A 72,089-nucleotide genomic window follows, 5' to 3' on the forward strand; every position below is an offset into this window, starting at 1 on the left:
AGCTCAGGAGGTTAACGAAGAAGTTAGTTTCTACCGAGTCACCAATGGTTACCGAGTTCCAGGCAACGTTGTATGACTAGTATGGATCGAGCCTCTACCTCTACCGAGTGCATGACGATGCCGAGTAACGTAGTGGATGCCACATCAGAAGGTCATCAAGTCTGTCTGAAGAACCTGAGTTTATTTTACTATTTGGCTGACTCAATTATATTTTGTTTACTTGTGTTTGGCCGACCTTGCATGAATAATTACTGGAATGGTATATATATGTAATGTATTATATCATTCAACAAATATACAAGATATAGAATATTGCACAAAAAAAGGGACATAAGATATGATATGAGAAGTGGAATATATGGAATTATGATAATGCGAATTCATCAGTAGTAAAGAATACTTAGCAAGGTCTACAAGGAGCAGAAATGATTTCATCAATCACAGAAGGTGATCTACAATAAAGAATCCAGTCAAGTTGTAAGTTGATCTGTTGGTTCATCCTAACAGGTGAATCATTCTTGTAAATCCTTTAACAGGGTAGACTTAACCGTCTTTATTCAAATCTCCTAACAGAGTGCATACTTGTAAAGTATGTTTGTAAATCCTCTAACAAGGTGGATCTAGCAATCCTTTGTGCTCCTAACAGAGCAGATCACCAGAAGTGATCATTGTAAGCCTTAACTAGCGAACTTCATACTATAGTAACAAAGCTTTGTGGGTATCATCCCCACCCCATTTTTACTTTCTATTTTGGAAGGTTTCTGGGTCACCAAATCTCTGTGCATACATGGTTTAAATGTTTAATAGTTCTTTTATGCAGTAGGCTACATGAGTGAATGTTGTATATGGTTATTCTGAATTGACTTAAAAGTTTTACTGTTACTAATTCACCCCTCCCCTCTCAGTAACCTATTATATTTTTAATATTTCCAACAATTGGTATCAGACCTTTTTGGTTCTCAGGACAAAGTTTGATAGCTTGAGCAAAGATCTAAGTTATGGAGATATTCAGACTGGAGAAAGTTATTGAAAATGAAAAGTTAGATCTAGAAATGGCCATGGTTCAAATCAAAGAAGCAAAGGAGCATCTTTCTCAATCCCTAAAAAGAAGAAAGGAACTTGCAAGATAAATGAATGACCATCACTATGTTGAAGAAAAGATTGAAGATTTGTTACCATCAAGTAGTTCAGAAGAAGCTGACAAGGTAATCAAAGAACTTCTAGAAAAGAATGGATCTCTGCAAGAAGAGGTAAGAAAGCTTAAAAGAGAGCAAGAAATACAGTCAATTATGCTATGTGAAGTTTTGGAACAAAGAAACAAAGCACAAGAAGAATTGGAAGATAAAAGCCATAAAATTCATAATCAATTCCATCAGCATGAAGACCTTATAGACCAACTCTCTAATACAAATGAAGAAATCAGGATTCTCAAAGTACAAAATGAAAGAATAAGGAATGATTTAAACACTAAAAAGCAAATCAATGAAAGTCTACAGAATGATTTAAGAACTAAGAGACAAATCAATGAAAGCTTGGAAAATGATCTAATCTCTGAAAGGCAAGTCAATGAAAGAATGATGAAATCCCAAGCAGATATGAATCAATTAAATCAACAAAATGAGGAAAATCTTTATAGACATAAAGGTAAAGCTGGTCTTGGTTATAAGGAAGAAGGTGAATCCTCCAAACAAGGTGAAAAAAGGAATCAAAAACCCACTTGTAATCACTGTGGAAAGTTAGGTCATACATCAAACAAATGCTGGAGCAATGGAAAAGAAAAATTCAATGGTAAATGCTTCAATTGCAATCAACATGGTCACAAAGCAAATGAGTGCAAAGAAAAACCAAAATTTGAAGGCAACTGTCACAAATGCAAAAAACATGGTCACAAGGCATTCCAATGTATATCCAAATCATTCGATCTAGCTGAACAACTTGTCAAAACCATATTTGGATGGGACTACAACACCTGGTGCAGATGTCACTATTGTGGAGAATATGGACATACTGGCATAAATTGTGCAAGACATCACCTAAGGAAGAAGGACACTACTGTAAGGTGCTATACATGTACAGAACTTGGTCATATAGCTAGAAATTGCATGAATATAGAAAGAATTGAAGATGAGAAGAAAATCAAAGCAGACAACATTCAGAAGAAAATGAAGCAATAGTGGATTCCAAAATCTACCGAACAAGATAAGTCAAGCAATGGCAATATCACTCAAGAAATGAGTGACTCCACCATTTTCAATTAATATTCATAAAAGAAAGTATGGAACTGCATCCTCCAAGAATTATCCTAAACAGTTCCACAAGAAGAAAGATGATCAGAACAATATTTAAATACACTTTGATCCTAGACTTAACCAAGTTTGGTCGGGTGCAATAAAGTTTCACTTACCGAGTTATATCGACCAAGCAAGGTCGGTTCGTGACCTTACCGAGTTAGGTCGGTACATCAATGTTTTCTTTTGATCACCAAGTTGATAGTATCTACCGAGCAAGTGGATGACAACCTGTCATTTCATCTACTATCATACCAAGCATTTATGACAAATTTTTCATCAAAAAGGGCAAAATTTGATCTCATTCTTCACTACAAACTTAGAGCTAAGTTATCTTCTGTGATTCCAGAGCAAGCTTAAAGAAATTTCGAGCAAATTTTAAAGGGCAAAGAATCTGTTCAAAATTTCTCTTCACTTACTGAGCAATAATGGCATCTGAAAGTAGCAGCTCCAAGGCAAAGAGAGGCTCAAAAATGCTGGTTAAAGGTGTGGAATGGAAGGCGCCAAACTTCAAATTGGCACCAACAATTGCATAATCACTTGACCCTAATGGTGCTCAGTCTCAAATTCCTCCAAAGGTACTCCTTATAAATGATATTCGCTCTCATTTCAAATGTTCCATTCAAGAACTTGGAAACCTAGAAATTGATAATGCCCTAGGAGAAATGAGCGTAGATGGAAATTTGAAACTCGAGCATAAGCATCTTGAAACAAAAGGGTTAACCCACATTTCACATTTGCCAAGGAATTTTCAAGTTAAATGGGTTAGGTATGTACTCAGTCGGGTTCACAACGGGCAATTGTGGTTAGAGCAACCAGTGCTTATCACAAAGAAAATGATTAACAAGATTACTGGCCTTCCCATGTTGAGCAAAGCTAAGTCTACCAAAACCCTAGGTCGGGAAGAATTGCAAAGGCTAACCCAAGCAGAATGGGATGGTAGAGGACTTAAGCTCAGTACAGTAGCTGATGCTGAATTAAGATTTGGTATTCATGTCATTGCTCATAAAATTTACAGTTTGAGCCATCCAAACAGTGTACCTTGTGAAGCAGTAGATTTAGCATATAAGGTAGTAAAGAAGAATGTTGAGTTTGATATGTTTGAATTGATTTTGTCTCAATTTAATAAAAATATGGAAAGCATAAGGACTTCAAAGAACAACTCCTGCAAATTCAGTTCACTTTTGATCTGTTTATTTTTCTATGTTCAAAAGTCTTTTCCATCAAAAGGATCAGAAGTATGGGGAAAAGATATTCCCGTTCTTTATCAAATAAATGAGTTCATTGTAGAGTTAGGTGAAAATTTTGACAGTGTTTTGGATAATTACTTTGAAGATTTTAAGGAAAGAATGAACAATAGGTTCCGGATTCCACCTAAACTAGTTGAGGAATACAAAGAAGATGTATGTTTTATGGTAGATTGTGACAAAGTATACATACAGGCAATCAGGCCCCGAGTTGCATGGGTGAAACCTCTTCCTTATGAGGTCAATATTGATGAAACCAGAGATATCATAGAAGCACTGGTGAATGAACCAGTAGACCCAAAGCAACTAGTCTTTGGAACTTATGATGAAGCTAAGGCCAGAATTGAGCTTCAAATCAAAATCCCTCAGGTCATTAGCAAAGTAAAGAGGAGGATTACAAAGCTAAAAATAGAAGTTGGTCCTCTGATGATTACTGAAGGGAAAGGAGAAGATGATGAAGAAGAAGAGGAAACTGAGTCAGAAAAAGAAGAGGAGCCTCAACGGAAGAAAGGTAAGGTGATTATCACCAAACCTAAAAAGCAAGCTATTGCAGTCTTCTCCAAGAGAACAAGATAGGGGAAGAAGGAAGCTATACTTGTCAAGCCTCCATCACATTTGAGGCAAGATTGAAGGAATTAGAAGCAGGTGCTAGCTTCACAAACTTCAAAGCATTGAAGTTTGAAACAAGAATAGAATAGGAGAAAATGCAGATTGAGGAACTGGTATTGAGTAAAATGGGAAGATGGAAATACTCTCCGGAAGAGATTGCCTCTCAGATACCTAAAGAGCTATTGGAGAGGTTGCAACCAAGATGGAAAACTACAATCAAGACTATCAAGGATATCTTTGAGCAAACCCTGAAGAATCTCCTACTGAGTCTCACTGATGCAGAAGTGAAGAAATCACTGAAAGATCATGAAGGTAATATGATGATTAGATTCCACACTTGTTTGATACTAATCAAAGACATTGAGCATGTTGTAAATGATGCAACAAACATGTGGAAAAATATCTATCATCTACATAAATCCAATGAGGATATTGTTGAAATCAAGGACAATGACAGCAGTGATGATGATGATATTGAAGATATTCCAGGGGATCTACATTCAATGATGATAAATGTTGAGGAAGAAGACAAGGAAGATGAAATGGAGGAAGAAGAAGCTGAACAAGCTAAGGAGGAAGATGATCCTGTAAAAATTGCAGCCAAAGTCATTGCATCTCTTCCTCACTCTCCACCTAAAGCAGCTACATCAACTGTGGAGATAGCTTCTACTGGTGATATTGTGTGCACAACAGCTTCATCAATTGCTCAATCTTCACCTATCTCCTCTCAGCTCCGGGTACCATCTATGCAAGTGTCTACCACTTCATCAACTGAGTTGCAGCCATCTTCATTGACCGAGTCATCATCAACTATAGCAGTAAGTTCATCAAACATATCAACTTCTACTGCAGAGTGTACAATAAATGTACCCACTGGTACTTCAATTTTGACAATTTCATCTGCTCCAATTTTTGCATCTGTTAGTTCTCCCATTCCAACTTGTACATCAATCTTGGGAGGAACATCAATTTTTGATACTATTAGCACTTCTCTTAGTCTTCCTCTAGTTAGTCATATTCCAATTTTGTCAGCCAGTCCAGCCTCATCAACTATTGTTTCAGTTTCAAAGGGAAAAGGTGAAGTCACTGCAGGAAAAACAAAGAGATACATGTTTTCCAGCAAGGCAGTGGATGAGGAAATAGACTTGGATAAGGACATTTTCATTCCTAAGATAGATCTGGATACTGCATCAGTCGATGAAATGAGAATGATCAGTCAGCTATTAGAGCAGAAGGCAAGGCAAAAACAACTGAGGCATGAGAGAGACCAGGAATATAGTATTATTGAAAGTGCTAAGAATATTCTAACAGAGGCTATAGGTGTTGAAGTAGATTCTACTCAACACATTTTGATTCAGTTAGAAGAGGCTGTATATAAATTCAATGAGGATACCTCCAACCAAGAAAAATTGATTGGAAAGGTAGAGAAGAAATTTGACAATAAGGTGCTTGAGCACATTACTCAGCATATTGCATTAAAACAAGTAGAATTGTCTACAATTTTGAGTAATTTTGAACATTCTTTTAATAATGTAACTTCACTTTTTGGAAAACTTTGTGATGTTACTGAGTATACTAAGGAAATCAAAGAAAAGTTGAATAAAATTGATGAGGATATGAAGGTCAGTGCCCAAATGTTGTAGCTTGACCACAGTTCAAGTTCATCCCATCATCTCAGAATAAGATTTTTGTCAGAGAAAGAGGCAGAATTGTTGAGAGAGGAAGCAAGGATCAGGTGTACTCTGATTGACATCCAAAATATGATCCTTCCTGTCATGGACACAATGCAGAAGCATATTGCCCATTCCAAAACATTGATTCATGACAAAAACTTCTCAATTGCAGATCATATGATTGAACTCTCTGCAGAAGTTCAAGTAGCACTCTCCACCAGCAAACTTTTGCAAGAAAATTGGGATAAGACATTGGCTCTTATTCTCAAGGTACATTCTGAGTTTATCTCTCATTTTGGAATCTATGTGTAAATATATATTGTTTAATTTGGCATTATTGTCAAAAAGGGGGAGATAACACACCCCAAGAGATAATTGTGCAAGAGATATGTGTAATGACTTGTAAATACTCTGCATATTGTATGGGGGAGATACATGTAAGAAAGATATGTGTAATAAGACTTGCAAAGATCAATTTTGAAAATTCAGAACGCTATGTCAATTTTTGCACATAAACTTTGAATCATAATTGTTTTTGTCACTAATGCCAAAGGGGGAGATTGTTGGCATAAAGTTATTTGCCATTAGTGACTATACTCATCTCACAATTCTAACCGAGCACCGAGTAATACAGTTTAGACCGAGTGATGGCAACTCAGTTCAAACTGAGCACTGAAGACACAGTTCAAACTGAGCACTGAAGACACAGTTCAAACTGAGCACTGAAGACACAGTTCAAACCGAGCGTCGAAGATACAGTCCAAACCAAGTATCGAAGACACAGTTCTAACCGAGTGAAGAAGCACTTAGTGTTAACCGAGTGAAGACACACTTAGTGTTAACCGAGTGAAGAAGCACTTAGTGTTAACCGAGTGAAGATGCACTTAGTGTTAACTAAGTGAAGATGCACTTAGTGTTAACTGAGTAAAGATGCACTCAGTATTAACCGAGTGAGGAAGCACTCAATGATGATCGAGTGAAGAAGGACTCAGTGATAATCGAGCTCAGGAGGTTAACGAAGAAATTAGTTTCTACCGAGTGACACTATATCTACCGAGTCACCAATGGTTACCAAGTTCCAGGCAACGTTGTATGACTAGTATAAACCGAGCCCCTACCTCTACCGAGTGCATGACGATGCCGAGTAACGTAGTGGATGCTGCGTATCAGAAGGTCATCAAGTTTGTCTAAAGAACTCGAGTTTATTTTACTATTTGGCCGACTCAATTATATTTTGTTTACTTGTGTTTGGCCGACCTTGCATGAATAATTATTGGAATGGTATATATGTAATGTATTATATCATTCAACAAATATACAAGATATAGAATATTGCACAAAAAAAGGGACATAAGATATGATATGAGAAGTGGAATATATGGAATTATGATAATGTGAATTCATCAGTAGTAAAGAATACTCAGCAAGGTCTACAAGAAGCAAAAATGATTTCATCAATCATAGAAGGTGATCTACAATAAAGAATCCAATCAAGTTGTAAGTTGATCTGTTGGTTCATCCTAACAGGTGAATCATTCTTGTAAATCCTTTAACAGGGTAGACTTAACCGTCTTTATTCAAATCTCCTAACAGAGTGCATACTTGTAAAGTATGTTTGTAAATCCTCTAACAAGGTGGATCTAGCAATCCTCTGTGCTCCTAATAGGGCAGATCACCAGAAGTGATCATTGTAAGCCTTAACTAGCCAAATTCATACTGTAATAACGAAGCTTTGTGGGTATCATCCCCACCCCAGTTTTACTTTCTATTTTGGAAGGTTTCTGGGTCACCAAATCTTTGTGCATACATGGTTTAAATGTTTAATAGTTCTTTTATGCAGCAGGCTAGATGAGTGAATGTTGTATATGGTTATTCTGAATTGACTTAAAAGTTTTATTGTTACTAATTCACCCCTCCCCTCTTAGTAACCTATTATATCTTGAATATTTCCAACATCAACTTCCTTTGAAAGTGCAAAATTAGGTTCAACATTAGACACTATCATCAGGGGAACACTTCTCCCCTGATGACCCATTTTTCCCCTTAAGAACTAGTTCGCCTATGATAGTTCGATGAAATATTTTTGGGTTTTGTCTATTGTGAAGTTTCAAGCCCAAATCTGATAACTTCCACTCATTTTGATCAATGCAACAAGAAGAAAATATACTTCAAAAGGTGTGCTTCCTTACCTTCTTTGTTCTTTCAACATGTTTGTATGGATATTTTTTCCAATACACATGCACACAAATATCTTTTAGGAATTTGGATATCTTTCTCCTATTCTTCCTTGACCTAGTTTCATTAGTGCTCCTTGCTTGTTTGGTTAGCATTAATCCTTCTCTACCTAGTTCTCTAGAATTGGTACTGGAAGCATTCTTTTCCTTTTCTCCCTCTATATGCATATGTGTGTAGGTTATGTGACGGACTTAGGGCTTTATCCTTGACTCACATTTTTTACCCTATACAATCTATCAATCATAATATGAATCTGAGAGGACAATCTGCTAAATATTAATGAAGATTACTTTTTACAACTTATGAAACATAAAACAATGTACTTTTATTGATTTCAAAAATAGTGTGTATAATTCATTCGTGACTGGTTGTAATATCTACTCAAATCTACATAGATTATTTCCTTCTATGTTGTGCCCTGCTTTTTTATTTGTATGTATATTTTTTGCTAAAAACTATCCATCTATCCCAAGGTCTTGGTATGTTCTTATAGAAAAAAAAAGAGGTGCAAAAATAGCTTTAGACCCTTCAAAAATAAGTAACTACAACTAATTGCAACCAGATACAAAATATTTACATTAAACCAAAAAAATTGATCTTCTTATACATCATGGTAGAAGGCCACAAAACATGTCCATCATCTCATTCAAGTAGGCACTCTCACCTGATTGGTTTCCTTGTTCTACTAACATATGCATAATCTCACCCTTGTCCTCCTACAGCTTGAGCTTGTGGTAGTCACTCACATAATTGGAATTATTTTTCCATACGTCCCATGTAGTCATGTATAAGAAATTGATGATGTCAGACTAGTCCTCTTCTTCTGGAGAAAAGTTTGCATGTGTCACTGCCTTTGGCTCTTATCCTGTTAGATGCTCCTACATTGGTAAACCTATCTTTACACTAGCCATTGGAATGAAACTCTGCAACTGGAGAATTTGTGTAACCCTTACACTTATAAATTTTGTTGTGTCACTATTGGAAATGCTAATGGGAAAGCAAGTTCTTAGAGGATGGGGGGTAAATCAACACTTAAAACTTTTACCATAAAAACAATTCACCATACATCCATCTCATAACTTAACATGTAAACTAAAATAAGTAACAATGCATCACATCCAAAGAATAATGTAAATCAACACATAACACATAAGATTTTGGTTAGCCAAAAACCCTCCAAGGAGAAGGTAAAACTGGGGTGGGCATGACACCCACAAATCTTCACTACTGTAATTCTAAAGTGTGGCCTATTATGGCTATAAAGTTTTGATCACAAACTATGATCTACCCTATGAGTAGTCTACCCTGTTAAAGGCTTACAAAATTTTTAGGTCTCAACTTGACTAAAGGATTTCAAGCTCACAATTAAGTAAGCACTCTGTTAGGAGATTTATAAAAGTCTGTTAGGACTACTCTGTTAAGAGATTTACTTTGTATCACCTGTTAAAATGATTTGACACCTAATCCTTTGGTCAGTACCTTGTTGCTTGATGTCAAATCTCCTCTTTACTAGTCATCTCTTGATCCTCCTAATCAAATATATCCTTTCACTACTTACTCTGTTCTTGCTCAAGATGATTCTACATTGTAGTTCCACAACTTAGCCATCATTTCCACTATGAATGCCCTCTATAATCTTAGCATTCATCTCCTTCACACATTATATTCCTTCTTAGGGTTTACCTCTTTTAAAAAGGAAATTTTGGAGATGGGCTAGGTCATAATCAATGGTTGTGGTTGATCCTTATTGCCATCTAATACTTCCCTTAATCGGATTAGATGCATGCATTACATAGGGATGTGTAACATGACTAGATCCTTATCTCTTAATATCAAAAATTCATGTTTATGTTGGCCAAAAATGATTTGCATAAAATTGTGTGCCATAACAAACATCTATGTCAAAGACTGGTAACTCGACATCAATAGACTCTAATGCTCGGCCTTCATTGTGCTCTTTATGTTGATACTTGGCTTCTATATAACTTAACACCTGAATCACTCAACATGTACTGAGTGCCTAGCACTAGAGTGACTCAGCACATACTAACTACTTGACACCTACCAGTGCTCAACACTGACTGGTCATATTACTTGGCATGTATTATCTAGAGGCTTATGCTCGGCATATACTATGTACTTGGCTTGCACTGCTTTTTGCTAGATAATGACCAAGTATTTTGTCACAACCTTGTCAAAACCAAATTGAGATTAGCAATCTCCCCCTTTGACATGCATTGTAAAAACATTTTTTCAAGGCATAAACATACTTATCTTATGCATAAGTTAGACAATATTATCATCTATACTCGGCTTCAATACAAAATTTCAAAATCTTTAGTATCCCCCTTTTTTATACTTATGTCATTTGGGTGGTACACTTATAGTGTGTTTGTCCAAAAATGACTTATGCACTTGCATTATGATTCCCAATGTAGAATCCTAACTGTCTCTTACTATATCTAGTGTTTGAATTTGTATTTCTAGGCTGGCAGCTATCTCAACTAAGCCTTCATGAGTAGAAAGATGTGGATCTTGCTTAATCAATGCTTCTACTTGGGCTAGCTCCTTCTATAAAACTTCCATGTGTGGGGTCATCATGGACTATATGTTGATCAAAGTGGCTCTAGTATTTGCATCTTTTTCTTGTAGCTCGGCAAGCCTACTCTGTGTCATCATCAATCTCTAAAAATGTAATTGGTTAGTTGCAGGAGATATCTATAGTGAATTTCTAGTTGATTTCAACTCTCCTTGCAACTTGTCAATTGACTCTTGAGTCTCATGGGTAAAGATATCAACATCACATAGTTTTGTGTACTAAGAATAAATATTTCCCAAAACCGTCTTCACACCCTCTATCTTCATTACTAAATCAACTTGACTAAGTGCAATGGAACTAGATATCTTATCCATAACTTTTATGTGAAATTTTCTCTCAAACCATTCAAGCAATTTTGATCTCTATATCTTCATCTTTTTTTTTTCAACTATATTTACAAGTTGCTCTATAATAGGTTTATTTGCAAAAGAACCTGAAATATCAAATGCATCTACAAAAATATTTTTAATGTCATGAAAAAGCTATTTTTGTTTGTGCTCTCTTCTTAGAATGTTTTGCCTTGACTTCCTTTGAATCATCTCTTGAAGAACTACCATTTCTTCAAGTGTGATTGTTGTGGGATCAAATTGTGGCAAAAAAATTACCTCATCTAAATTTACATCATCATAAGATGTAGTCTCAACATGCTTTGGTGTGTTGGAAATTGGCCTAGAAATCTATAATGGAGTAGCTTGTGTACTCGACCTCTAAAAATTTGGGTTGCTAGGAGGAGGCGTAGTGACTAGTAAAGTAACCAATGTCTAAATTGCTAATTGTTCCTCACTCTCAATAGTCATTTTATCCTCTTCCTTCTATTCATTCCCCTATTGTTCTTTATTAGGTTTCAGTGGGGCTATAGTTGTGTTTTTTTCTTATCATTTCTTTTTTCATTTCCTCTTCAACTTCCACAATATCTGGTAATCTTGAACTTAGTAGAATTGGTAGTGATATGACAAGTGGTACTACCTCCTTCTCTTTCATGTGATAATTGTTTGCATTAAAGATGGTGCTTGATTGAGATCTTCTTTCTGTTCAAGAGTTACACTTTGATCTATGGTCTTTTCTTGTGGCTCATTTTCTCTCTCCTCAACAACCCTTGATGAAACTGATGATGTATTTTGTTGTTGCTCATTATCAATGGATGCAATCTGAACCTTTTAAGATTCATCAATCCTTAATAATATAGGATTTGTGCAAGGGATTGCAGTATTGGTAGATTCTTGTTGCAATTTCTTTACGTCTTCCTCACTCAATGGATTTACATTCTAAGTGGAGTTGGTTGGTATATCCTTAATGGTTATAGACTCCTTCTCTACATGTGGTGGACTGGTGCTCAACACTTGAGCATCCTCTGCATCTTGTGCATCTTCCTCAATTGTGTCATCCTTTTCTTCTAATGTATCCTCCTTTTCTCCTACTACTATTGTATTTTCCTTTTCTTGGTCTCCCTTCTCTTCCACAACTTTGGTGGATAACCCATAGATAACTTTCCATAGTAATTTTCTCTAGGTTGCCACCTCTTCTAATTTATTTCTCAAAATGTTAAATGCTTGATACTTGGGAGTGAATCTCCCTTTGTATTTATCTATAGCCTTTTTAATCATTCCTTTGTCAAGTAGGCATAACTATGGCTAAAGTAGCCTCTCTGATTTGTTTTCCAGTGTCCAAATTTGAACTTCCACTTTCCTCACTCTCTCATATAGGCTTTTAGGAATAGAGTTAGCAATCTCTATTGGAGTGGTCTTAAATGTGGCCATCATATAATAAATAACCTCTTCAAGATTATTTTTATCCTCACTCCCTAACTTATCAAAATCAATATTTGAAAAACTAGATAAATTTGCATTGGTCTTTACATTTTCACATAAATTGTCAATGTCAGGTGAGAGATTGTGGCTTACCACTTTGAATTAACTTAAGTTATCATATTTTGTCTTCTCATCATGTGAGTCACCTTGGGTTTGTACTTTCTCCTAGGCTTCTTAGTGGGCTGACTCAGCTCTACTGTGGCACTCTCTCTTTTAGCTTTTTCCTCTGTCTCTTTAGCTTTTGTAGTGGCAGCCCTTGCGCTAGACCTTGTCAAAGGTGTAGCTGGCTTCTTTTCAGTTTGCTTTATTATTTTCTTCAGTTTCTGCACTGCTTTCTATTGTGCTTTCCTCTTCTTGCTAGTTTCTTTAGTTTTCTACTTGGCATCCTCTTCTTCATCATCTTTGTCCTCACCTAATCCTTGAGTTAGTACTAATGGTGCTTGGCCTTTTTCTTCTTAATCACCAATTTTTTCTTTTAGCTTCTTCACCATCTTGTTCTTCTTCCTTATAATTATGGCAATTTGTAAGTTAATGGTGATCCTTGATTTTGCTTCTTCATACTTTCCAAAGGATGTAGCATTCTTACTAATCTCTTCTACTAATAATGCAGTAATAGTTTTTGAAGCTTCATCAATGTTAATTTTATATGGTAGAGGTCTTAACCATCTTACCCTTGGAATTGTTGTTTGTACATATGTGTAGTCAACATCAACTAGAAAACATACATCATTATAATGTTTTTCCACTAGTGACACATGAATTCTTGACCTTTACTTCATAGACTTCTTAAAGTCTTCAAAATTATTGGTCATTACTGATTCAAAATTATCACCTAATTTCTCAATGAGATGTCCTATCTATTGAGTAACAAATCTGTTTGTCTTCCATACAACCTTGCCAAATGTAGCAAATGTATTTTGCACATAAAAGAATATGCAAATGATAAGTGAACCAAACTTACATAAGGCACTCTTTTCTTTTCTGATAGCTTCTAGATTTTATGATAGTGTGTTGAAGCTATAGCTCGGCTAATTCATAGTTGTGATCTATCTTCACAATCTTATAACCTAGGTCAATGGAAATGCATGACACACTATTGAGTCATCTCAACTATTAGAATTTGTGTGCAATCACTCTCATTGAAAACACTATAATAAGGTATGTGATGGTGTCAATTGACATTCCACATTTTTTCCACATAGCTCCAATATTCTTCTCAATCATCTTTTTTGCATCGCTCCTTAATGTCTTCGACTTGTCTAGGGTTGGATACCTTGTCACTCTATGAATGATACACTTAGATATTCTAATTGATCCACCTTCCAACCATAGATGGTTGTCATGAATTCAGCTCAACACTATCTTTATCCATTCAGTCTTAAAAACCTAGCGAAAATCTAAGGCACGTGTTAACCTTTTTCTCTCTACAATCTTGTTTTCTTTCCTCAACACACCATTCTCACACAACCTCTGATAGGCATCTCTGATTTCTAAATCTCCATCCTCACCTACCTTGTAGGTATAACAACATTGTACATCCTGGATCATTAAAATCTTTGGTGGTATCATTGATAGTGCACCAAATGGACCTCCTTTATACACAATCTCAGGAATGATAGAATTGGTGGTTGTCTCACATCATTGCTAATTAATTAGACATTAAAAACTTCCTTCCCCTCTTTCCTAGGTGCCACTGAAGAACTTATTTCCATCTTGACTCTCTAAGGTTTGCAAAACATGAAACAATGTAACTTGACTCAAGTTAAATACCTTTCAAATCTATTGTATGATTTCGAGTTGCAATAGAATCTAGTTTGAAAATGGTTGAATCTCCTTTCGCAAATTTCCTTCATTCTCTTCAAACTTTGGTAAGTGAAAATGACTCAAAAAATTGAGTATACAGCCTCCAAAACCTTGCATTTAATGCTTAGTGCATATACAATTGTTCACTTGGTCGCTATAGGGTTTTCCAATATGCTCAACTATCGTAGTGAGATCAACACTACCATACCTTCATTACTCGACAGTAACTACAAAACTTTTAATGCTTGGTAGCAAAAAAGAAAGTAACAAAATGATAGATTTCCTCTTTGTTCTAATCACTTTATTGTATCTTAATACATGTTGATAGATCCTTTACATTGCTTAAATACTTGGAACTGATGCAAAATATATCATTTTAGATGTCACTTCCATACATACCTTTGATTGCCTAGTTGGGGGTGATGTGATCACCTAGTCAATTGGATAAAGTGACCTTATCTAGACTTGATGTGTTGCAATCTTCTTTCTTTCTCCATGTCTTGCTCATCTACATATTTTAGCTTCTCAGCATTTTCCTTTTCTTTTCCTTTGTTGAATTTATTGCTCAATGTAGGTGACTGAGTTGGGTAGTTTCTACTTACATTATCAGTCTTAAGACAACAATAGTTTACAATCTCATTCAACCATCTATTATGATTACCTTTGAAGTGTGTCCTAATGCAATTTTTGGGGATATGACCATATTCTTGGCAATAGTGATAATTGCACCTTATGTTGTAATCGCAATCATAAGAATTTCCATTATGGTGTTCCTTTATCCATTTGTTTCATGCCCACTTGGATTTGGATCTGCATGCATATGCCTTGTGTCCATATTTCTGATAGTTGTAATAGTAACCTTCAAATCTCTAAGTGTTGGTGGTCTTGATCCTGTATTCATGTGCCTATGTCCTTGCTTCTTGTAGTTATGAAAATCTCCCTTGAATTTTTGCTTAGGGTTTTGATTTCCAATGTTGTTGCTATAGATATTAGCCATGTCACCCAATTTTCCACAATGATGACAAGTGGGCTTGATGTTCTTTCCCTTATTGTTCCTTTGTTCACCACTTATAGATGATTCTCCTTTCTCAGTTGTAGAATAGCTTAAACACATAGTGTCATTGTTTGACCTTGGTGCTTCCATCAGTTTTTCAAAATACTTAATTTGCTTCACTAGGCTTGTTAAGATTTTCTTTCTTAGTCTTCAATTCATTCTACAATAGGGTATTCTGTGTTTCCAAAGTTGTAATCTCAATGTCTTACCTATTTAGTTCTAAATTTGCAATAATTTGCTAATTCATCATATCTAATTGAATGCTTGACAATCTCTGCACATATAATGAGTTCACCTCAAGTCTATTAGCTAGTAGTGTTTTATCTTCTTCAATCATGGCTCTATCTTCTTTGGCTTTCTTTTTCAGTTCAGTTGTCTCACACAATAATATTGATTGAGTTTATTGTTCTATTTTTAGATTCCTAACTTCTTCACTTAGGGCATTATTCTTTTCCATCAGATCTACAATTGTTGCATCAAACTCTTCTAAGTTTCTATCCTCAAATAATCTAGTAGTGTCTATTTCTTGATATTGAGTGTCATTTTGTTGAATGGATAATTCCTTTCTTATTTTCAATGAATGTTGTAGTTCATCTCTTGCCTCCTTGATTTGATGTAGGATGAGCTATATTTCAATCTTCTAGTTCTCAATAGTCTTTCCCAATTTGTAGACTTCCATCTTCAAGATCTTAACTCCAAAGCTATCAAACTTTCCTATCTAGAGGACATAGCTTTGATACCAATTGTTGGAAATGCTAATGGGAAAGTAAGTTCTAAGAAGGGGGGGAGGGGGGTGAATCAACACTTAAAACTTTTACCATAAAAGCAATTTACCATACATCCATCTCATAACTTAAGATGTAAAATGAAATAAGTAACCATGCATCACATCCAAAGTATAATGTAAATCAACACATAACACATACCTAGAAACCCTCCAAGGAGAAGGTAAAATTGGGGTGGGGATGACACCCACAAATCTTCACTACTACAGTTGTACAGTGTGGCCTATTATGGCTACAAAGTTTTGATCATAAACTATGATCTACCCTCGTAAGGGGTTTTCCCTGTTAAAGGCTTACAAGATTGTTAGGTATCACCTTGACTAAAGGATTTCAAACTCACAATTAAGTAAGCACTCTATTAGGAAATTTACAAAAGTCTATTAGGACTACTTTGTATCACCTACTAAAATAATTCAACACCTAATCCTTTGGTTAGCACATTGTTGCTTGATGTCAAATCTCCTCTTTATTGGTTATCTCTCGATTCTCCTGATCAAATCTATCCTTTCACTAGCTACCCTATTCTTGCTTAAACTAATTCTGCATTGTAGTTCTATAACTTAGACATCATTTCCACAATGAGTGCCCTCTATACTATTAGCATTCATCTCCTTCCCACATTATATTCCTCCTTAGTGTTTACCACTCTTAAATAGGCAATTGTGGAGATGGGCTAGGTCATAATCAATGCTTGTGGTTGATCCTTTTTATCGCCTAATGCTTCCCTTAATCTGATTGGATACATGCATTACATAGGGATTCATAATATGACTAGATCCTTATCTCTTGATATTGAAAATTCATGTTTATGTCAGCAAAAAATGGTTTACATAAAAGTTTGTGCCATGACAAACATCTCTATCAAAGACTGGTAACTTGACATCAATAGACTCTAATGCTCGACCTTCATTATGCTCTTTATGTTGATACTCGGCTTCTATATAACTCAACCCCTGAATCACTCGATGTGTATTGAGTGCTCAGCACTGGAGTGACTCGGCACACACTGATTGCTTGACACCTACTAGTGCTTGACATTGATTAGTCATATTACTCGACATGTATTGTATGGAGGCTTATACTCGGCATATATTATGTACTCGACTTGCATTTCTTTTTACTAGATAATGACTAAGTGTTTTGTTGTTGCCTTGTCAAAACCAAAATGAGATTAACAGTCACCACCTCATGTGAATGGCTTAATAAAACAGTTGCATTTAATAAGCCATTAACTCAAAAATCTTGTCAAAAACATTCCACACATGTTTGGTTTATTAGAAACAATAGTCCACCAATATGACTATGGGGGGTGAATTAGTTATATGGTAGTTTAAAAAATTTATCCTCTTAAACAATCTCAACCATTCAACCAAAGCAAACAACAACCATAAAGAGATGCACATAAACAATTACACCATATATGCTAACTAGGGAAACCCTTGATCAGAGGGAAAACCATGGTGAGAATGATGCCCACAAAATGATGTACTAATATGAATATTCCTTGTTAGAGGATGGACCCTATTAGGAGTCTATTACAACATTTAGTACAAAGTCCCTGTTAGGAGATTCCAACCCTATTAAGAGTTGTGCCAACTCTGTTAGGCGTTGTAGAAGGTAGTTGAACCCACTGTCCAAACAGCTTTAGGGTCATATCAATGAACCCATTGTCCAATTGACCTTGATACTATTTTTTCAAAATAATAGGTGTGTAACAAGATTCCACTTCTTCCTTTGTCTAGTATGTCAGACTCCTTCACCTTCAGATCATGCAATCTGATCTGGAACTCCAAACTTAATAATAATAACCCTTAAGGTCACTTACACGCATAAGTAGATCACTTTGTTTTTGTATCACTTTGCTGCTTAATAATTCACTAGTCTTCTCTTCACCTCTATATGTAAAACAAGGAAAACATCTTTGCTTTATACCATACTTAATAATAAATCCTTGAGAAAGCTTTTCACACATTAATTAAATGAAATACACATTTAATTAATTTTTTCATCTCACAATTATACATAAACTTTCATATGTGTGACTTCCATACATGTGCACTCTCTGGCATCATCAATGGTTAGTATACTATCTCCAACTAACTGCACAACCCTTCATTACAAATATAATGAGCTGTAACAATCACACAATAGGAATTGCTTTCCTAATACTCTGTTTTCATACAATTCTCTATAGATCAATTATATCTTCCATACACTATCGATTTAGGTTCTACACACTTGCCCATGTAACAAATACACACTATAGTATGTGCTGGTAACTGTGCATAAGTAGATAAGTGATATATTGTGCTTAATACAAATCATAGTCTGTTGCTTTGTCAGTCTTTTACAAACTCATTACTATGTTGTCATCAATGACAAGCATAATTATAAATACATCATAACAATGTTCTGCAATGCTCTCCCATAACATCAGCATTCATTCCAACAATCTCCCCCCTTGGCATTGACGACAACATAGATGAAAAACATCTAAGTTCCAAGAATACCAAATTATGTTTTGCTTTCTTCCCAATTGAATTTTTTTCATGTCACTCTCTCCCCCATTAACATCAATGTCAAAGATAATACACAAATGGTTCAATTTCTTGAATATATAGTAATTTATCAGCACGACCACAAGTCAGTCTGTTGCTTTACAATTTTTACATATAACTCCATAAACAACTCAAGTGTCTAAAGACACTATTGTATACCGATTACCAATTACCAAGAGTCATCTGTCGACTCTGTTCACCATAGATACTCCCCCATTGAGGAAACATCAAAATTCAGTCCAATCTAACAATGATGCTATCTACCCTAGACTAATGCACTTTTGCATCTTCTATTCTGAATTAGGCAAGGGCATAACCCTAAGCATACGTACTCAAATGTTTCCTTTGGTAGGGCCTTTGTGAAAATTTCTACAATCTATTCCTTAGTGTTAATATATTCTAGTCTGATTTCTTTCTCTGAAACTTTTTCTCTTAACATGTGATACTTCATAGTGATGTGCTTAGTATTAGAATGCAAAATAGGATTTTTAGACATGTAAACCGTACTTGTGTTATCATAGTAAATAATAATAGGTTATTTGAATGTAATTCCAATATCCTTCATCATTTGCTTCATCCATATGACTTGATTACAATTGTTCACTGTTGTAACATATTCTACCTCTACAATGCTTTGTGAGGTGCAATCTTGCTTCTTGTTGAGCCAAGAAACTAGTCTTCCTCCAAGAAAGAATGCTCCTCCACTAGTGCTTTTTCTGTCATCCATATCTCTAGCCCAATCAACATCAATATAAGTGCAAATAGTAAAATCATTACTTCTATAATACCAAATGCCATAATCAAATGTCCCTTTCAGATATTTGAATATCCTTTTTATAGCTACATAGTGATGTTCTTTGGGATCAAAAAGAATCTTGCCACAATTCCAACTACATTAGCTATATCTGGTCTACTATGAGTCTGATACTACAATCCTCCAATCATAGATCTGTACTTCTTTTGTTCAATAGTAGGTGTCTCGTCCTTGCTTGATAACTTGTGACTAGTTACCATAGGAGTTCCAATAGGTTTACAATTTTCTAGTCCAAATCTTTTCAGCAAATCTTTCAAATACCTGGTCTGAGAAATAAAGTTTCTTTCTTTGTTTTGAACAATTTGTAATCCTAAGAAAAAAATTCATTTCTCCTATCATGCTCATCTCAAATTCATTTTTCATATATTCTGAGAATTTGTTGTTGGCTTCATTATTTCCTCCAAAAATGATATCATCGACAAATACAATGATTATCAACAAACCATTTTCTATCTATTTCAAGTACAAGCTACTATCGAATGTTCCTTCAGCAAATCCAAGCTTTGCTAAGTATTTATCTAACCTTGTATGTTAGGTTCTAGGTGCTTGTTTTAATCCCTACAAGGCTTTCTTTAATCTACAAACCATATCCTTCTCTTCTGTCAAAGGAAAACCTTCTAGCTCGTCAATATAAACTTCTTCTTCAAGTTATCCATTTAAGAATGCTAAATTAACATCCATCTGATATTCCTTGAAGTTTTTATTTGCTGCATATGCTAAGAACATTCTGACTACTTCCATTCTTGCTACAGGTGCATATGTTTCCTCAATCAATTCCTTCTTGCTGAGAGTAGCCTTTGCATATGAGTCTTACTTTGTTTCTTATTACTTCTCCTTTTTCATTCATTTTATTTCTGAATACCCACTTTGTGTCAATCACATTTTTGTCCTTAGGTCTAAGAACTAATTCCCATGTGTCATTTTATATTATCTACTAAAGTTCTTCCTCCATTGCTTTCATCCAATGATCATCCTTGAATGCTTCATATGTGCTTTTTGGTTCTACTTGGGATATTAAACATAGTTCTTCATTGATTTTGCTTCTTGTCGTTATTCCTTTTTCTTGACTTCCTATTATCTGATTAGTAGGATGATTTCTTATCATATTCTTATTTGGGGTAGGAGTTGTTGCTTCAACTCTTATTTTAGGTACTATGCTATATTCTTCTCTTATTTCTTTAGTTTGCTCATTATTTTGCAAATCATTGTTAGTCTTGAGAAATAATTCATTACATCTGTTGGCCATCCCAGAATAATTATCCTCATCAGAGTTATAATCCATCATCTTCTCTTTAGTACCAAACTTTTCATATATTCTCACATTTGTGCACTCTACTATAGTTTTTGTTCTATAGTTGAAACGTCTGTAAGCTTTACTTTTTAATGAATAGCCAAGAAACATACCTTCATCACACCTTGGATCAAACTTATTGATATCATCATCTCTTTTGATGTAGCATTTGCTTCCAAATATTCTGAAATATTTGACTGATGGTGAATAACCAAACCATAACTCATAGGGTGTTTTGTCCATGCCTTTCCTAATCTGTACTCTATTTAGTATGCATATTGTTGTATTGACTGCTTCTCTCCAAAAAGTCTTTGGTACATCATTCTTGAATAATATAGCTATTACTGCTTCAACAATTGATCTATTTCTTCTTTCAGCAATCCCATTCTGCTTAGGCAAATGAGGTGAAGATAACTGTCTCCTAATTCCATGTTCTTTACAGTAGATATTGAATTCTTTAGAAGTGAATTCTCCTCCTCGATCAAATCTTAAGCTCTTGATTTTAACTCCAAATTCATTCTCTACTTTGTTCTTGAATATCCTAAATTTCTCAAATGCCTCTGATTTTTCCATGAGAAAAGCTACCCACGTCATTATGGTAAAATCATCAACAAAAATCATAAATACCTTTCTTCATAGAATCCTCTTGTTCTTGCAGGACCACTCAAATATGTATGAACCAGTTCCAACTTTTGTGTAGTACCAAATTGCTTTATAGGAAATGAGACTTTCTTTTTCTTAGCCAGGATACATTCCTTACAAATAATGTCAGTGGGCTTAATGATCTTGGGTAAATCTCTCACAACAAGTGTATTACTAGCTTTCACAATGTAATCAAAGTTAATGTGACAAAGTCTTCTGTGCCATAACGAACTATTGTCAACTTTAGCTACTAAACATATTATTTTAGTGGATTTTAACTGAAATACATTACCTCTGGTTCTTGTGCCAGTACCAAGTAGTTTTCCTTCCTTGTTCTTGATGATGCATGTGTCATTACCAAACTGTAATTGGTAACCTTTGTCCATAAGTTGTCCAACACTTAACAAGTTGTGTTTCACTCCATCAACAAAATAAACATCATTAGTATTGTTTTACCATCTAGTGTGATACATCCAAATTCCTATAATGTGACAAGCTGCATTGTTCCCTACTCTGACAATTCCTCCATCATGGCTTCTGAATTTGACAAAATTGCTCATATCACTAGTCATGTGATGTAAACAACCACTATCAATGATCCAACCTTTCCTTTCAACTTGTGAGATCAACAAACTTTCTTCTCTAATTTCTCTATCAAGATCATCCTCCTTTATAGCTACAAATCCTAATTCATCTTCACTTTTGTTTTGATCAAATTCTTCTTCCTCTTCTTCTTCATTAGCATATAAATAATTTCTAGGTCTTCTAGATTTGAATCTTCCCTTATACTTGCTTTCTCTTTTAGGACACTTAGATGCATAATGACCATATTCATTACATGTCTAACATTTAAAGATATTCTTACCATCTTTTTCTCTTTCCACAAGAAGAGCCACTCCTTCTTGGATCTTTTCTTCAATAGACTTGCTGCTGCTAGCAATGTCTCCTTGTGTTTTTGTGTTCCTTGCTAGACCAGGTTTAATATTTAATGCACTAAATGTTGTCTCAACTTTTGCTAATTCTCTAAATTGTTTCAGATTATATCCTTTAGCGTCCAATCTACCAAGCAATGTTTCTTTGGTGAAATTAGTAGTACGGGGTATCATCACCCAAATCATCTGTGTTATTGTCTTGAAAGGTGGTGTTAGAATTTTCAAGATCTTCCATATTACTTCATCATCAGATTTCTTTCCACCAAGAGATGTGATTCCTGCAACAATCTCAGATATTCTACCAATATAGCTTCTTACAGATTCATCTTCCATCATTCTAGCATCTTGGAATGTGAAATACATATTTTGTAATCTAACTCTTTTTGCATGTGTATCACCCTCATAATTAGCTTCTAAGGTTTTCCACATTTCATGAGATGTTTTGAGTTGTTTTACTTGGCTATGCTCACTTTCAAGTAGAGCTAAAAATATTGCTTCTCTTGCCCTTATGTTGCACATAAATATTTCTCTTTGTTCCTCGGTACAACTTTCAAGATTGTCTTCTTCCACAATATTTTTAGATGCCTTGGTTACAAGCCAATATCCTAGACCCATGCACAAAAGATGAGTTCATTTTATCCTTCTAGCTATTGTAATTTGTGCCATCAAATCTCAAACTTTCCTTTCTGAACATGTTCGCCATGGATCTCCCAAAGTTGTTAAAGTTTATCTTCAAGGACCTAAGGCTCTGATACCAATTGTTAGAAACAATAGTTCACCAATATAACTAACGGGGGGGGGGGGGGGGGGGGGGGGGTGAATTAGTTATATGATAGTTTAAAATATTTATCCTCTTAAACAATCTTGACCATTCAACCAAAGTAAAAAAAAACATAAAGAGATGCACATAAACAATTACACTAGATATTGTGACTAGGGAAACCCTTGATCAGAGGGAAAACCTTGATGGGAATGATGCCCACAAAATGATGTACTACTATGAATATTCCTAGTTAGAGGATGGATCCTGTTAGGAGTCTATTACAACATTTTGTACAAAGAGTCCTTGTTAGGAGACTTTGAATCCTTGTTAGGAGATTCCAACCCTGTTAGGAGTTGTGGAAGGCAGCTGAACTCACTATCCAAATAGCTTCAGGATCAGATCAACGAACCCACTATCCAATTGACCTCAGTACTATTTTTTTAGAATAATAGATGTGTAACAAGCTTCCACTTCTTCCTCTATCTAGTATGTCAAACTCCTTCACCTTTAGATCACGCAATCAAACCTAGAACTTTGAACTTAGTAACAATAACCCTTAAGGTCACTTACACACATAAGTAGATCACTTTGCTTTTGTATTGCTTTATTGCTTAATAATTCACAAGTCTTCTCTTCACCTCTATATGTAAAACAAGAAACACATCTTTCCTTTATACCATGCTTAATAATAAATCCTTAAGTTGGCTTTTCACACATTAATTAAATGAAATGCACATTTAATTAATATTTTCGGCTCATAGTTATACACAAAATTTCACACATGTGACTTCTGTACATGCACACTTTCTGATGTCATCAATGATTAGTATATTACCTCTAGCTAACTACACAACCCTTCATTACAAATGTAATGAGCTGTAACAATCACATAATAGGAATTGCTTTCCTAACACTTTGTTTTCATACGATTCTCTATAGATCAATTATATCTTTCATACATTGTCAATTTAGGTTCTATGTACTTGCCCATGTAACAAATATACATTGTAGTATGTGATGGTAACTACACATAAGCAGATAATTGATATATTGTCCTTAATACAAATCACAATCCGTTGCTTTGTTAGTCTTTTACAAACTCATTACTATGTTGTCATCAATGACAAACATAGTTATAAATACAACATAACAATGTTCTGCAATGCTCCTCCATAACATTAGCATTCATGCTAACATGGCTTGTGTTCACACACCATTAATGTCTTTTCCAATTAAGACTTGCAAAATTCATCTATACTTTCTAAGATATCTTGACAACACTCATATTGCCTTTTTGCATGCTTATCTAGCTACATCTTCTAAATATGTGATGAGCATTAATTCCAATTAAGAACCTTTCATAATTTTGAGACATATCCCAAACACTACCCTTGATTTGGCAAAGTATCTCCATTTTTTAGGGTACCTTGTTCATGCTCACCTGGAAATAGAACATGCAAAGTTCACATTTTTTTCCATTTCACAAATTATTCTCTCCTTTCTTATGAAATCACAACTTCACACCACCTATGAAAGACCCCCTCCGAAATAGCAAAAATTGCCTTTTTGAACCACTTCTTGACTTTCCTTCATGATCTGGCAAACATTTTCCATTTCACACTATCCTTCATATGTAGTGCCCACAAAATTATGAATTTTTTTTCCTTCGCTAAACTCCCACATCTGCCCTTCTAAAATGGCAAAAAAGCCTAAATGATGACATTTTGATGTCCAATTTTAGGGAAAATTTGAGGGTTCCACCACATAATCAAGGATCAAAAACCCCATTTTAAATAATAAATCACTTCAAAAAGATAAATTATTTCCCTTTTCTAATGAAAGTTAAACACCCACTTTTTAAATGTATTGTATACACTTTTCCCCTCTTTGCCAAGGTTGTAAATGAACATAAAAATCTCATTTGTGAGCTTTAAGTTTTTGTTGGTTAACTCGTAATGGAACATAAAAACCCCTCTTGTGAGTAAATAACCTTCTTATATGTATATATCTACCTTATTTTCTTGCTCTAAGATTGTTGTTCACTCATATTTAGTACCTCCAGAAAATCCCTTTTGTTAGTTTTTCCCTAATTTAAAGAGCCAATTTTGCTTAAAATCCTTTACCCTTTGTAGCTCAAAGGCCTTCTACTTATATCCTATCCACAATTCTTCTAGTTTTGAAAAGTTCAAGCTTGAAAGACTATGTTAAGGCTTTTCTTAGTAATTGAAGAATAACAACATATAAAAAAAGGGATGAAAGATGGAATGCTTGTAATTAGATAATTCTTTCAAGGTAGAGATGGAAAGAAACAAATGTGTTTTTTAAGAAATAACCATTATGATAGAAGACAACCAAGGATGCCCCTTCCTATTCTAGATTAATATGCTTTCACCAAACCATAACATATCAACCATTAAGCATCCTATATCAACATGAAGACCATAAAAATGATGTAATAGAAGTTGTGTCTTGTTAGTCACTTAGAATAGTTTCATCATATATTTTTGATTTGTATTTGAGAGATTATATTTAATGTAAAGACAAGATGTAATTGCATGTGATAGTATCACATGCAAAGTTGTTTCATGTGATCATGTTGCAAGTGCTCTAAGTCTTGTAGCACTAAATAAATAAAAGTTAGTTGATTAGTTAGAGGATATGTAAAGGTGGTTAAGGGTTTTACTCTTTTTTCTTTACCTTTATCTCTACTCTTTTCCTATATAAGTAAGGGAGCCAATTGCAAATAATCATCTTTTGGCAAGGCAAGAAAATTCTGCGAATTTGTATATGAATTCTAAGACTTTGAGCTTAGATATAAATGTGAATTACTTTTGATAAAAGAGGTAGGTTTTTTTTGAGACTTTGTGCTAGTCCAACCTATCATGTAATGACACTTTCTTGAAATGATTATGGGTTTTACTACTTTGTTCAAAAGGGATTTGCATTCAATTGTGCAGACTTTGAGCTTTGTATTGTATCGAGAGTCAATTTGAACTTCTGAAGATTTTCTACTGTCGGTGGACAAATTGTTATAGATAGTATTGGTTGTAATTACTTAGATTTGAAGACTTTGGCCTTTAGTTGTAAGTGTTTTTATTATATTTTAGAGTATCCAATAAGAGATTTTGTACCTTATTGGTTATTTTACATGATTCCTCAATCGAGACAAGCACAAGAGACTTTGGGTTCTTATATTTGTTTCACAAAAGGTATAAGTAATCATTTGTCTTAGGAGTCTCTCTTACATCAATCGATAAGCCCCTAATATTATTGTATTAATGTGAGCTCTTTATAGAATTAAAAGCTTTAGTTACTTGTGAATCATTTATGAAAACAAGGAATAGATTGAGAGAAACACCTTTTCATATAATTTCAATTAAAACCCTATTAAACCCACCTATAGTAAGAAGGGAGCCTCTCATATTGGTGAGATGATAAAGACTTCTCACTACACATTGCCTAAAATCCTAATTTTGTAAGTTGTGGTTTCAGTGACTTACAATTTTTTTAGCAAATATATTTTACCAAAATAGACTCTAAAATTTTTGTACTATTTTCTGTAACTTCATTATCTTTAATCTTCTTAATTTGATTAGTGGCCAGAGTTATTAGTTCAATATTGTATTGAATTTTGAAATCTTAATCTTCTTCGCTAAGTTTGAAATCTATATTTGGATTTATTTTCATACTCCTCTTCCTTCTAGTTGATTTTTTCTTATTCATTTTTATGACAACTTGTTCAGGTTCTATTATTCAATTTCACCTTGGAGTCATTAATTATTTCATAATAAAGTTTATGATTGACCATTAAAGTTTATTTTCTAAAACAACTTCCAACAGATCTAGGGTTTTGAGATTGATGTAGTGACCACTAAAATTCTGACCTCACCCATATCAAAATCAGGGATTTCATACCCAAGAAATTCCCCCAAGCTATTGCCTATTGCCTCAAGGGCCCTTATGTTTATAATTTCTGTAGGCAAACAACCTAGACTAATCTAGTTGGGTAATCTTGACGATCTAAATATTTTGAAATTGAAATTAGAAAAACATTCAAAAAAGTGGAAGTAGTGACCTTTAAATATTAATGAATACTTACCAATATTTTCTTAGAAAATATTTATTGCCGAGAGGAAGGATACTTACTTGGTTGGAAGGATGTCTTCCCATCATTTTTTCACTTTCATCATGTGTAGGATAAGGCCATTCCACAAGGCTATAATCCCAAATTTGCCAATTTTTTTAGAGACAGGAGCCATCAGATCTTGATTTTTTTAATGTTAATTTTTCAATTTGTTGGTAATTTTGCTCTATCTTTTTTGTCAAAGGTTTCTCCATGTTGTAAGAAGAGGAATAATGACCATTCAAAGAGTTCCTCATTGCTACATCCAATCATGGTTTGTCCCTATGAAATAGTGAAGGCCCATTTTTAATATTTCAAGTTACCTTTGATATTGATACAATTAGCCCTTGTGGTGAAATGAAGGGGGACCTAATTGAAAAACCCTAGGAATATTGTCCTTCAAAACTAGGGTTTCTATATGACATAGAGTAGGATGACCATTTTTGGAAAACTTGAAATGTTATTTCCATTTGAATGCATAGATTATCCCTCCATATCCATTAGAATGATGATGAGACATGGTTGACACATCATTTCTAGGCTTATACATTTCGAAATGGAATATCATTGACACTAGAGGTCCAGAGGTGATTGCATAAGTTGATTTGGAAGAGATTCTTGCCTTTTGTCTAGTCTTGTTATTCAGAATGTTGTGCCATTCCCTTCCTCATCACAAATTCTAAGACACCACTTGTAAATACGAATATGATTAATTCACATCTTCATATAATTTAACCATAAATATAATATAGATTCTAAAATTCAACACATATTTTGTTATTATTTGTAATTTTTCCCCCAAATAAATAGACACTAAAAAATAATATATCTCATTATTACATGTATTTTTAAAAACATGAGCATGCTACTAAATACCTATGCTAATTTCATTAAAGAAAAACATGAAATGACGAAATAATCTACGTTGTGTTAAAAAAAATCGAAGTCCATCGAGTGTCCAGGGCATCTATGTTACTCCCCGCGTTCGGGCATTTATGTTACTCTCGGCGTTCGAGCCAATTTAAAGGGTATGGGGTCCCCGCTTCACTTCCAGTCTCTGAGACACAACCATTCACTCGAAGCTCGAACCTTTCACAGCAATTTTCAATTGTCAGCCGCCTTCAGAAGCAGGAAGCAGAGGTTATGTTTGGTGGTTGCAGAGAAAACCAACAACAATGGAGAAAATACAGGAAAACAGCAAGGCGCTAACAAGACCACTTTAAACCCTAGAAGGGAAAATGGGTTCTGGTCTAAATTAGGAATGAGACAGGAAACATCGGCACAAAGTAAAGAGGACAAAGATAAAAAACCAAATGCATTCTGGGATTCTTTTGCAGCAGGGAATGGCGGGGATTTAGACCCGATAGAACCAATAAGGATTGGCCTGACTGATCTGCTGGACCCTGACCCTGAGAATATGTTGACCGTGGGCTTGATTGGGCTTCTTGCTTGGGCAACTGTTCATATATGTTGGCAGCTCTTTTTTGTATCCCTGGCAATTGCCGTTGCTGCACTTAAGTATTCTTTCATTGCTGCCATTCTGCTTTTCATTCTTGTAACCTTGCTGTGACTAGGTATGCTCCACTCTGCGTTTCTCATATTTTCTGTATCTTTTTGCTGATGTATACAAAATATTTGACAAGGGGTTTTTGAAACTCCAACTCGAGAACATTACTGTAATTGATTTCTTCTGTCAATTTTTAATAATTCGATTAGCATTTAATTCAAACAAAAAAGAAGTCTGGAGTCTGTGCTGCAGTTGAGAAATCTTACGAAACGGCGTAAAAAACAACTCGGTACTTGTAGATAACGATAAAGACCAATTTAAAGCTTACTGTGAGATAAGCAGTTATTAAGGGTTTTAACAACCTACCCGTTTTCTTCGAAACTTCTTCGAATATATTCACACCTTTGCCAAAGTCAGACATCTTGCATCTGGGAGAACGAAACAAATGTTTATATGCAAATAGTAACCTATTTTTGATATGAAATCATTCTTTTTAAACTATGTTGTTGAAATTATATTGTATTTTTCCACTGATCAGATCATCGGAATGAGCCTTTGTTATTTGCATCATAGATGGTTGCTAATATGAATATTCTTCAGTTGCCAATAGTTTATTTGGGTTATAGTTTATCAACTGTTTTATTTAAGCGTTCTCTGGTCTGTGTTGTTAATGCAGCTGGAGATCAGTGTTAAAAAAGTAAAGCAGGAAACTGCATTCCATAACAAGCCATTGCACAAAATATCAAAAACATAATAATATTGATCTGTTCGGATAATAATATTGATTTGTTGATGTGTTAGGATAATTTTACAATGAATTGTTCAAATTCTTATGAAGCAATGCCTTCCCGTAACTTCCCCAAAATTAGATAAACTACCCTGCAAAAGTAACTGTGTACTAAACAGTAAGTCATTAAGGTGGCATTTACAATAAAATGTAAACCTTAGTTTTTTCAACACCCTTCCTTAAGGTTTACTATACAAAAAGAAAGAAAGAACAACATGGATTGACTGCAACAATCCAAAATCTGCACAAGCACCATCCACTAAGTCTTCATAGAACACCCCAAACTACTAACTGTCTAGGCAGACATATTGGATAACCACCAAACTTCTTCAGAACACACAAAGCTGCTCATGTCTAGGAAAATGTCATAATTATCCAACAATACCTGTGAATTGAGACATGCTCCATTATCCACAAGCATACCAGTGCTCTTCTGAATGGAGACAAACTCTATTATTCTGATTCATATTAACACAATCACCAATCCATTGGGAATTCAGACTAACTTGATCATTAACGGTAGCACATCTGCAAAACTAAGAACTTAAACAAACTCAATGATGTATGGGTGGTAGGTATCACTCACCATGTTTGCGGATCAAGACAAACTCAATTATCTGCAAACTAAAACAAATAGTATGCAATCCCTTGCTCCATGAGGGGACCCAAACAATAAAACTGCTGTTGCTTCTCATGTAGTGAATCCTCCATAAGCAAGATGTTAGCTCAAGATGATAGATATCCTCCAACCTCATTTTCCTCCAACCTCTAACCTCCAACTGTTGAAGATGATAGCTGCGATAGAGATCTTTATCTCTGGGAATAAGTTATTATCGTTATTGTCATCTTCAGCTGAAAAGGATACTTAAAGTTTAATTTGTAATATTATAAATGTAAATGACATGTGTCATTCACATGCATTGAGGCATGAATATTCGAAGAGTCATATTTAATTATAGGAGTTATGAGAAACTCGAGATCTTTGGTTAGAATATGAAGAGTCCCTTCTATTGTTATATATTCGCATCAAGCAATAAGCATTGTACACTCGAACTTTTATTATCAATAAAGATATATTTCATTGTGTGGCTGGGTTTTTCCCTTCATTCTCGAAGGGTTTTCCTAGGATATTTCTTGTGTTCTTTGTTTCAGTTTTCTCTCTTTATTTTTGCTGGTTATCTTCATTGATTTCTGGGCTCTAGTTTCAACATGGTATCAGAGCTAGGTTAGATGGCAGCAATGAAGAAGTTTTTTTAAATATCTTGTGCATCTATTTGATTGACTTTATGCAAGTGTTAGAGTACTTGAAGTTTATCGTTGGTGGGAATCTATGCTCAATTTCGTCTATGGTGAAGAGTATATCAGATGTGATGTTTTGATGGGAAGGCCTATTTCTGGTCAGTTGATTTCAGCTCATTGTTTCAAATCTCATAAATGATGCAGAGTTGTGACGCTGTTATTAACACTGCCTGTTCCTTATAGTCAGGCGTTGAGCCAGTGGGATGTAGTTATTATTTTGCATGCCTTCTTTATATATATTTTTATATATTAACATCATTTTTAGAAATTTGTTGAGGCTTGTGCATATCGACATCCAGGCTCTAGCAAATATAAGGGAGTAATGGTTATATCGTTCACAAACATGAGCGATGAAGATGCAGAGGACACAATCATGAAGGATGTGAGCCAAAACTCACTCTTGAAATGAAAGATGTAGCACTTTGTGCTGGCCAAGTATCATGGTTTCTTTTTTGCTTCCATTATCTCTGCATATAGAGTTGTATTAGTTCGTAATGGGTCTTCCATGTTTGAAAGAAATCTTGATTATGCATTTTGATTAAATTCTTTGATAGCTTTCTACAAGCAATTTTTATTGGTTCGACATAGTTTTTTTTGATTTACATATTTTTAAGTATCTAAATGATCACTGGTTCTTTGATGTTGTAAGTACAATCACAGGGGAAATTTCAGCAAGAGAAACAAGAAGTGAGGGGGCAAGAATGGGAAGCTATAGGCTAGTGAAAAATATGGCGGAGGATATAATTTCAGAGGAGTTGCTAGAGTGCGTGATGAACTATGTGGATGACCCAAGGGATTGAAGCGTTGTCTCACAGGTTTGCAATAAATGGTAAGTGATTGATGTGCTTACCAGAAAGCATGTGACCATTACCTTCTGCTACACGATCCAGCCCTACAATTTGACATGGAGATTCAAGCCGCTGGAGTCCCTCAAGCTGAAAGGCAAGTTGAGAGCCGCTATGTTTAATCTTATTTTGGAGGATTGGGGGGGCTACGCTAGGTCGTGGATTGACAAGATCTTGAACTCGTGTCAGTGCTTAAAGCGGCTTCATCTACGGCGGATGATTGTTAAAGATGAGGATCTGGTGGTGCTCATGAAGAGCCACGGTCATCTGCTGCAGGCCGTTAAGCTCGAAAAAGCTCTGGTTTCTCCACCCTCAGACTACTTGCGATTGCCCGAGCTTGCAGGCATCTTTTCATCATTAAAAAATAATGAAGGGTGACCGTAGTGCTTATGAGAGCATAATCTGGAATCAATTCCATTTGAGGTGTATCGAGGAGGAGGCGATGATATAAATGATTCAGCCTTTCATTATGACGAGATCCCAGCTGCCATTAAAGGGTAAAGCAACCTCCATAGCTGCAGAGGAGCTAGAAAACCAAAATGTAGAGGGAGATCCCAACTGTGCCATATATGAGATTTTGACGTTTCAATCTAGAAGCAAAAGAAGATGCGGCGTGATGGAAAGATGGGGCTATTCCCGCTCATCTTTTAATGCGCACTAGGATGAAGTTGGCATACATTAATTGGGCATCAGTGAGAGATTTGCGTAACTTTCAAATGTAAAAAGGAAGCTAAGTATTTTCTATGTTATCTTTCTACTATATTGTCATATATGAAATGATAAGTTTTGGAAAGTTTATGACAAGATTATTTTACTAAGCTCTCTTGATTGCAAATGGTTGCTATAGGAGGTTTAACTATTTGTTGATGGTTTAAAGAAAGCTTGATCTTATACATGGCCACCATGGGTGCACCTTGGTCATTATCTCATGCAAGATTGTGTCGAGTCGACATTTTGATTGCATTTTTCAGCTACAAAGTGAGACTTTGTTGTTAAATAGTATTGCATGGAGTTGAAGAGATAAGTATTGCTGTGATGTTAATATTATATTCTTGATTTACAGGCATTATTCTAAATCTCTATGTATGTGTGTTTATTGAGATTAGACCACAGAGATATGAGTATTTATGGTTATATTGCTTGAAAGAGATTATTTTAGCATTTATAGTTGATTTTAATAATCTCTCTTGGTTGAAGTATCAACAAGAAAGGCTATAGTTTGATTTAAGCAAGAGGGAGATGTTGATATTTAGAGGGAGATTATAGCTTCAAAGGGAGGCTTTATAATTAAGAGGGAGTACTTATGAAATTCCCTTTCATTCTCACATATGTTTGTGATACTTGTGGTATTTATAAAATTTAAGACTTAAATGGAATCAAGTCCTAGTTTGATATTATCTATTTTATTCTTGTGTGAATAAATGAGATTGTAAGATTAGTTATGATAACTCTTTCACTATGCAATAGTGAACATCATGTTGAGAGAGTCCATGATGTCATCACGTTGAGAGATTCCGTGATGGGAGTTGGATGTCATGTTGAGAGATTTCATGACAGTTCACATTGAGAGAGTCCATGAATAAAGGCTTAGTTGTGAGTCATTCAAATCTTTTCATGTTGAGAGATTCCATGAATGTGATTAATTGTTACAAAGTTTTCATGTTGAGTGATTCCATGAATACGATTGCTTGTTACAGGATTTCATGTTGAGTGATTCCATGAATGTGATTAATTGTTATAGGTTTTCGTGTTGAGTGATTCCATGAATATGATTCATTGTTATAGGTGTCCATGTTGAGTAACTCCATGAATTATGTTTTGAATTCGTATGATCAGAATTTATCATTGATATTTTTGGTTGCAACTTTATGGGACTATTTAGCTAAAGATCTCTCTCTGGCTAAGAGGGAGTGTTGAAGATAGTAGCTGCGATAGAGATCTTTATCTCTGGAAATATGAACGTTATTATCATTATTGTCATCTTCAGCTGAAAAAGATACTTAAAGTTTAATTTGTAATATTATAAATGTAAATGACATGTGTCATTCACATGTATTGAGGCATGAATATTCGAAAAGTCATATTTAATTATAGGAGTTATGAGAAACTCAAGAGATCTTCGGTTAGAATATGAAGAGTCTCTTCTATTGTTATATATTTGCATCAAGCGATAAGCATTGTACACTCAAACTTTTATTATCAATGAAGATATATTTCGTTGTGTGGCTGGGTTTTTCCCTTCATTCTCGAAGGGTTTTCCTAGGATATTTCTTGTGTTCTTTGTTTTAGTTTTCTCTCTTTATTTTTGCTGGTTATCTTCATTGATTTCTGGGCTCTAGTTTCAACACCAACATGTTAATGTTTAGCTCGAAAATAATGATAAACATCAATAGATAGAAAGTAGAATAAAAATAGGCACAAAAGACACAAGAACTTATCTTGGGAAAACTCTTCAACTTGAAGGAAAAAACCCAACCACTCCAGAAAACTCTCTTTTATTGATAATAAATGTTCAAGTACAATGCTTCCCGCTTGATGTAATATGACAAAGCAATCACTTATATGTATATATAGAATTGAGAAATTCTTCATATCACAACTGAAGGTCTCTTCAATTTCCAAATTCAAGTCTCTTCATATTTCCAAATGCATGACTCTTCACATGACACATGTCTCTTCACGTAATATTATCTCAAATATTCTCATAAATATGTGCTCTAGTTGTTGACATGATACAAACGTATCATCTCAATTTTTCCAACATATAGAAAAATTTAAGATAAAGATCTCTGTTGCAGCTACAATCTTCAACACTCCCTCTTAGCAAGAGAGAGATCTTTTGTATGATAGACACACATAGCTGCAACCAAAGATGTCAATGATAAGTTTTCATCACTTAGATTCACATTAAGACATGTTATCTCAGCATAACATAATTCACTATTGTTACTTTGTAAGAGCATAACATTAAAGTCACGAAGTCACAAATATGACTTCCACCATACCTACTCATAGAGGGTGGAACAAGGGCTTTCACCTTAGACTTCTCCCAGATGAGAACACATTTCTGCCATGCCTACTTCTAGAGGGTGGACTACCATACCTACTCGTAGAGGGTGGAACAAGAGTTTTCACCTCAAATTTCTCTTAGAGAAGAATGCATTTCCACCATACCTACTCGCAGAGGGTGGAAGAAGTGATTTCACCTCGAAATTCTCTTGCAAATAAGAACTCATTAACAAGAGATTTCACTTTGAACTTCTCCTTCATAGAGAAGAACTTATTAACATGTTTAAGAAATGACTGAGATTCTCTCTCAACAGAGACTTCCTCTAAGCAGGGACAACTTTGATTGCCACAATAAGATAGCTGAATCCTATTTGACCAAACAGGGAGCTTTAGCAGTTACACTGCCACTTAAGCTTGCAAAGAATATGACATCTCCTTGTGTCACATGACTGCCATCTGAAGCTGAAGAGTCTCCCTTTGAATATCATTTCCTCTATATGACCTTCCTCTTTAAAAATATGTAGCATCAATTCTGTCCCATGATTGCAACCAATGTTCCCATGTATATATTGTTACTACAACTAATATGGATACCTAAATTGATGCTGATGATGAATAAGGTTAGTTAATTGAGCATTGAAAGGAATGTAGGAGAATTGGATCAGTTGTTATTTTGTCATTGATGTCAAGATTATTGACTTACTGATTTATGTAAGTTGCCAAATCCTCTGGAGGATGTGGTGTTGAGAAACTAAATGGTTGGTAAAGTTAGATGACGAAATGATTAAGTAATGTTAAGTGTATGAGCTTAAATGGGCAATTGATGAATTTGTTTTTGACAAGTAATAATGGGTTGATTGTTTTACATGATTTGATGTACAAGTCAGTTATATTGCTGGATAAGAAAGGATTGAAGTTGTGAAGTCAAAAGGGAATAATTGTGTGCTATCGAACTGGAAATGGTGGTCGATAAGTAAAGATATTGATTGGTGGAAGTGTACCGAACATGTGTTAAGAAACAAATTTGTGATAGTGTTATTGAGCAAACAATGTCAACTGAGAAAATGAAGGTGTTTGGTGAAGGAAGAACATAGGTTGGAAACGATAAACAATTTTGATAAATCAATTGTGGGATGACATCGAGTGAGTATCTAGATTGATCTAGGAGATTATAAGGAAGGAAAGAAGTTTTAGTGAAATCTACAGATGAAATTAGTTAGGTAAGATTAGATGGAGGAGATTCAAGGAAAGGTTCGCGATCCAAGAAAAGTTCAAGTTCCAAGGTGAATTACGTCGGACACAATGCATAAAACATTTTTCCGAGCGCCATATACATTGAATGTAAGCTTAGATGTGATTGAATGGATGAGAGAAATTCAAGGAAACCCTAATGAATGTGCTTAAGCAGCAAAATAATGTGTATATAAAGGATGAGCAAGAATGATGTTGCTGATAGCTGAATGAGTACAAAAGGGTACACGAAGCAAAATAGAGCATAAGTTAAGTGCAAATCAAGTGTGTGTTGATCAACCAAACAAGGAAGAGTGTGAAGAAGAGTAAAGAGCAAAAAGAAGATTTGAATCGACAAAGGTAGTTGCTATTTCTACAGATCATTTCACTGTTACTTTCTAACCATCGTAGCAGAAAATTTCTTAACCGAGTGGATTTAACAGTCCTATTTGTAAATCTTTTTAAAGGTGATATTCTAACGAATGTACTAAGTCCTTTAATAAGGCCACTCATTGAGGAATGACATATCTAATTGATCTTTGGCGAAAATCCCCGAATAGGGTCACATTTAGTAAATGTGTTTTTAATCTTTAACAGGGTTGGCTCTTAACTGAGCTCACTTCAGAAGAGTGAATTTCTTTGTGGGTGACAGTTCCCATGGTGGTGTTTACCCAAATTGGGGTTACATGTTAAATACTGTTGTTAATGTGTGATTGGATGTGTTGCATGTTATTTCATGTTTTCATATGCTTTAAAGTTGTAAACTGCTGTTGATCGGTTACATGCTGAATCTGATCAAGGAGTATTTGCTGATAAGTTTAAGAGGTGAAAATTGTTTTAATGGGACCTGAGATAACTGATTCACCCTCACGGTTATCCAACACATATTTGGCTGTTTTCTCAATAATATCTTCCACAGAAACTGATCAAACAGAGATCAGAATAAAATTGGAGGAATTAAAAATAAAGTCATAATGCATAGATATATAGCCTTTGAATATATTCCTGCTTGCTCATGCACGCAGTCAGAATAGGACAAGATATTGACGTTTATACACAATGACCAGAGAGAGAAAATCATATTACAAATAGACTAAATATACTCAATAGTATATTAAGCTTTACAAACTGAAAATAAATCACCCAAACCACCATAGACTTTGCATAATCACACAATACTGAATACACATGATATATGATCAAGAACGAGCTATACAGAATAATCAAATATATCTACCTCACAGACAAATCTATACAATGAACATATGGAAACACTAACAATAATTCTGAAACACCACAAGAAATTATCTGATAACTCTAGACTTATATATCTCCTCTATTTGCATGTCATCAAAAGGACTAACATAAATGAATTATAAATAGAAAGGCCAAAGATGAAAGAACATAAGTTCACAAATGACATCTTTCAGAAAACCGGTGACATTCATAACACATCCATCAAATGTCTGCCAGCAGAAAGGATACACAGATTTAAAGAAAAACAATAAAATCTGCAGAAGAATGCTCATACACCAGTAACACTATCAGAAATCAACAACATTTGATGTCTACAGAATGTATTTAAACAATTCTCAAACTTGCATAGTTAGCTCTCTCAAAGGCCCGACACACATAATACTAGTCATACTGAAAGAAAACCAAAACGCTGTTCAATCACGATCACCTCATATAAGAATAATCTTCATCAAAATGAAAAATTCAACTCAAAATTACCATAGTCCCAAAATTGCTCATCACAAGAGATGATACAAAAGCATCCACAAAAATTAACGGTTGCAAGATAGGAATGAACACGTCATATAAAAATGCAGCATACAAGTCTGGATACAGATTTATGAAAAGAGATGAACCAACAAGAAGGTGAATCAACGGCTTCAAGAATGTCAGGATAGCAAAAAGGAATCAACAACTCTCCCAGAAATAAAACAGCATTCTTAATGAATTTTCCTTGATGCCAAGTCAACATAGAAACACCTGCAGTTGCCAAGTCAGAAAAAAAAAAAATTCTCCAGTCATGGAAAAGAATGCATGATGCCATGAGTTTACAAGGAGGTGGGAAACACGTAGTGAAAAAATTTATGGAGCCAAAACAGCAAGCTTATATGCAGACCAAGTAGGCAAATGAACCAAAGGAGACATCCGATGAGAGCAGAGCAGCAGCAACAGAGATGGATGAACAATTTGAAGCTTTTGAGGTATGAACATAACTTGCATAAGCTGAATTAGCAAAAATCTAATGAAAGAAGATCTATCTTGCAGCTATTAATTGTCAATACTTGGCAACAATAAAGACAGACATTAGACATCATGAAACTTGAAGAATCTAGAACATACTATCCTGGTTCCATATCTTTACTATAACCTGCTCTAATACCATGTTAATGTCTAGCCCGGAAATAATGATAAACAACAATAAAGAAAAAGTAGAATAAACACAAAAGACACAAGAACTTGTCCTGGGAAAACCTTTCAACTTGAAGGGAAAAATCCAGCCACACCAGAAAAATCTATTTTACTGATAATTAATGTTCAAGTTTCCAAATACAAGTCTCTTCATATTTCTAAACACACGACTCTTCGCAAAACGCATGTCTCTTCATATAATATTGTTCCAAATATTATCATAAATTTCTTCTCCAGCTGTTGATCCAATACAGAGGTATTATCTCAATTTCAACATATAACAAAATCGGAGATAAAGATCTCTACCTCAACTACAATCTTCAATACATGATCATGTTACATTTTTTCAGTTATAACAGTTAAATCTAATAACAGATCTCCATTCAAACATTCTTTTGTTGAATGCTTTTCTTTTTCCATCTGGAAAATTAATATTCACCTCGCAGAATGCATCACATATTTTTTCGATTGAATAGGTGTTGGTAATTATCTCCACAAATTTCAATGCCTTGATGGATCTGAAATGCGTTCTTTCTAAAATGCATTCTTCATGCTTTGCTTTAAATAAGAATGGATGTGACCAATCAAACTTTAGCTGTATCTAATAAAAAAGTAATCTTGGAGGTTTCTGTGTAGTTTCTATAAAAGCCAAATATTCACTAAAGACTTTTGAGATGCCTGGTCCATGAGATTATACAATATGCCCACTAAGAGATTTATGTCAAATTGATCACTTTGTTAACTTCCTTCATCAACAGATCACAAATTTTTCAATGAGCAATAACAATAACAATTTCCACATCAAATAATGGTTATTATTTTCTGCTTAGAACAACTTGCTCAACAGAAAAGATCTCTTTAATCATCTGTCTTTAATTGTACTCCATCCTTTTTCCAGAACATTTTAAATTTCTAAATTTCTTAAAGAATGAATGAGATATCATGGTTTTATGAGAGTGCTTTGTAACCGAATAAAAAACTTTTAAAATCAGAACTTTATACCATTGCTCTTACCAACTCCCCTATGCATCTTCCATTGGCATTCAATTTTCTCTATAGAAGCTTTCATGATTTTTCACAGGCACAGAAATGGCTACTGCTCTGATACCATGTAAAAAAATGGAGAATGGTAAACTTCTTGTCTAAATTTTGGTACCCTTGGTCTAAAATTAGGTACGGGAAATTTTGGGTCACAATCAAAGCTTTACCTTAGTTCTTCTATCATTGTTAGGATTTTGGGATTTGGGTGACTGTCGGGAATTGTTGATGTTTGGTAGCTTCAGTTGGATAATCTATGATACTAAAGTGCGTGTGTGTGTGATATATATATATATATATATATATATATATATATATATATATATATACTAGCACTTGCACCCAATGAAGGTTCAAGGGGTACGCTGATAGGTGTTTGATTTAAAAGCATAAATGAAACTTAACATGATAAAAAGAAGTGTCTAAAATTGTTGATCTCCAAACATATTTCAATGTAGTAAGAAGTCTTGTACATAAAAACATTCAACTTGGATGAACTTATCCTTCTGAGGATCTGCCATTTCTACAATTTTTGATACAGCAGTCATTATTTGGGGTCTTTGCTGCATTGCACAAATAGTTGAGTATTACAATATGTAATCCAGAGTCATAGAAACATGTATCCAACACAATTGCACATAGAATTAAAAGAATCACAATAATAACTTTGCAGTAGAGCTAGATAACATTAAAAGACTGTTGATACATGCAGAACCAACAGTCATAGCTGAAGACTAGGAATCATATAAAATAGATTATAAGAAACTGATATATTTCTCTTTATATGGTTTTGAGATTCTTGAGAACGTTATCTTTAAAACAATCTAACTGGGAGTAGTTCCTGCTGAAGTGCAACTTAAGCCAAAACTGAAAAGACTGTTATGCAAGGCATGTCAAAGATTTTTTCAAGAAACCAAAAAAAAAGTATTACAATCAAATTGTAGACCACATATTTCTTTAAAGCTCAAGCTCTCATGTTGAGTGATGACCCTGAACATACATAAATTATGGGCCATGAAGCTACATTGAATTAATATTAGTTTACATTCCTATTAATTCAATAGCAGTTTACATTCCTATTAATTCAATATCGATTTACATGCCTGTGAAGTTACTTGGAAAAACAAGAAAATACTTTAGAATTTTCAATACATGTTGAAAGATCTCTGACAGGTAGTCTATCTGAGGACTATTGTCGATGTAGTAATGAAAATACATAACTAGAAGTGAAGTAAATAATCTGAGAAATCAATCAACCACTTTATATGGAATTAATTTTTATATCCATATAGAAATTTGTGATTTTTCTAAAACACATGAAAGAGTTATAAATATAGCATTCGACCAAGGTTTCAAACTTTAAAATTACTGTGACAAACATATTAGCTTCTGAAAGGTAAAATAAATTATATATTCATATATTCCACATTTGTCAAAGTATTTTGATATGAAGCTATCAATTTTTAATTATGAAGTAGGTGGTGCCTTTTCCTTTTGCTCCTTAAAATTAGATTTAATAGAGTTGGACATTATAGTATTATATAGAACAGTACTTATGATTGTTCATCCACTACAAAAATGAGAAAAGAATACAAGATGTTATATTAAATTTATCTATTTCACTGTGCAATTTATGAGAACATTTCCATGACAATAAGATGAGTCAATACGACACATAATTTAATGACTAGTTGCTTCCAATTATCATTAATAAGATCATTTATAAAAGATGTGTCAACTTAATCTGAGAGAAAAATAAAACAAAGAAATACACCAATATAATGGAGATAGGATTGTACTCAATAATGTTGTGACATGAAAGTCATAACTATAAGAATAATGCAATATGAGACATAATATTGTACCAGGCTGCTTCCAATAGGTGTACCAATCTCATTGGACACCATAGGTAGGAAACCTGATATCTACTTTCAGTGACGATAAAATTGATACCTAAACACATACGCTCATTGCTATAAATGTAGGGATGCAGGAGCTGGCTGGAGGAAATAACCTGCACATTAAAAAACATGCTTATTTGAAAATCCATTAGAAAACAGTCTCCCATATCCTACTTCTATAATTATTGAACTATGAATTCAATTCGTCCCAGCAACCCACAACTCTACCACACACTTGGAAACAATGTAGCATCACAACAATAGGGTCTAATCAAACATGAGTCATGACCTGGAAAAGGAAATCTTAAGAAGGTTGTCCAGCCTTACGAAACAATGTCAATAGCCTCCCCAAGGTTTAGCACAGCAGAGAGGAAACCAAACATCCCTCTAAGATTTCAGTCGCCCACACCGGACCATAACTGAACCACACATTTGGCAATGCTGCAACATAACAATCATGGGGTCTATTCAAGCAAGACAACTGTTGACAAGATGCCACAAAGAAATCTCCTCTCATGGAATGAGATCTATTCCAGATTTCGTTCAGACATTTGGGAAAAATGCTTTTGAGTAATTTTTTTCTGTAAAAGCCTACATTACTGTGGGTTTGGTAGTCATACCTCTCTTTATTTCATTAAATTCAGGGATGGGTTCTTATCACTCATCACTGGCACCACCCATCTCGTCACTCCAGGTAGGTAGAAAACTTAGAAAAAAAAACCTGCCACCATTTAACCCTATCTTTTATTTATGAATTATACAATATGAAGATAGCAGCTGTCGAGCCATAAATTAAAAAAAAAACTTGTAAACAACTTTTTGACAAAAAAATAGTGTTCATTTGGTATGGCTGTTGAAATTTATGTTTTCATAACCTTTGCCCAGTATGACCTGCAACTACATTGAATTATAATACCTCTTTGAACAGGTCAAGCAATCTTCAAGTTTCTTAGATGCAAAGATATTTGACTGGTGGGAAATAGTGAAGGGCATGTGATCAGAATATGACAGGCTTTTATTTTTTTGCGGGACAATGCTATGCATGTCATGTCGGCACCCAGTTATATATATTTATTTAACAAATTCATGATGAAGCATCTGACATGATAAACTCTCAGGCATGTTATGTTTAGCTTTTTGAAGGCAATGAAAGTCAAAGAAATCTTGACCATATCATGTGGATTTACTGTCTATATATATATATCTCTTTGAAAGATTGGCTAAAAGGCATTTTCAAATCACTCGATTTTCCTTCAAAGCAATGAAAAATCCTTAGGTTCATTTTAGATTGGTTGTTGGTACGTTCTATTTTCTTCAATCTACAAAGCAAGAAAAAGTACCAAATATACCACTAAAAAATAGGGAAACTTTAACAAAATGATATGCCCTAATACTAACCAGTAGAAGAAGGGGATTAAATTACTAACCCCAAAACCCAAGCCGTGACAAAAATGATAGCAGGCGACAAGTTTTCCATGGTAGTAGCAAATAAACCATTTAACTGCACTTCTTGAAATGCTCAAATTCTTCCATGGCAACCCAAAAAAACAAATAAATGCATAAAATGACAAAAAAAAACCATTTTGGTTCTGATAACAAGTAATTCTCAGCTCAAATAAAGTCCCGAGTGAGAGATATCTGAATTGCCTAAGACAACAGGCTTAAGCTCACCTTGGACTATCTTTTCCTGTATAAGAATACCCAAAAATGCTTTAACAACTAGAAATGGGAGATGCATAGAAACAAATCACAAATCTTTATAGCTATCATTCTTCTCTAGAAAGAATGCAATAAGGCACAATATAAATTCATCCAAGCCATAGGTGGCCATAGCAAGAGGTAAAAAATATCCCCTTTTATTTTTCTGTCTCCAGAAGAATGACAATCATGAACGCTCACTCTTATTTTGTAGCAAGGATATGAACCAGTAATTCTCCCAGCATAGGAAAAATGCGTAAAAATAGCAGCACAGAGATTTTGACCTTCCACTTGGTCTCAGCTCTCTTGGTATCCACCTTATATGCGCTGGCCTTAATGGAACCCTTCTTCTCATTGCCCCATGACTTCATGATGATATGAGCAATTTTGTTCTGGTTAAGGTATATGTTGTCGGTGTATTCACATCATTTTTGGGCTGAAAGCACAACGCAATGGAGGTGATTTTGTACTAGTGTACCCCTAGACTACTTCCAAATCATTTTTGCTCCCCGTTATTTTCTTCAGTTTACAATACAATTTTTTTTTGCTTCCTGCAATATTCCAACACAAATCTACTCCCTAAAAATCCCGACAAGAGGAGTGATGAGAGATAGAAAAGAGCAGAGAGATGAACAAAAAAGGAGGAAGGGATTGAAGGAAAATAGTACAGTGAAGAGTAAATAGCAGACTTAATGTGTATGAATAAAAAAGGCCTCTGTCAAAATATATGTGCCAAGAACTAACGTGTATGGGAGGAGCTTCAATTGTAGGTAATGATGTGATTGGCTTTAATGTGATAGTCACCATCACCTGAAACTGGTATCTGAAAATCCTAAACTATGTTCTTTAAACCATTTTTCAGCAGTGGTTTTGCGGTGTGAGCCAAATTCCGGTTACAAGCAACCTCATAGGGAAAGCCTATCAGCTAATTAATTAAATAATAAGTTATTATGTGAGATATTATATAGTTAAATGATAATTGTTATTATATTAATTATATTATATTAAACAGAAGGGATATGTCTTTTCTTGGCTCATATTTCTAATATAAATGCAAGAGGTCGCTGGCAGTGCAAATACATTTGCAGTGATCCTCCTAGATTAACATGGTATTAGAGCAGACTGCAAATATTAGAAAATAGTTAATGCATGATAAATGGATACAGATTTTAAATATTAATGTGGAAAGTCAGATATAACTATTTAAGGGAATGGAACATAAGAAAGAGACATAGTAGGGACGGCATAAACAAAGAGGATGGTAGTAGTTAGCTATACATGTGTTTGATCGACGATGTATGATGCAAAGCCAAATTCTATAGATATCTAATGTACTTGATGACTGTCACCAAAGTGAAAAGCTTAACATTTGAGTTTGTGAACTAGTGATAGTATCACCATTTCACAAAAGAAGTCGAGCCTTTAGGGTTGTGATAGAACGTGATGGTTGCAACTTACGCACAAAATGGTTTTGGCAAAATAATTTAGAACTATTTGTGGAATGCAATGGAGATTGTAAATTATAGTTTCTTATATCACCCAGGATTATCAATGAAATATGGTTATAAATAAAGGTAGAAACAAATTTAAAGAAGGGTATCTTAATAATAAATTTAGTAACAATATTTCAATTATGAAAATTCATTTATGAGGGATCTTTCGCAAGACACTCAACATTGGTGAAACCTAAAAGGTTGGAGAAGGGATTGCTTACAAGCAGAGTTGGTTCGGAAGTAAAAGAAAAGAAATGTTTGTTCGTATGGGAACAGTGGGGAGATGTCTCTTCTATATCAAACCATGAAAGCAATGTTGCATCCTGTAAGGAATGCTGCAAACAGAGAAGTCGCCAAGTGGAGAAATGATGTTGTCATATGTGGGTAGATCACTTTAAATGTTGCAGTTGAGTGCTAAGGTGGAGTATGCATCTCTCACCTAGTTAAAAAGCCAGTTTTGACTCTCTTTTCTTTGTTGTATAAACAAATTGATTATAATTGATTGTAATGGACTCACTGCCACCTGAGCATGTTAGAGCGAACTTGTATGAATTCAATAGAGGTGATGTGGATAGTCGAATTCACCTAACTTATAATGATTCCCACAACAACATAAGAAGACAAAATCATGAATAATAGCAAAGTATGAGGGTAATGCAGATCAATGCATTTGTATGGAGAAAATCCTTGACGAGTCTTAAGTGGATTGCTAAACAACCAAAGGTGCTCTATATTATGGAAGATACCCTATAATAAGAAATATTTGTTGTTACTGAGGATACTAATGGTTTGTCATCCAGATCAGATTGGCGATAAATGAATAAATGATCATGTTGATAATAGCAGTTTAAGAGTAATTTGCAAAGTTTGATTTATTAATGAGATATATACATTAAGTGGCACAATTTGTTCAATGAAGAGGCAAGTGTGCATAAAAGACATTAGAGATGTCTATTACCAAAAGACATTCCTTGGAGCATAGTTGGAAAACTCACCAAAAGCAAAAACTCGCCAAGCCCCCCAAAAGTTTAATCGGGAAAAACTCGGCGATTTTTAAAAAAAACTCAGGAAAACTCGAGAATTTCAAAAAACCGCTGAAATTTAATTAAAAATATATTTATTTTGCAAAATTTAATGAGAAGATGCATCTAATAAGTTAATTAAAGAGAATACAAAAGAAACAAGCAGAGTTTAGATATATATAAATGCATAGTGCGTACAAAATTGCATTCTCATGCGGAATGCTCATGGCAGGAAGCAAAATAGTAAATGGTTCTTGGCATCAAACAATGCAGCCGAGTTTTTAAAAAAAATCGCCGAGTAATCGGCGAGTTTTTTCCCAACAGTCGAATTTTTATTTCTGCAAGTTTTTCTAGGATTTACTCGCCCAGCTTAAATACTCGGCGAGTGTTTAAAACTCGCCGAGTAATCTGCGAGTTTTCCATCTATGCCTTGGAGCAACCTGTGAAGATAAGTATTTGTTTTTCTTAAGTATTTTATATATCTACTCATTGTAGTCTCTCTCTAATATGAAATTCTATATTAGAGTTATTTGCTTTGATCGTTTCCTCCAAGAATATTATTGCAGAAAAAGGGAGATTGATATCAGATTCAGATGGAGTCTGACACTTCTTCAAAGGTAAAGGAGCATAGAAGAGTGATGTGTAGAGGGAGTTTGACACATTTGTCTAAAGGAACAGATAGAGGATATGTTTCATTTGATCTTTCGAAGATCTTGATCATATCAGAATCAAAGCATGTTTTTACTTCATGTAAACTTTTGGTGTTATGTGTGTGGCTGCATGATTTAATGAGCCTACCCCCTACGTACATTCCAAATGATTATCACTTGTATTTGTAGAAATTATTGGAAGGTGACGATCTTCCAATAACTTCAGTCATGATGTACATTTTATTAAGTGTTAAAATAGATCATGATGGATTATATCTTGTAAATCAACAACCAAGTGTTAGATTTCATTCACTTGACGGTCTATGAGTTGTTTGTATATTTGGTGGATATCATGTGTTGATATTTTGTAGGCATTTACTTTATTGAGTACTTGGTGAAAATCATATGTTGATATTCTGCGGGCCAATACTTTGAGTATTTGGTGAATATCATATGTTGATATTCTCGAGGCCAATACTCATGATATCAAAATGGTGGATATCACCTGATTAAAAATATCCTTAAATTTGCCATTCCTAATATTACCAATGGTGTAATATCATCGTGTGTTTATCCTACCTAGCTAAGAGGGAGTGTTGATGTTTGGTAGCTTTGGTTGGATAAATTTTGAGACTGAAGTCCATATATATATATATAATGTAAGATTATATAGTTAAATAAGAATTGTTTTTATATTAATTACATTATTATTAACAGACATGTCCCATGAAGGGATATCTCTCTTCTTGGCTCATATAAGTTGCTGCTTTTGGAAAGCACATATCAAAACATGGTAGTTCAAATACATTTGCAGTGATACTCCTAAAATTAACAGCAATAAGCCTTTGGGAATGCAGGAAGTAGGTGGAAATATCTTTGTTGGGGGTCTTTGAGTTGTTAGGATTGTCCAGTCAAAAGTCCTTATCACTTTTGAAATAAGCAACACGTGTTCTGCATCATTATCAGGACCTAACAAGTTAGAAGTAGTTATATCTAGAATGAAGAGAGATGAAACAACTAATCTTTAGTCATCATCACGAAATTGAAGAGTGAAGGTAGTATTGTAGGGTTCCGAAGGGAAAAGATGAACTCTTAGAAAAGGCCAAAAGAAGATGATGAGATCAGCAAAAATATTTATTCGAAAAAATCAAGGGTGCATAGAAGGCTCCCAGGAATGGAACATTGAAAAATAAGTTGTGAATGTTGTTGAAAAGTGCTTCAAGAAGGTTCAAGAAATCATCATAGTGGTTATAGGTATCATTGGATTCCAAAAGTAAGGAAAATAAAAATGAAATTTCCCTTTGCTAAGTAAAATCTATAAGTAGGGAAATAAAATGCTTCCTGCATCATAATTGAACCTCAATACTTTTGAAAAAAACCCAAAATTAAGGGAAAGCAAAAAATTGAAGAATGAAGGAAGATTTAAGAATCCGACATTGTAGAAGTTGAGGTTTTCAAAGCCAGTAGTTGTAATTTCAAAAGTTGCAAATCAATCAATGTTACAAGCCTCAATCTCGACAAGTGGAGAACAGGCTCGAACTTAGACTCGGCAAGGACTCGACAAATAAAAAACCCAAGAAATTCAAAGATTTTAAACTATTTATAGATATTTTCATGTATCATTTAGTAAATTAATTTCAAATACATAATAATTGAGATAAATCGAAGCTACTTTGCACACATGCACAACTTGCGTAGATCACATAAGTGCAAATGGGAATTTTTGAAGGAAATTAGTTAAAGTTAAACTAAATAAATAAGAGAAATAGAGTTTCAGTGTCAAATGTCTACATTATTTATGGTATATGAAAACCATGGAATCAAAAGTTTAAAACATATATCATGATTCAAAATAAAGGCTCATAGTAGCCTATGTCCTCCTATGAGTACACCTAAGATAGGTCATGGAAGACTCGGAAAAATTCAGCCAGTATTTAGAAAAACTTGAGAATCTAAAAAATAGCTTAACTTAAATTAAAAATATAGTTTTTGCAAAATTTAATGCGAAGATACATCCAATGAGTTAATTACTGAGAACACAAAAGAAACAAGTAGAGTTTAGATACATATAAATGCAAAGTGGGTACATGATCACATTTTGATGCAGATGTTGATGGCGGGAAGCAAAATAGTAAATAGTTTCTATAAAACTAGAAGTAAATACACCATTGCAGCTAGCTTCTATAAAACTAGAAGTAAATACATCATAGTAAATAGTTTCTATAAAACTAGAAGTAAATACATCATAGCAAAATAATCTAAGAGTGAGGTTGAGCAATTTTGGCTTGTTGGAAAGAAATGTTTGTCTTGGGTGAGTAAGTGGTTAAGCGAAGTTTGTCAGGACTTAGGAATATCCAATTGAAACCAATTGATTTGTGAGAAAATGAGTTAGAGTCATTAGAAAATCCTTGTTCTAGCTTCAATTTAACCTCAAATAGCCAAGAAAGGTTCTGGGAGATAACATTGCTAAAGGCATGTTGAATCTTGAAATTTGGCTAAGCCTGGATTTTTTTGAAAAACCCCAAAATCTAGAATCTGTATTTTAACTCCGATGAAGCTGAAACCTATCTCAAACATCTTGATAGTATTTATGTAAAATATGACTAAAAGTATAAGTTACATAACTTATACTTAAATGTTATATTTATATAAATTCTCCTGCCCTCGAGTTGAAAAAATATTTTGTTTGTTTTAGCTGGTTGACAATAGAATCAAACCAGCAAGACTTGCTGAGTCCATGGAAACTCACCCATGATTCAGCTGAGTCGAAAGAAAGAGGCCATTAGCGTCTGGAAGGATGCCTTGCCTTGGGACTTTTAGAGTCTCTCATTGAGTCCTATAACACTTAGATCAATAAGATCAATAAATGCTAGATATGTCTATTTTAAATGACATGTCTTGTCTTGCATTGAATGCATTACTCATGTTATTTATTGCATATTTCAAGGTTGTTTTCGAAAACGTAAAGTAAAAGCAAAGGTAGGGCATCATTCTTTTAGTGACAAATGACAAGGAGTTGGTGAATCAAGGTCTTTGTTGTGACACATTTTTCTACAAGAACAAAATTTCACCAATTCTACATAGAAGAATAAGATGAGTTTCAAATACTCAGGCTATGATCACTTGAATGGTCTGGAAAGTGAATTGTGAGATATTGATGACACAATTAAGAAGCTTTGACTTAGACGATCTTGGCAGGAGGATAAACAGTGAGAATAGGCACCCAATTACTGACAAATTAGCTACATGTGGTCTAATGGAGGCAAACAGTTTTCTTGTTGTAGTACTATGTGTGAAATTAATCATGGAGTGTATCAATCGATACAACCCATAGACCAAGCAAATGGAAAAATCAAACAAAGAAGTCCTCAACACACTCAACAAAGAGATTGTTCAAAATTCCTTCAATTTGCTTCTTAGGAGAGAATATGTGAGTTGAGACTTTGCTTTGTTACAGTTGCATTTTAGTGAAAGGAAAGCCTATTTTGGAGGTGTTATGTCATGGGAATGGTTCAAAGATGAAAGGTCAAGCCAATCCAGACTCCCAAAAACAATTTATGGTGCAAACTTGAAAGGAGAAAATCAAAGATATGTTTGTATTATTACACAAGTTAAGGGGAGCTGAGGAGGCCCTAAATCTTGAAGGATGGGTGTTCTTCTTTGTGTAAGAAAAGTGTTTTGAGGTGGGATTGGGCAGAAATTCTTAGCAATTGGATGTGTCAGTTAGTCAAATCTTTTCCCCTCAATAGGTTTTTCTATATGTCTTCATATATCATCTATATGCCCTAGGTCTTCATATATCATCTATATGCCCTGCCTATCATGCCCATATTTTCCTACCCAAAATAAAACATAGATTCTTTTAAAGGAAGACATGATTTAGATAACTATTTTCTACTACAAATTTCAGATCTACACTATAAGGAAATGAAACTTTGATTAACTAATTTATTTCAACTCAAAAGAGCATTAAATTTAGATTTCCATTTAAAATTCTTTCAAATATACATCTTAATAAGACACAAAACTATTTCTTTTCTTTTCTTGGTTTTCTTGTATTCAAATAGGAAATCTTTCGTACATCACAAATGTAAGATCACAAACTTCTCTTTTGCATGGAATCATATACACAATCTTGAATCAAAAGCAAGACTTAGCTTTTATAAGTTTCATTTACATTTCTTTGCAAGATACAATAAAGAAAACTACAAATACTCAAACAATGCTTGTTTTCCACCCTACCAATTAATGGCATCATGAGGCCTCTGGTGCCCTAGCCATACCCCCAAGCAAGAAGTCACTACATCTAAAGATCATAGATGTTATCATATGAGTGAGTTCCTAATACAAGAACAATATTTTAAACTAAGCTTGTTACACATTTTAGACTTACATGAATCCAAATCAAAGAGAAATACTACAAAAGAAAAGGGATAGAAAGACTCATCTCTCTCTCTCAAGTTCCCTCTTGATCTTCTTCTCCTCATACTGGTTCTACCATCATCTCCCCTTCTCCATTCTCCTATTCTGCATATAACTTCCCCTTTTCATCTCCAACAATGGTGAATGGTCAATCCTCCAAAGTCTTCCTCCCTCTTCTTCCAAAACCCTCTCCTCTTTTGATGAAGGCACATGGCTCTATTATCAATGTGTCATAACCCATTGTCTCGCACTATTCATTTTCGTCACATTTGAAGTGGGGCCCTTTTGAGGTGTCACAATGTAAGTTTTGACCATGATTTGAAACTCAACTAACCCCCAACCCTAGGTAGTATAAGTGGGTTAGGTTATTTTAAACCAAAATGCACTCTAGGGTCCATTTTAATGCCTCTAATGTCCAACTTTAGTTTACATCCGATTTTACAAGAATTTGCATGGAGATAGACTTTGATTATTTTATAGGAGTTGGCATAGATTCTTTGAAGGTCTTCATAATAATCCTCTGCATAATTCAAATTAAACATTTGTAACCCAAACCTATAAATATATAATTGTAAACATTAATATATATCTTTGATTGAACCATAGATCAACACATTAGACCAACATCATATTCTAACATCATTTTCTTAAGAATCATATGTCTATGAAAAATTATTTGCAAATGTGTATCATTCATTCTACTATAACTACTTCTCTAATTACAACATTTTCAAGAATAGTAGCCACATTAATAATTCATAACGTATGTATCATAACACCTTACACATACATTAATCAAGTTCTTACCATTGAGTCTAAATATATAATGAGATGGGGTATTACATACTACCCCTTTTTCCATTGACTTTCTCCTAGAAGTCACCAATTTTTTATGAAATCACTCCCACATTTAGATTATTATTCACATCAACGATCTTTTCATTTAAATTGATTGGCAATTTCTAAAAAAAATATCAAGCATAGGTACTTACTTTCACTAATTATAGGATTCAACTCATAGCATCTCTTAGAATAACATAACGAGTATCACTAATATTCATTGTGTTATCTACATTCTAATCATTTTTGTACTTCTTTATTTTAAATTAAATGATGCATAATTCACTTCAAAACAATAATCACATAACCCAAACTTGATTTCCATTTTTATAGTGACCTTATGTAAAATGTATTCATCACAACAAAATATCTATTTAATTCAATTGGCCATAATTTCAATTACAAAAACTATCTAATTATCATGATGAGGTAAGATGAACAATATAAGGTATTTACCCATAAGGTAACTCATGTTACCTAATCAAGGTGTTAACATAAATTAGATATTCTGTCATAGTGTGAATGAGGTCTAATACTACCAGTCTCATAAACTATCGTGTCATATGTAAAGAGGTCCAACCATTTCTATTTGTAATCAATGCCAATTGTATGTACAAAATCTATAGTTTATCATAAGTTGAGTCTAACTTTGCACATTAATTAAATAAGTAAGATTTTGCTATATAAAGTATCACATACACAACATTTGCACCTAATATTCAGATGGTTACAAAAGATAAGTCAATCTTATTTAAACAATACTAATCATAGCGAGTCACATAAGGATCCTCCCTAATCATGTTATTACATAAGCCATATAATGTTCTCTAATGACAAAATTAATATTTACTTCTAATCAAATTATATTGTAGACAAATTAACGATCCTTCTAGTCCTTACTTGGACGGGACTTACACTAGCATGCACTCAATGCTGGCCCGAGTTGAGCTAAGTAGAATAATTTCATTAAAATATTAAAATATATGATTTTTACCCTAGTTTGCAATTGCACAAAAGTTATGCCAAATTCAGAAGAGTTAATATGACACATTCATAGTGAAGTTGACCTGCGAGCTATAGGGATGCATTGAGTGGAGAATCTCTATAGATGTAGCTACGACGATTCTAAAGTATGGGAGCTACTTCACCTAGTTCCTGAAGTTCACCTACATCCAAATAGGTGCATTTGATGACTTCCCACATAAATTGCCAAGGTATTGAGATGACAAAATGATGTTTGATTGAATTTTGTAGATGGATTGTCGAAGTAAATAAGAGATGTGCAAAGTAACATAAGGTTGGCATTTCCTTTCCCATTTCTGTTGGAGCTTATTCATGTTCTTCCAATTTAAATGCTATTAGTGTTACTAAAACAACAACTAAATATTCTTTTGAAAATTATGAAGCGTTGAGACCACATTTTGACCCTTGTAGTTTTGTACAAAGACAACTTGCAAGTTGGTTTGGCATATCACCATGTTCGTTCATTAGAAGATTATTGGGGAAACTATGTAGATGATTTTGAGATGAGAGAAAGATCATGGTCAAGATTGATTATTGAAAAAATTCAAGAGTATAAGCTCTCCTTTAATATTGAAGGAATAGACAAGGACATATCTGATATATAGACCCTCATTACCTTAAAAAGATCAAAGGAACTCGATTAAAGCCTATTAATTGGGATATTCCAGAGATAGACATCATGGATTTATCATTGATTTGAGGATGGCCCCAATTCTAAAAAGGACTAAGGAATGGGTTGAGCAAAAGAAAGGTGGGAAGAAGACAACCACTTCATCCTAGGTCTCCTCAGCTCCTACACAGAGTCCTCTAGTCATCTTAACTCTGACACTCCTATGTCAAATGTGCCATGCTGTAGGTGGAGATGATGCGCCACCAAAGGAGTAGGGCATCAAGCGAACTTGTGTTTCCACAGCCCTCCCACATATTGATTTAATAGTTGATCATGGAACATAAAAACAAGATGCAAAGCTTCAGGAGGAGCAAGCCCAAGAAGTTCTCTAACAAAAAGACAAAAAAACAAAGCAGGGTGTCCAAGAGCAAGAACAACAAGAAGCTTAGGAAGGGGATACGGAGGTTCTACAGGAAGAAGCTGAAATAGATCAGGTAATACAAGATCTTCCCCCTTCCAGCTCTAGTTCTAGAAAATTGCCAAATTTCCTTTTTCACTCCAGTGGTGAGGAAATTATTCCTTGATTGTGAAATTCTTTAAGTTTGCCTCTAGAGTCCTCACTACCCCATCTTGGTTGGAGGAAACTATAGAGAAGAACAGAAGGGAAGAAGATAGGCAACCTTTCAAGGAAGTTGTCTCACAGTATTTACAGAACCCACCCCCTTCCAAGAAGAAGAAGAAAGTTGAGACACTAGCAAATTTAAGGAAAGATAAAGGAACAAGGCATGCATTTTTTGGAAAGGGCCCAAGACTTGCCGACTGACTTTACTATGACAAGATATAGGCATTCCACACCATGAAATAGATGTGAGAATGTGGATGTTCACTAATCAACAAATTGAAGAAAGGCTAGAAAAAACTAAATTAGACAAAGAAAAACTCAAGGCTATTGTTGGTAAAATCTTTTATTGCCTCAGAAGATCCTAGTACCTATGTCTTCTCAAATAGAGGGTGCTTCAGACAACATCATGGATCCTACGTCAGAGCAAAACTTGGTACTGATTGCACAATTGTAGGCAGATAGGTATCTTAGTAGTAACGAAAATCACGCTGAAATCGCGTGAATCGCTGATTCAACGATCATATTCATGGATGGTGATTTTTTTGGTGTCAGAAATCACCATCGCTGATTTCATTGGGTGAATCGCCCAAATCGCATGTATCGGTGATTCACTAAAAAAATTGCCTAAATCGCCTTAAAAAATTGCCAAAAAATCGGCCGTAGCATGAAAAGTATGGACTTGTAAATTTAGAAAAAATAACTTATTTTTTTAACTTTCTTTTTGACCTATTCTCTTTGTTATAACCCTAAAGGGCTTTCTATTTGTTAAGCATGAGTAGAAGAGAGGAAAAGTGAGAGAGAAGAAGAGAAAAGAAAAGCCATAGGTTTCTAACCGACAAGAAGGACTAGCACCAAAGAGATTAGCAATCCATTTGGGGAGGCCATCAATTGCATTGGGAGTATTAAGGAGCCAATATCAACACTCCTCAACTCATTTGCAAGAGGTAAGTGCTCTTTTTTTTTGCATGTTAGTGTATTATGCATTTTTTGTTAAATTTTTAGTGTATTATGCAATTTTTGTTAAATTTTTATAGTTTTCAAGATTTGATCTTGAATGTTCTTTATTTTTACTAAGTTTCAAACTAGGGTTTGTTGTTTTGTAGCTTTTATTAGCTTCAAACTTTGATATTTTACATAATTTTTTTTATTGCAGCAGCCTTTTCTTTCATTTTTCACAAATTCGCAATGGGTAAGAAAGATGAATGTTGGAAATATAATGAAGAGTTTCCTGGAAGAACCAAATATCAAATAAAATGTATGTTTTGTAAAGAAAAAATAACTTCTGGAGGTATTTATAGATTGAAATACCACATTGCTACTATACCTGGACATGATGTTATAATTTGTACTCACCAAACTCCTGAGGCAAAACACACTTGCTTAATGGCATTAGAAAAAATTGAAAAAGATAAAGTAAATAGGAAAATGCAACTTGAAGGGTTAAGGGGTATTGGCTCCCATGTTCCTGCATCCGCAGTCGCATTCACATCTGCATCTGCATCAACTTCCGCATCCATAGGTTGTGTTGGAGAGGGTTCTTCTAGGCCTCCTTTTTATCCTAGTTCTTTTGTTCATGCTAGTGCTAGTGCTAGTCGGTCACATACTGAGACAGAGTCCCACACCAACCTATTGCAGCCTAGAGTGTGGAAAAAAAATGGATAGTTACTTTGTGCCCCGCACTACTCCTGGTTCCCAACCCACGCTTGAGGGCATGGGTTTGAACAAGGAGATTCATGATGCTGCCAAAAAGGAGATATGCAAATTTTGGTACTTTTGCAACATTCCATTTATTGCAGCCAAGTAATTAATTCTTTTTTCTTTGTTTTCTTTAAAGTTAAAATTGAAAGTAAAAGTAAAACTTTAATTATATCTACTTGTTTTATAATTTGAGTCTTTGACATCTAAATTTTTATTTGTGACAAGGCTCCTTATTGGCAGAACATGATAGATGCAACTGCTATTTGTGGTCTGGGGTTTAAAGCCCCAACTGAGGTTGAGTTGAGTGGATACCTCTTGGATGAGATGGTAGAGGACATGGGGGCTGAGCTCGAGGAGAACCGAAAGGAGTGGATTGCAAAGGGTTGCACGATCATGACTGATGGTTGGACAGATAGGAGGAATAGAACACTCCTCAATTTTCTTGTATTCTGTGGAGGTGATTGATCATTCTACTTTCCTACATACATAATTGTAAATTTTGATTTGTTGAATGCTAATTTGTTGATGATTCATTTAATATTATAATTCGTTGTTTTGTTACTTGTAGGATATACCATGTTTATCAAATCCATTGATGCTTCCACACATGTAAAAAATGCCACATACTTATGTGAGGCTATTGAGGAAGTCATAGCAGAGGTGGGGGAACAAAATGTGATCCAGGTGGTGACGGATAATGCAACAAGTTATGTTGTTGTAGGTAAACTTTTAACTTTTCAAGTTTTGAAAATAAATTTATTTGAATTTTGAAATTTGAATTTCTAATTGACTTAAAATTGTTGTAGGTAAACTTTTGATGGAGAGGCACCCCACCATATTTTGGTCCCCTTGTGCGACACACTACATTGACCTCATGTTGGAGGAAATTGGAAAACTTGAGTTTGTCAAGTCATGTGTGGAAAGGGCAAAAAACATATGCAAGTTCATTTATAATCATTCATTTGTCCTTAGCACAATGAGGAAGTACATAGAAGGCAAGGAGTTAGCTTGCCTAGGTATCACAAGGTTTGCCTCCAATTTCATGACCCTGCAGTCCTTGTTGACATCAAGGGATGAATTGAGGAGCATGTTTGTTGAACAGGATTGGATTTCCTCTTCCTATGCTATGACCACTATAGGGATAGATGTGGCGGATTGCATATTTGATGACGATGAGTTTTGGAAACCCGCTAGAGAAATCCTTAAGGTAAATTTATTACAATTTAACATTTAGTATTTTACTTTTACTTTAAGTTATATTATTTTATATTCAAGTTTTGACTCAATTTTTTTGTTTTACTTTATATGTAGGTCACTAAGCCCCTTGTAACTTTGCTACAAACTGCTGATGGGGAGAAGCCCTGTATGGGCTACATTTATGAGGGCATGGATAGGGCCAAGGAGGCCATCAGAGCCCAATATGCAGGAGTGCAGGAGAGGTATGGCCCTATTTGGGACATCATCGATAGGAGATAGCAGAATTGGCTCCATCGACCCATCCATGCAACAACTTACTATCTGAATTTGGCATTTTGTTTCCATCCTGAGTTCAAGGAGGATGCAGAGGTTCTCATTGGCTTATACACAGTGATTCAAAGGTTGAGTAGCGATGAAGATAGCACTGTTGCGATTGTTGAGCTAGACCAGTTCAACAATAAAGAGGGGCCACTTTTCTTTGGCAGGATGACCATAAATGCTTAGACAACACTACAACTAAATAAAAATTAAATAATATATTCAATGTTCATGAATCTAGATTCTAAACTTAAAGTTGATTATGTAATTTTAGAGTTAACTTGTAATTTGTAAATGAGACTAATTGTTTCTATTTTCCCTTATTTCAGATAGATGGTGGAAAATGTTTGGGGCCACAACCCCAAAACTTCAAAAAATTGCCATCCTTATTCTGAGTCAGCCTAGTAGCGCTTCTGGATGTGTGCGCAGTTGGTCCATGTTTGAGCACATCCATTCGAAGAGGAGAAATAGGTTGACAGTGTAAAAGTTGAATGATCTTGTCTTTGTTCATTACAACCTCCATCTTAAGATCAGATAGATTTTAGGCATTGACTCCTCTTCGATCATTCTAGAGGAGATTGATCCAGAATCAGAGTGGCTCATAGAGGTTGTGGATCTAGTCTTCATTGAGGAAGACCGTACGTGGGTTGAGCAAGTGGCTATAGAGGCTGAGGCAGCTAGAGCACGTTCTTTAGGCATTGATAGATGCACATGTGCACGCACAAGCACATGCCCTAGCAATGTCTGTGAGCCCATCTTACATGTGGGAGATATGGCTCGACAGTCCTCTAGGACCTACATTAGATGCCTTGCTACTAGGTAGATTGGATACTCAGAGGCTGAGGCTGAGGCTACAACCGAGCTTGAGGATGATGTTGAGGATGATGATGACTATGAGTCTAAGGCTTGAGCTGGAGCCTTGTTTTTATATTTTGTTTACAAATATTGATACTGAATCATTGATAGACATATGTTTCAAACTTTCATAGATCTTCATCTTAGATTCTTACATACATTTATGATTTGATGTCTTATGGATCATCTTACATACATTCTATGATTTAAATCATTATGATCATTTGATTTCTATTTACTTCAACTAGCCTACAATTTACATTTTAGATAACATAGTTATGTATGTGATGGATTTTATGTTCCAAACTTCCATGTTTATGTATGTTAAGTTTTAATTTCTATTTGATGATGTTATAGTGTGTTTAAGTTATATTCAACAAAGGGTGCATGTAAAAAGTTTTAAATTGTTAAAATCTTTAAATTTAAAGGGTTTTTTCAAATTTACCGATTCATCGCCAATTCATTGCTGATTCACAATTCAATTCGGCCTTGCTGATTCTGATTTATGTTACTTTGAGTGTTACTCGTGGTTGGATTGAAGATGACAACTATGTGAGACTAGAAACTGAACTATGGTGGTGGTTCATTGAGCTTTACTGTTGAATGGATGAATGCATATATAATGAATGGAATAGATTGATTGTGGATGTCAAACTGTGCTTTGACATCTCTAGTTATAGGGTAATTTGTGAATCACTATTGGTTTCTTTCTTCCACAACATTCATGCTGTTCAATAGATTTATACTCCTTTTATAAGCAAAACTGTGTATGATCTTTATGATTGTGGAGGTGTAAATGCAGAAAATAGAGTGGTGATCTAAATTGTGTTTTTTTTCATGGTTGTGAGTTATCAAGCATAGCAATGAATTTATTTCAGTTTATGATTTCATGTTATATTGTGGATGTGTCATGCCAATGGACATCTATTAGAAGCCTCTCTTGCTCTCAAGTTAAGAGCATGCCCTTTCATATTCTAAAAATACCAAAAATGCATTGAAGATTTGTCATAGGGAGCTATACCTATAAAATTCACAGATTTGTTTTAGTTTTGTTTAACTGTTTGTTGATAGAGAGGTCTTGTGAGGTTTTGAGTCAATAATATAAAAAGGCCAATCTGTTAACTAACAAGACATAATTGCATGTTAAGCCTTTGCATAGATTTTTAAAAACATAATAATATTGATTTGTTGATTTGTTCAAGATAACTCTTCAAGGAATTGTCAAATGCTTGTGAAGCATTACCTTCTTGAAGCTTCTTTAAAACTTCCTAAACTACCCTACAAAAATAGAAATTCACCAGTGTAGAAATTAATGCAATTCTTTTGGTAACTCAATCTACAACACTTGCAATCTCTATTCTAATTATCAGAATTAATATTATGACCAAGTACGACTTGATGTTCAGAGTAAATAGTGTCTGCAGATAGATAATTAGATTTTTTCATACATGAAATCATTTTATGTACATACACAACCTTGCAAGTGAATATATTTGATTCTTACAACAAAATGAAATACCAAATCTGATGCAGTCAAGAGTTTATACAAAGGAGATAGTGTCCCACCTTGCAGCTAGAGTCAACATAGTGGAATTACAATCCTAGATAGCAAAACAACACAAATAACAAGCTAAACCGATATACCATAGAACCAAGAATTTACATCAAATTGACCTGCAAACATGCAGTCTTACATTCCAAGCATGGAGGCTTGATTAATCAAAGAAATCAGATTCTATTTTCTTCCTTCCACTACCTCTTCTGCTCGAACTCAGCTACACTAACAAAGAACATTGACATCACTTATATAGAAGATTGCAAGCTTCAAGTTGGCCAGACCAATCACAAATTCCAAAGATGAAGAAAACATATTGTAGGTTACGACCCAAATCGATAAGAATTCCTCTAGATAAGGTTGATGCCATATGGTTGTACATGGAGGTCCATCATGAATGTATTATCATCGAACAATGTGTCACCAACCATCATGGATCACAAAATGCGATCACAAGATTGAACCACTTAAACTTGATTTTTAAAACATGAAGAATGTAGTGCCTCTCCCATTTGATTTCTATAAGTCATCCTGATGGATGCAACCTAGACGATCTTTCTTTGTGATGTGATTGTGCTACAAATATTTACACCGTTCTTGTAGTATTCTTTTACTATTGTGCTAATGAACGATTTAAATAGATTATTTTAATGAAATAATTAGATGATGCTTTAATTATGCGATTTTGTATAATTGTTGCTTTGGCTATTATATATTGTGCATCTACACTTGATTGTGTTTGTTTATTGTTTAAGACTTATATCCATGGCAGTGGCATATGGAGTTTGTGATCATATCTTTCATGGTAAGCCATTATCATCCTTGTATGAATGATATATCTTTCATTGTTATTTTAATCCTCTAGTAATTGGTAAATGCAGATTCATAATGCATTGTGATTAGACTTGTGAGTGTGCCTGTGCATTTAGGAATCCACAATGGTCGTGGAAGTTATCTAATTATTGTGATTAAATGCCTTAAGGAATTTTTTATATTGATTTAACTTAGTTTAATTATTGACAACTTCATCGTAATTGAATTCCATTTAATTGGAATTGCTCGATTTTGTCTGGGTTGAGAATGAGTTTGATCTAGTAAGCCAAGTATTTTTCTAATTTTATATTGCACTTTTAAAGTGAATACATATCCCAAAAAGTGATTTAGTTTGGACTTCTCACTTTTGAAACAGGATTTTGGAGAGTAAAATCCTAGATCCTCTTAAGGAGGAATTACTATTTTTATCATTGTGGGAGTTGTGGGCATGAGATTGACGCAAGGTTTCTCTCATTGGATTCGGCTCAAGGAGACCTTGATTTGCCAAGACTTTTGGAAGCTTTAGCAGAGCAATTATTTTATTGTGAGCATGTACTCCCTCGCACGGAGAAATGAAGTTTCGCATGAGCATGTACATCTAATGGCGAGATTCGTGCAACTAACTGGGAAAGTTTGCACGAGAGAAAATCCTAACTCGCTCGAGCATTTTGACTCTTTCCTCCATGGCAAATAGTGAGTGTTTGCACAAACTTTGAGGAGGTCTGGAATATGGTTTTGATTATGCTTTTGGTGAAATATCAAAATAGATTAGTTATAAGGTGAATAAAATATATAAAATATATTGTTTAATTATAAGTTGACATATTATAATATTTGCGACAATTCATTTGAGATATGTTCCAGACCTCTTCGAGTTAAGATAAAGATTCTAGGAAATTTTAGGGCTTCAGAAATTCAGACTTAGCCAAATTTCAGGGCTTCAGGATTTTAGATTTAGCCAAATTTTAGGATTCAACATTAGCCAAATTTCAAGATTCAACATTTATCTTTCAACATGGTGTCAAGTAGATGAGTGATTGTAACTTTGAGCCCTCGTCTTGTGTCTGGCCCTTGTTGGTCTTTGCTTGTAATTCTTGATTATGTATGATTAGTGAAAGTGGATTTGTATGTTTACCCATGCTAGGAACTTGTTCTTTGGGGTTTAAAAAGAACATCTCTCCTTGTGTATTCTCATGATTCTTGGGATTTGTAGTTGTAAGTTATGGTTTAGTGCTTAGTGTTTGAAAGACTTTTGCTAGTGTAGGTGAACATGTTAGTTTAGCCATGTTCCCTATTCTTATTGCCTTGTTTGGATGTTTCATTCTTGCACTTGATTACTTTATGTGGTTGTTAGGTAACTTATCTTAAGAAAAAAATTATTTAGTGAATGTTCTATCCTTGTGTTCCAAGGATATTCAGATAGGGCATTACAAGGAACAAACATGACTAGACCGATCTTAAGATGACTTCATTAGTAAAGAACCAACTAGAATGCAAACCTAGACATAGATTAACCATGATTTCTAGCACATATCATAAGGACCACATATAATTATGAGCCAACTAGAACGATTGCAACACAAAATGTAGAGACCGACAAATAAGAACAAAAATAGAAAGGAAATATTTTTGGTTGATACAAGATTTCCAACTACCCAAGGATGCTCCTACATCAAAATCAGAGCTCATAAATTCATATAGGGGATGGGCAACACAAGTTCATGGTATTCATTTATCCCATGTTCTGCTTCATAGAATGCTGTTGAGATGGGTTGATCATAGATTATGGGCTTCCATTTTAAAGCACAACCACTAACAACTTAAGAACTTGACAGAGTATCATGTTTAATGTGCCAATAACTAGTACTATATCCAAATATCTAATGATAGTTTTTCAGAAGTAAATAAAATTTCTTATGACAGGGACTCATGCTATATCAAAGCTCTTTTTATAATAAAGTCACTAAGATGACTTTATTTGTAAATTGTAAGGTTTCCAACAATCCCATACTTGATGAAGGGTAGCTACTCCTTGTGGCCAAAATGTACTCACTCATAGCCATGGGTTAAAACATACATTTGGAAATAATAATAGGGAACAATTTTCTTTATCAATTTGATCTCAAACATCATATTTGCCTCATAGGCATCTAGTCCAGTAACAAGATTTACATTATTCTTCTTGATCTCAATCAATTAACTATACTAATCAAGCCATAGGTTACAATCTTCCCAATCTGACATTACATGGAAACAGGCCTTTACAATAGGCTTACAAATTATGTCCTTTTATGTCTTCTAATCTCTTAACCCACAACTTAGAAATAAGACCTGCCATTATTGTTTCCCATTTATTTCTAGCTATTTTACGGTTTAACCTATAGTGTGCTACATTTTATAAGAAAAAGGAAACATAGACATCATAATAATAGCGAACAATTTTCTTTACCAATCTGATCTCAAAAATCATACTTGCCTCATAGGCATCCAATCTAGTAACAAAGATTTACAGTCTTCTTCTTGATCTCAATTAACCAACTATACTAGTGAAGCCATGGGTTACAATCTTCCAAATCTCACATTACATGGCAACAAGTCTTTACAATAGGCTTACAAATACTATGTTCTTTTATGTCCTCTAATCTCTTAACCCACATCTTAGAAATAAGATTTGCCATTACTTTTCCCATTCATGTGTAGCTATTTTACGGTCTAACCTATAGGGTGTTTCCCTTTAATAGGAATATTAGTTCCAGACATGGACATGTAGCAGCCAACCTAAAATTAGGCTTAGTCCAACATAGGGTGTTGTTAGTCAATTATGTTTCTTAGCCCACAATGGTTAAGCCTGCTAGTGTTGCATGAAAATACTGTTGATGATATTTTCTTAGCTGCTAGCATGCAAGAATATTAAGGTTTGCAACTGCAACATTCAATTATTAACAGTTGTGACTAGGCGAGGAAATAAAGTTTAATAGCCTGTCAGAAAGAGTGTGATCTGCAAAGTGATGAAGAATTGTGAGCAGTCGAAGGATAATTGCTAGTGGCAAGCAACTACACTGTAGGAAGCACCACTTAGCTCTTAAAATTTGAAACTGCCAACCAGGGAATAATATGATTGCCACCCAACCTAAGTGACTATGCTGTAGAGTGTAGACAACTAAACTCAATGACCTTCATATAAGGAATGGTACCCTATGAATTATCTGTCCAGTCAAAAGAGATCAATATTTATGCCTAGCTAGGAAATTGTCAGTGGCATGCAGGAATGAAACAAATACATATCAAAAAGCTAATGCTCAAAATAGAATACTTATCAACCATGACTTTGCAATACCTTTTCCATTTGCAAAAGTAGTTTCTGGTTGATGTCTATATATCAATCTTCAAATGGGGTTGCAATGTGGGGTATGTCAATCAGCTCGATTTCTAAAGACACCTTTATGTCTTGCCACATTCTCTTGTAATGGTGGTAACAAGTCTTCAGTTTGTTGGAGGTTGTTGGTGTGAATAAGGTATTCTACTTGTCTATTTTATCTAGTGGGCCCTATTGGCATGTTAACTTTACTTAGGTCTTATAATATTTTGAGAAGTCTAATTGTCTGGAGAAGATATATTTTAATATACATTTTGAGCCCTTGGCATTCAATATTTGTTCATGAGATTTGTCTCATGTTATGGGATTAAGACACGTGTTGTGATCTTGGTCTAACCTTATCCCTGTGTAAGGAAAGTAACTCTATCATTGTAAATCATGTCTTGTATTCTTGATTGGTGGAATGACATATTTTGGTGTTGCTTCTCTTTTGTCTTCAAGAGATTATTTGATGTTGCAAATGAAAGACTTTGGATGCTCACTTCAACATGATATTAGTTCATGGACAATTCTTGTTTTCCCAACATTGTATTTGAGCTTTGATTTTGGGAAGCCACTTCCTTTTTAGAGAGTTTCCATCATTAGATGCTTTTCATTGTAATTCAAGTGTTTAATTTGTTATGAATTTTTGTACTTCTCTCTTGCGCTTCAATAAGAACTTGAGATTTAAAAAAGGTCTAGTCTAGACTTATTGATCCAACATTGCATTTATTGTTTTTGGTGAGACCTAGTGATCATAACACTTTTGGCTATATTGGCAGTATTTGAGGCTATCCCATTGCATTCAAGAGATTTGAAAATGTTAGATTTCACTTTAGTTTCATTCAATTTGATAGCTATTTGTAATGGATGTTTCCATTGTGTTTAGAGGTTCGAGATCTGAATTTTAACTATAAATTTGTCCATTATTTTAGCAAAGTTGTTTGTGAGTCAATTGGATTATAGCTAAAACAAGACATATGGCCCCTTGAGCACACATGTACAATGTCATCATCATCATCATCATTACTATGTTTTAAGCAAGCTCTGCCTAGGGGGCAGTACCCTTTTTATTATCAAAATAAAACTTACACACAGAGCTAGAGATCACTTCTCCATTTACATATTGAAATCAAACTACCAGCTTCTTACATTAGCGAACCAAGTATCCAATACTTTTGCCAATATTTACCATCCTTTCTACAACCTCTAATGGGAAAATATTTCAATTTTCTTGGAAGAATGACTCAAATTTACTCGTGTCATTCTCTTTCATCATGCATGACTTGAAAATTGACTAGACTTTCTTCCTAACCACCTTCTTTCCTTTAGTCTCCAAAAAAAACAAGCCCAACAAATCTCATATCAGAAAATACTAGAGTCAGTCATGTCCATTGCATTCATCACCTCCAAATCCATTCCCCCGTTAACAATCCTATGAATCATTCCATAAGTTGTCAACGGGTGGCCCGAGACCTGAATAATTGGTTGAAACAAATCATGGACCAACTTTCCATCATAAATATGATTGCTTTCCTAGTAATCTACTCCCAAAAATGAGATAATTGTCTCCTTCTCCCAGTCGTCAGCTTGCTTGAAGATTCTACTAATCTATGCCTCCATAGACTCCACCTACTCCACCCGCAAGCACTTGCAATGGATGCCCAATATATCTGCCATTGTGAGTTGGGAAAATTGATTAAAGGTGAATGACTATATAAGAAAAAAAAACTTGCTCCAAAATTAACAAATCTAAGCTGTAGATACCAAGGATCTCTACAGGGATATAGTGGACCAAAATGATGTGCGCCAACCTCCACTTCACTACTGTCAAATCAACCATTTTTGACAACTTCGGTCGATCCTAGCCCTAGGAAGAGTAGTTGCATCTATTGACATGATGTCATGCAAACCCATAGGGATTTCCATATCTTGAACAAACTCCAAATTTTTTAGAGAATCTACTCCCAAATTTTCCAAAAAATTCGCAACCTTATTCCCCTCTTGAAAAACATGTTAAATAAGAAAGTCTTGCAAGGATTTGATAGCCACTTCTATCCGAGGCAACCAACTAGCAAGCTTTTCAATTGCAAAATTTAGCTCTAATGACTCCATTGATGATTATGTGTGAGTCTCCTTCAATGATTACCTTATTAATGCCTTTGTTATTACACTAGCTTAGCCATGTTTCTAGGGCCAAAATCTTTGCTTGATTATTGGTCGTAATTCTAGCACTTTGTGTGATGTCACATCTCTGATTATAGCTCCCAGTCTGCTTCTACTTGAATTCCCTCTACTAGCTTTGTCAAAATTCAGCTTCATCCAACCTAATGGAGGAGCTTTCCATATCGTATTACTCCTTTGGCCCTTTTGTTTTAATCTCATTTGAATATTGTGCAGATTGAAGTACCATGTCCTCTCCATTTCATGGTCTCAACTTGATTGATGCTAATATCGCGCTCCTTGTATTTTAGAGGTGAAAACTTCCTCAATTGCCACATGTATCTTGATTGATAGTAATATTGTGCTCCTTGTATTTTAGAGGTGAAAACTTCCTCAATTGCCACATGTATCCTGAGTTTTAATTCATTCACTGACGAACATTCCGATTTGAAAATCTTGTGGTTTCTCTCCTTCCATGTGTGCCAAACCAACATAGATAGGCTGACTAACCATAGAAGACCCCATTTAGATTTAGCTTTATCTATAGGCCATGAAGTAAGAAATTCTAGCAAAGAGTTATTTATGACTGCATAATACTGCAATCTGCCTAAAAACCAATGCCAATATTTGCTGGCAAAAGGTCACCAATAAAGTAAATGATCATGTGTCTCTTCTACTTGCTTGCAAAGAATGCACCACTAGGGACCTACTATTCCAATCATTTTCATTCTATTCCCTGTTAGAATCCTGCCATGTAATGCAACCCAAAGAAATGCCCCTACCTTAGGTAAAGGCCCTTTGCCCCAGTAGAGTTTGAAGGAACAAACTTTATTAAATTGCCTTTTTCTAAGAAGTTCGTAACCAAGATTAACTTTATAAGTACCTAATCTAGATGCATACCATATTAAAGAATCTATTGATGAAGATCTAATCACCATTCTATTCAATAGAATAGTTTGTAACAAAGAGGATTGCTGTGATGAGGCCTCTCCAAAATCCTCCATCTAGTCGTCATTGAAGTTGGATACTCAAAATACATGTAATCTACAACCCAAATGCCTTCCAAAGCTTCCATAGAATTAACCCAATCCTTATCCATACAAAAAGAATCAATAGGAGAATCCTCATTCGAAGAGTCCCTCCAAAAACTCACTCTCCTCCCATTTCCAATCTGCCACGTTAAGTGCCTTGTGATTAACTCACGACTATCCCATATGTGTTTCCAAAAATGAAAACCACTAGGAGCATTTGTTAATGTCAAAATCCTATCTGATTCCTAGGAATCAAGATACTTAGCAACCATAATATGACACCACAATTTCTTTAGAGACTTGTAGGTCTTCTAAATCAACTTGGCACCTAATGCCTGGTTTTGTAGATACATCTCACGAAGCCCTACTGCCCCATCCTCTTTTGCCAAGAAAGTTGTGTCCAAACTAATAAGAGGAATCTTCTTCTCATCCTTTGAGCTCTCCTAAAGAAAATTCTTAAATATGCTTTCCAGATCACTTACCACTCTCCTAGGGAATTTATATACAGACAAATAAAATACTAGGATTGGTAACAATACAGATTTGATCATTAAGATCCCCTTGACCAGAGAAAGCCACCTATTCTTCCAAGATGAGACTTTCCCCTGGTGCTTGTTGATTATATCCTCCCAAAAAATTTTATCCACTCGACCCAAAAATAAAGGTACCCCTAAGTAGATAATCGGGGCTGTACCTAACTCAAAACCCAATGTCACTGAAATGACATTCCTCCTACGATTGGAAGTATTGAGGAAATAAATCTTTGATTTGTGGATGTTCATACATTGACCCGATTCCATTACATATATAGCCAATGCCTCTTTGATAATCTTTGCCTCTTAAATGGTGACCTCTCCAAACAAAATGACACCATGTACAAATTGGGAATGAGAAAAAGGCTCCAATTTATTATGAATAGAGATCCCTCTCCATCTTCCTAGCAAAGTTTTTTTCTTAATGAGTCTACCCAAAACCTCTACCATTAATATAAAAAGAAAGGGGGATAAGAGATCTCCTTCTCACAACCCAGTAGACACTTGAAAAAACCCACATACTGATCTGTTAACAAATATGGAAAAATGTACAAATGACATACATAATGATATACATTTTATCCACTCTTGTGAAAACCCAAATCTAGAAAGGACTTGCCATAAAAATGACCAACGAACTCTATCATAAGCTTTGCTAACATCTAGCTTGACAATCATGCTTGGTTTCTCCAAGGAATATAAACTATGAATTAACTCACTTGTTAGAAGAATGCTATCCACAATTTCTTTACCTAGTACAAATCTGTGTTGCTCTACTGAAACAATCTTGTTGAGAATCTACTTTAGTCTATTTGCAATGGCTTTAGATAAAGGTTTGTATAAGGCATTACATAATGAAATAGGGTGATAGTCATCCATAGAAAGACACTCCTATTTCTTAGGAATCAGGGCTATAACCTTGTTATTCAATTCCTTCAAAAACCACCCCTTATTCTTAAATGATTTTGCCATTTTTAGTAGATCAGAGCCCATAAAATCCCATCATTTCTAAAAAAATTCCATAGGAAAACCATCCAGCCTTGACACTTTGAAGGAAGGATTATCGAAGGTGGCTATTTTGATTTCCTGAAGAGTGAAAGGTTGCATAAGCCATATATTATCCTCTTCTGCTACAATTTTGTCAATCTCTATAAGTGAAACTGGAAGAATTCTGAACCCCTAAGTCAATAGAAGCTCCTAATAAGGCTTGAAAATGACAAACTGCAATATGTTCAATATCAACCGAATTATCAAAAAACTTGCCTTGCTCATCTTGTATGTGGTTAATGCTATTTGAAACTCTCTTAGATTTTTCAGAAGCATGATTTTTTTTTGTGTTCAAGTCCTCCTCTTGAATCCACAATTCTCTAGACTTATCTCTCTTGTAAATTTTTTCCCTGTGCAATAACTCCATCAATTCATTTTTAAGAGACTTCTCTTTTTCAAAATCCACATTAGAGATACCCACATTTATTATATTCTAATTTAGATCCTCCAATTTAGCCTCCACCTTGAGCTTTTCTTGAAACATGTTTTTGAATGTATGCTTATTCTAGTCTTTGATCTTATCTTTGATCTGCTTTAATCTTTGTAAAAAAGTATAACTCAAAGTACCCTTATAAATGTCACTTTCTCTCCACCAACCTTCCACTTTAGCAAGAAAGTCCTTGTCCCTCCACCACATATTCTAGAAATGAAAACTACCTTTTGGATAGTTGAAATCATTCAAAATTCTCAACTGTACAAGAAAATGGTTAGACAAAGATATAGGGAGAATACTTGCATCCACACTAGAAGAGGAGTTGAGCCAAAAGGCCCAACCAAAAATCTATCCAACCTCTCACAGATCCTAGCAAAATTGGCCCATCTATTAGTCCAAGTAAATCTACCATTGGATGGAACTACATCAAATAATTGATTCCAAAACACAAAATCCTTGAAATCTGCCATGACTTGGTTTGACATTCTCAATCCTCCCAACTTCTCATCCAATTCCAAAATGGCATTGAAATCTCCAACAACAATATACTTATCATCCCTACAAGTAGCAATCTTAGTTGATATCATTTTCCATAACTGAGACTTAGCCTCTATTTTGATCAAACCATAAAAATTAAAAAGGTGAAAAATGATATTGTCCTTAATGCTAACTACTCTACCATATAAATAATTTTCATATTTTTCCAAATCCTACATCTGCATAGATCCTATCTTCCATAATAGGCTCAATCCCCCTGTCGAGCCATTAGCAGCTTGAAAGAAAGCTTCATAGTTATTACATGAACATAGAAAACTAAGGGCTTTGTCCAAAAATAATTTAGTTTCCTGCAACAAAACAATGTCACTTTCAGATTTATTTAACACTCATTTGATCAAGCGTCTTCTATAAAGAGTTGAATGGCCCCTGACATTCCATGTAACAATTTTCATTGCTCTCCAAGGGAGAGCCCTGCTCCCTTGGTCTTCTTCATGAAATCTACCACACTAATGATCCCTTTTTTGTTTTCCCTCTCCTCTCTTAACTATTTGTAAGAATATATGCCCCATTCTTCCTTTGACTTTATCTAAGAGTACACTGGCAGATTAGCTAATGACTCTCAGTTCTATTGTCTAGAGCATCCCCTACCAAAAAATTCTTCATTGATTCCATGTCATATTCTATCTCTAAATCTGACTGAGCTTGAACACATTGAAATTTCAAGATATTATTCAATTTTTGCTCCTTACCTTGAATAGGATTGGAACATTCCCCTTCCTCTAGTGAGATAACAACCAAAGTAGATTGAAGAAGTCTCCTTCTTGTTGGAAGGGGGTTTTAGATGATCACTACATGGTTTAAAAAGATTCCTCTGATGGGAATGGTGACTCTTCTCAAGAAACTTCGGTGGTAGACTCGACTACTTTTTCTAATGGCACGACTGTCCCTATGGTGGAGACCTCTTCTGATCAGCCTCGTTCAAATTTTGTCTCTAGCGATTTGACTATTGTCCCACTTACAGCTTTGTCTCTGGATATTTTTTCCCCATCTATGGATGTTATTGATGATTCTTCTGTTGCAGTCCTTTCCTCAGTTGCAGGGGATTTAGGGGATGGTTGTGGTGTTGCTGACTTTGCTTGGTAGAAGGCAATTGGTTTGGTGGAGAATGGATGGACTGTAGTTATACAAAAAATGGTCAAGCCCTCCACTCCTTTTGATATGGCTTTATGTTCTCAAAAGTTGGGACTGAAAGGGAAAGCTTGAGTTGTGGTTGTCCCTTTCATTGGTTTTCTTAGCTCTTTTGGCCTGTTGTTTATTTGTTGTCTAGCATCGTAAGGAACTTTTTTCTATTCCTCTTTTTTTTACCATGGGGCTTCAGGTGCTCGTTCAAAACCTATTTGTGTGGTTGATGAGTACTGTATTATCTACGATGCCACCTTGGTCACTGTGTCTTGCTAGGTGACCTATTTCACCTTTTGTCCATAGTTTTGTTTGGTTTGGGCTTCATTGAAAATTTTATGATTTGTAAAGGGTTTAGGGTTTCCTTCAAAACCTATTTTCCTTATCAAAAACAACTGGAGTAGAAAATGATGGAATTTGTGGTTCCTTCATGATGGTTTTTTGAACCATTTTCTAAGATTTTTTCTTTGGAATCCATTCTTTGGCAGGCTTGATAAAAAGTTGATAATTCACCATAGTATGGGATTTAAGACAACATCTACCACAAACAATGGTAGAAGTGTCAACTTTGACTTGTTGCTTCCATGAATAGTTACCTCTTTTTAAGAAAATGAAATATGGAATGGCTTGTACCACTACAACTTTCATATGAGCATAAAGATATGAATCATTATCTATGATTGCTTCATCAACTTCAAACAATGTACCTAATGATTTTCCTATGCATTCTAGACTTGGATCTCCCCAATACTCTAACGGCAAATTGTATTACCAAATTTAGATGGGATTTTGATATATCGCTAATGGAGTAGGATCAAAATTTTACTGCCAAGGTTGCAAATATAGAGGGAGTGAGCGTAAAGTCCAATTTTGTTTTAGGACCTGATTCTGCTCCTCTACTTTTTTAAAAATAACAATGAAAAAACCTTTTGGAGTAAACTAGATTACTACTTCCCTACTCTAGTGCTCCAGAACCCATTCTCTGATCATTTTTCTCTTCAAACGATCACTAATGAATTTACCAATTATTGCCATTTTCTCCCACAGTGCTGCATCCTCTTCGATTTCTTTCGGAAGTTCAATTGTTACATTCTTAGCACTAGACCCTGAATCCTTCCTAATCCAATTCAGTTTAAATTCCTCTCGTGTCCATCTCCTCCTTCCATTCCTGTGGTTAAAATCTTCATTGAAGAAGTTTCTTCTCCTCCATGCTTTGTTCCTCTCCATCCTCCCTCCAACAATGTCATTATTATTTGAGAAAAATCATAAATATAATTTCTTGATTTTTAAAATTTCTCATGTAGGAAGATATTTTATTTTATTTTATATGGTTGTTCAAAAAAAGAAACAACCAAATTATTAAAATAAAACCATTTAAAAAAAATTGGCAGTTTTCTGATCCATATGGACTTATAAATGTGCATTAGGTCTGTCATAGAAAGGTCAACATGCTTAAGAGTTTGCAAGTGGTGGGTTTTTCTTTGTTGGTACTAAGCACCTTCCAAACTAAGTGCTTAATGCTTGTGTGTGCTTTGTCATGTAGCTAAGACTGTTAGCTGTGACAAGCCTACTTTTTTAGCACCAACACCAATTGTGGTCTCATAGGTGCCCAAGGTCTAACCATCTAGGTGATTTTTTAATTTTATTTTTCCTTTTTGCCAACCTAGCCTAATTAGAAAAAATGACCATAACTTATATATATGGAGTTAGTTGTTGAAAAACTAGATATTGATAAGATAAGATAAGATATGATAATGATATTAATGTCTG

The 72,089-nt window shown here is 34.7% G+C and overlaps 2 protein-coding genes across 2 annotated transcripts; both read left to right on the forward strand.

Moving 5' to 3' along the window:
* Nucleotides 1–28,131: 28,131 nt before the first annotated feature.
* LOC149577913 (uncharacterized) lies at nt 28,132–28,931 on the forward strand. The gene has a single exon (XM_089826508.1). The coding sequence runs from the start codon at nt 28,255–28,257 to the stop codon at nt 28,792–28,794; it is 540 nt and encodes a 179-aa protein (XP_089682634.1). The 5' UTR covers nt 28,132–28,254; the 3' UTR covers nt 28,795–28,931.
* Nucleotides 28,932–55,914: 26,983 nt separating this feature from the next.
* Nucleotides 55,915–56,907, forward strand: LOC149577914 (uncharacterized). The gene is made up of 3 exons (XM_089794429.1): nt 55,915–56,063; nt 56,149–56,549; nt 56,654–56,907. The coding sequence occupies exons 1-3, from the start codon at nt 55,919–55,921 to the stop codon at nt 56,816–56,818; spliced, it is 711 nt and encodes a 236-aa protein (XP_089650555.1). The 5' UTR covers nt 55,915–55,918; the 3' UTR covers nt 56,819–56,907.
* The last annotated feature ends 15,182 nt before the right edge of the window (nt 56,908–72,089 follow it).

The sequence above is a fragment of the Cupressus sempervirens genome, chromosome 1 (assembly GCF_028749045.1).
Source record: "Cupressus sempervirens isolate cs-2001-9-10 chromosome 1, ASM2874904v1, whole genome shotgun sequence".
Classification (NCBI taxonomy): Eukaryota; Viridiplantae; Streptophyta; class Pinopsida; order Cupressales; family Cupressaceae; genus Cupressus; species Cupressus sempervirens.

What these genes read in the sequence shown, in the direction of transcription:
- LOC149577914 (XM_089794429.1), top strand. Translation starts at nt 55,919, where the DNA reads ATGTTTATCAAATCCATTGATGCTTCCACACATGTAAAAAATGCCACA. An exon ending in AACAAGTTATGTTGTTGTAG is followed by an intron (nt 56,064 to 56,148) that starts GTAAACTTTTAA and finishes AAATTGTTGTAG; the next exon opens with GTAAACTTTTGATGGAGAGG. An exon ending in CCGCTAGAGAAATCCTTAAG is followed by an intron (nt 56,550 to 56,653) that starts GTAAATTTATTA and finishes CTTTATATGTAG; the next exon opens with GTCACTAAGCCCCTTGTAAC.
- LOC149577913 (XM_089826508.1), top strand. Translation starts at nt 28,255, where the DNA reads ATGGGGTCCCCGCTTCACTTCCAGTCTCTGAGACACAACCATTCACTC.